The sequence below is a fragment of the Eulemur rufifrons genome, chromosome 24, assembly GCF_041146395.1.
Source record: "Eulemur rufifrons isolate Redbay chromosome 24, OSU_ERuf_1, whole genome shotgun sequence".
In the NCBI taxonomy this organism is placed as follows: Eukaryota; Metazoa; Chordata; class Mammalia; order Primates; family Lemuridae; genus Eulemur; species Eulemur rufifrons.
In genome coordinates this window covers 21,367,350-21,439,438 of record NC_091006.1, presented here as the reverse complement: position 1 = coordinate 21,439,438, position 72,089 = coordinate 21,367,350, and the positions used below count along the sequence as shown (strand labels likewise).

At 38.7% G+C, this 72,089-nt stretch overlaps 4 protein-coding genes, 1 non-coding gene and 1 pseudogene across 5 annotated transcripts; 5 read left to right on the top strand and 1 right to left on the bottom strand.

Moving 5' to 3' along the window:
* Positions 1–21,861: 21,861 nt before the first annotated feature.
* On the bottom strand, positions 21,862–22,509 carry LOC138374673 (large ribosomal subunit protein eL15-like; annotated as a pseudogene).
* A 13,183-nt stretch (positions 22,510–35,692) lies between these two features.
* CXCL6 (C-X-C motif chemokine ligand 6) lies at positions 35,693–36,683 on the top strand. The gene is made up of 4 exons (XM_069458080.1): positions 35,693–35,801; positions 35,938–36,073; positions 36,186–36,269; positions 36,653–36,683. The coding sequence occupies exons 1-4, from the start codon at positions 35,693–35,695 to the stop codon at positions 36,669–36,671; spliced, it is 348 nt and encodes a 115-aa protein (XP_069314181.1). The 3' UTR covers positions 36,672–36,683.
* A 9,705-nt stretch (positions 36,684–46,388) lies between these two features.
* On the top strand, positions 46,389–47,217 carry LOC138374269 (platelet basic protein-like). Its single transcript, XM_069456978.1, is given in 4 exon segments — positions 46,389–46,506; positions 46,509–46,775; positions 46,825–46,960; positions 47,115–47,217. Coding segments are annotated over 4 exon segments (624 nt in total).
* A 4,301-nt stretch (positions 47,218–51,518) lies between these two features.
* On the top strand, positions 51,519–51,658 carry LOC138375227 (U4 spliceosomal RNA). Its single transcript, XR_011231474.1, has one exon. It is a non-coding gene; the product is annotated as a U4 spliceosomal RNA (small nuclear RNA).
* A 1,317-nt stretch (positions 51,659–52,975) lies between these two features.
* LOC138374268 (platelet factor 4-like) lies at positions 52,976–53,531 on the top strand. The gene is given in 4 exon segments (XM_069456977.1): positions 52,976–53,023; positions 53,025–53,070; positions 53,190–53,319; positions 53,444–53,531. Coding segments are annotated over 4 exon segments (312 nt in total).
* Positions 53,532–68,420: 14,889 nt separating this feature from the next.
* Positions 68,421–69,937, top strand: LOC138374562 (growth-regulated protein homolog gamma-like). Its single transcript, XM_069457502.1, has 4 exons — positions 68,421–68,596; positions 68,697–68,820; positions 68,957–69,040; positions 69,900–69,937. The coding sequence occupies exons 1-4, from the start codon at positions 68,491–68,493 to the stop codon at positions 69,913–69,915; spliced, it is 330 nt and encodes a 109-aa protein (XP_069313603.1). The 5' UTR covers positions 68,421–68,490; the 3' UTR covers positions 69,916–69,937.
* The last annotated feature ends 2,152 nt before the right edge of the window (positions 69,938–72,089 follow it).

Genomic DNA, 72,089 nt, shown 5'->3' with positions numbered 1-72,089 from the left:
CATATTTGTGCATGCATTTGGAAAAATGGAAAAGGAAGAAGCATTGCTGATGGCATAGTTATAATGATACTGTGGATTTATATTTATTTTAGATCTTACGTGATGTTATATTGGAGAATTTTTAATTGGGGTTTTCAGATTAAGCAAAAAAGAAAAAGGACACTCAGTTAAATTTTTGTTTCAGATAATAATTAGTAATTCTTTAGAGTAAGGACATCATTGTTTACCTGAAATTTTAATTAAAATGACAACCCTACTTTTGATACTCCTGGTATCTTGTCATTGCCAGCCTTGTTACGCAGTGCTGTGTTGAATTACAGAATCCTGAGTGACTATCTCAAAACAGCAAAAATTCACCAGGCAATATTAGCAAAGTAATTTCTTGGTGGTTGAAACTTATTTATTATGTACAAATAGATTCTCATAATCTCAAATAGATTCTCACATTCAAATGATTGTGTTTTTCAACACAAGGCTTTATTTTTTTTTAACTTTAAGATGCTTTTATGGTTCCCAAAGATTTTTTCTACTATTTTTGACAGTATGGAAATATAAACATAACTATAAAACATTTGAAATATAATTTATTATCAAAGTCATCAGGTGTTTGTCTTTCATTAGTAGTTTTAATTTGTTGAGAACCTCTTTGTTTATATTAAAAACCATATTTTAATTTAGGAAACATAAATGATTTCCTTTAGCATTTTGTATATTATATTGAAAATTACAAACCTTTATGTAGAAAAGCAGAACTCCTTTCAAGAAATGGGTTACAAACAGTAGTCTCTTGCATAGAATGTCAGAAACTTTTTCTACTCCCTGCTGTATATCGTTTTACTAATAAAGCTGACTCTAGATTTTCAATCAACAAGTCCATGTGTCTGTATATCTTAGCACGGTTGGGCATTTGGTTAAAGAGGGAAGAGGGTACACATTATAAGGCGCTTATCAATGATCGAAGAGTAAAACTGATATATATGAGGCAAAGAAGTTTAAATTATGATTAAAGACCATGCATATATGAAAATAAATCAAACAATACTCTGAAAAGTAAAAATATAATCATTTAACTAAAAAAACTCAGTGGATGAGTTTTATAACAAATTAGACAGAGCTGAAAAAATTGGAGAACTATTTAGGAAATAGAACCAAAGAACTTTTTCTAGAATTCACATCAGAGAGATAGTAAGTTGGAAAAAGAAGTTAAAAGGCATAAAAGATACAGGGATAAGTTTTCATAGATGTCTAATTGGATTTTTACTAGTAGAAGAGAGAAGAAAGGATCAGAGACAAATTCGTTTTTTTTTTTTTTTTTTTTTTGAGACAGTCTCGCTCTGTCCTCCAGAACAGTGGCATCATCATAGCTCACAGCAACCTCAAGCTCCTGGGCTCAAGCATCCTCCTGCCTCAGCCTCCCAAGTAGCTGGGACTATAGGCCTGCACCACCATACCTGGCTATGTTTTTCTATTTTTAGTAAAGATGGGGTCTTTCTCTTGCTCAAGCTGGTCTCCAACTCCTGAGCTCAAGCAATCCTCCTGCCTCGGCCTCCCAGAGTGCTTGATTACAGGTGTGAGCCACCGCACCCGGCCAGAGACAGCATTTGAAGAGATAATGACCAAAAACTTTTCAGAAATGTTGAAAAACAACAATCCACAGTTTCAAGAAATCCAGTTTACCAATAATTAACTTTATATTTCTAGTCGATAAACAAAGACCTTAGAATTTTGACTAACATTTATCCACCTCCTAGCTCATATGCCATTGTTGTTGGGTATTTTTAGTTCACTTTTTCAAAAGCTCCACAAGTCTGCTTGCATGTAGGTAGGAAGATTTACCTGCATATTTACCAATTTATTTGTTATCTATTCCTTCTTGGATTATATCTCAGTCCTTCATTGAGGACCAATTTCCTTCCATCACAAAGACAACTTAGAATTTATGATAATTTCCTGATGATCTGCTAATGACAAGTTGACAGAGACATACCTTTGTAAGCAAACCTTGAAGAGATGTTATGACAACATATTTCCTTCTGCCTTAGTACCTATAAGACTAGGTCACATACCTGGGTGTCAAAGGCAAATGTAAGCATGCTTCCATACAGATGCATCATACACTGTTTTCTTTTAGTGAATGGAAGTTTTTGACGAAGAAACATCTTTGTAAGCAAACCTTGAGAACATGTTTTTCAAAAAAAAAGAAAGTTTAATTTCAAGCTTGTCCTTAAGGGATATTTTTGCTGGCATATTGTCAATTTATCAGAAATATTTGCCAATTCTAAACTTCTGCACACTTAAAAATAAGAATCTTAAAATATATAATGGATACATTCTTAAACTATGAGGAGTAACATATAAATATATCATCTTAAGAGGAGATTTAAAATAAACTCTCAGTTGTTGATTTATCTAAGCAAACAAAAAGCACTATGGATTTAACAAATGGTAGCACATTACGTAGCATGACCTAAGGGATATATAACATACACAGCATCTAACAACTTTAGAGCACACATTCTTATATAAGTACTCATAAAAAAGACTTGCTTCATAATTTGCAAATCCAATGCAAAGTGAAAATGTGGGACACTTTGTTCAAAAGTTATTAAAAATTCAGTAATAATAATTGTGACAGCAAAGCATTACACCAAGTGTGAACCCTTCTCAGTATGAGACCCTACACAATTACACAGGTCACATGCTCACGAAGCAGACCTTATCCATAGAATATTAATAAAATTTGACCACATTCTGAGGCATAAAACAAGTCTCAACAAATTTCAAAAGATTGATATACAGACCACCGTCTGAACATTTTTCAATTTCAATTAAGTTAGAATTCAACTACAAGAGGTAAGTAGGAAATTACTTGATTTTGTGTGTTGTATGTACAATGTATATATTATGGTATTTTACATTTAATATAATTTTAAGTCGAACATATTATTATCACTATCTCTCCAAACCTTTTTATTTTATGTATGTCTGTATGTTTACATTCATGCTGCTGTTTGGTAAAATTAGATTTGTAATCTGAAGCTCACACAAATGGATTAAAGGTATGTGGTAATGGCTTTCGTGTAGTTTGTATCTAAGTCCATTCTATACAAATAAAATGCATGCCTACATACATAACTTTACTAATATCATTGAAGCCAAATGAGGCAAAAATGTTCGATTTAGCAAATTGTTTGGCTTTTCCTTCTCTCCCATTCTTACTTTCACATCTTTTCTTTCTCTTTTTCATTTTCCTTTTTTGCATTGTTATGTGATACGAAATCTCCAATTTAACCTACCTGATTGCCTTTTTAGTGGAACACTTTGCTTTCTTATAGACAGTGAGTGACTGTGTAGATGAGAAAGTGAAGAAAATCATTTGGCATGTTTTAAAGGTGATAATGATGAAATTTAGAGGTAGTTTTTTTTTTAAGTACTTATTATTAAAAAATCACCCGATTTGTGCAGAGGTTTTTACTTTACTTACTGATCATATTAAAGATATGAACTTACACATTAAGAGGTTTTGTATAAGGTTGGGAGTAGTTCTTTGATTCATCTCGAAATAGCATTTAAAAACTCCTAAAATTAGACTTTTGGGGTTGCTATGGTGGCCTCTCACTTCCTTTGGGAAAGAGACCCCAGAAGAAAAATGGCATTTAGTGTTCATAATTTAAAATGAGGCTAATTGGAATCCTCTAAAAGTTTTCAATTCCAAATTGAAGCCTTTTAGAGCAATTAATTGTCCCTTCAGCATAGCTTTATCCACAAGCATTTATTCTGTTTAATGCTGAACTCCAGTTGCACTGGAATTCTTTACTTCTCCAATCATGTCATGCTCTTCTTGCCTACAGATTTCTTCCTCCTGCCGTCCAGACCTGTCTTTCCTATACGTCCTTCTTCCCTTTGTGCGACTAACTCTTACTCGCCCTTCAGACTCTAATTTAGATTTTCTCATGGAAGTCTAGACTAGCTAAGTGAGAGAACCTCTGGCTGTCTGTTTCCAAAGAACACTGTGCATTGTCTATCAACATTTTATTAAAACTACTCATTTGTTATCTCTTTTATTCTCTTATCTATGAGATCCACAAGATGAGTGATTGCAAAATGCTTCTAAGTCCCTTTTCTACCACTAAATTTTTTGTTGAAAGAATCTTTTTGATATCCTAGCTTTCTAAAATCCACAGTCTCATTTTCCTTATTTCAAAATGGAGGCAACAGTCAGTAATATGCACTTATTGGAATGTAAGCTATCTTTCATATGTAATGTTACATAGATTCTATATAAGCTATGTGTGTTTTTCAATCTATGTCCTTTTTAATGTATTTATTTATATTTTTTAAACTGACAAAATTGTATTTACCATGTACAACATTTTTCTTGACCCCTCACTTTATAATGAAAAAAAATATATGAACTCTGATTTTAAAATGTGGTATGCTCCATGAGATATTTATTTGGAATAGAATAAATGCCATTTTTATACTTGCTTTACAAATAATATAGTCCATTCTCTTTTACAGATTTAACTTTTGAATATTTGACCTTTGAAAAATCTATGGTGTGAGGGGATTTGGGTTAATATTTCTGGCACTAATATACACGCACGCTAAGCAATTTAATGGAACAATTCGGTAAATTGAAGGCAGGTGGAGGGAGCCAGGTTCCTCATTGCTACAATGGGAGTTCTGAGATAAGCAAAGAGAGGAACTGCAATGACCCATGTAGTAAAGAATTAGAGTTGGACAAATCAGTATAAATTCACATTTATCTTAATGTAGATACAATGAAAACACAGAGAAATATTTATAGATATATGTATACAATAGGGTTGGGATACACACATATAGTTCCTTGCTTTGTCAGCTGAGAGGGCTTAGAAGCAATGACACTCCAGTAGCAACAAGCATATCTAACATCCAAATCTTGGTTTCTAAAATCACTTTCCAGTAAAACAAACCAGGGCTTTTTAAAGAAATGGTTTCGTTGAGGATTGGGGCAAGAAATATACAAGATGAGCTTTGAGCATCTCCTAGTGCCAGAAAATAAGTGCACCCTCCAAAAAATTGATGAGGGTATGTCAAAGAGAACCGGGAGGCAACTGAAAGCTAAAGCAATGGCCAAAGCTGGAACAATTTGAGAACAAAATTAAGTAGAATATTTTAACCCAAAGTATAAATATTCACGAGTCCATACTGATATAAATAAATGATTGAACAAATAAGTAAATGGAGAAGAGACACATCTCCCATGCAAACAAATTCCAAATAATTTATGTAGATACTCCTCCTTCTAGAAGGTGGAGCGTTAATGTGCATTCCATTTTTTAATTGGGTTGTTTCTTTTGTTGTTGAGTTGTAGGAGTTTTTAATATATTCTGGATACCAATCTCTTATTAGATGTATGACTTGAAAATACTTTATCCCATTCCAGGGGTTGCCTTTTTACTCTGTTGATAGTGTCTTTTGATACACAAAAGTGTTTCATTTTGGTGAAGTCCAGTTCATCTATTCTTTTCTTTTGTTGCCTGTGCTTTTGGTGCCATATGTGTTATAACTTCTATAATATTAGATCTTTTTCCAACATAGTCTGTAGAATTTATATTATCTTGTGTTCTAGACTTTTAGGAAAACCTACAATTAGACTCTTTAGAGGCAAAACGTAAGGAGTTCTTTGATTCATCTGAGGATTGTTCCCTTGCTCAGTGGTGCTTCTTTTATGATACAAGGACCAAGGGCTCTTAAGAAAACATGCAATTACTGAATAAGCCCTCTGAAGAGACTCAGTCTTCTCCATCTCTCCTGAAATTCCCCTGCAAGTAATTACTGGATGTGGGTTGTTAGGGTAGGGAGGAGAGCATAGGAGAAAATATTGCCGTAGAAAAAAGGATTTTAGTCTGCATAACAATTTTTTTTTTTTTAATTTACTGTTTTGAGTTGGGCTGGGAATGTGCTATTTCCTAACTTCATGGTGCAAGTCATCATGAGATCTTTAAATTTTCCCAAGATTCTGCAATGTTGGCCAGTTTCCATCCTTGTTATATTTATCTAGCAATCTAAGGAGGCCAAGGGCCCTGAGGAGATATACTGCTAATAGCATCCGTAAAATTATTTTTGATTTCTGAGTTTCTGTGAAAATGGTTAGCAGATAATGCTAGACATTTTATGCAAATACTGTATCACTGCAAAGAGTTAGTGACAAAGACACTTTTCCTACTCTCAATAAAAATAACTATTTGCTCTTCTAAAATGTGGTAATGTCTTTGTCACTATATCTGGTTCCAAAATGAAGCCTCTCTCCATTGCACCACAGGATCATGCCAGGCTCATTCAAATCAATTTCTCAAGAATCATTATCAAACACCTTTAATCTCTGTGCTGGAAACTTCGGGTAACATATATGAGTAAGTAAGCTGTAATTCCTTTCCTTAAGTACTGGGTAGAAAAATAAAGTAGTTATAGGTACTATTATTAAATATTTGACATAGGTATAGTCAAATATATTATATCCCATATGCACTGGCAAATGCTGTGCAACCCTGAGTCCTCATAGATAATACCCAAGGGAGAATTTAGTATAGTAGCCATTACCTTTGTAACTTAGATGTTCGCAGAAGCCCTCTTGTCCTTGGGAATCTGGTGTAATTTGACGTAAACATTGTGTCTAAGGCTTTGTGAGACTTCAGAATCTGTCCCATGAGATCCCAGAGTTTATTCATTTTTCTGTGATTATTGTGGCACAAATCCCAAGTCTTCACCAAATTGCATCTGCAAAAATCTACTAACTGCAGAGTTTCTATGCACTCAGAAACCTGTCGTAACATTGACTGGAGAGACAGTCAAAGGAAAACGTCTCATTACAAATCTGTGGTCTGCTATGTCTCACTGTTCATCCCCACCGTTTTTCTCTTTCTCTCTCACCTCAGGTTCTTCCACTTTATCATAGAAAATAATTCTATTTACATTTAGCACCCTGGAGTTTGTCTGATGTTTTCTCATGATTAGACCGGGGTTATGGATTTTAGGAAAAGCTCTCGCAGAGGCCAAGTGCCCTTCTCATTACACAGGATATCGAGGTGTTATTTTTTAAGTGGCGATGTTAACTCTGATCACTTGGTTAAGGAGCTGTCAGCCAAGTTTCTCCACTGTAATAGCGCTATTTTTCTTTTCTGTATCCTATTGTTAGGAAGGAGTCACTAAGTTCACCCCACACTCAAGGGGAAGGGAATTAAGCCTCACTTCCTGGGGGGAGCAGAAAAGAATTTGTGGTCACATGTTCAAACCACAACAATTAACAAATATTTTGGGGGAGAAAATTTGAGGCCATGGGCATTTAATTTTGATATCCTTATCTTATTAAATATAATTTGTATTAAAATCACAGTTTTAAAAGTTCTAAATAATATTGTAATTATAAAATGTTTTATAGACTGATAATCATATGTAACACAGAGTGCTTACTCTGTGCCAGGCATTGTTCCAAGTATTCTGCCTTTATTGTAACTCTTTGAGGAGGTAAGTACTGTTATTGTTTATATTTAATAGATGCAAATACTGAGGCACAGAGAAGTTATATAATGTACCCTTTATTATATGCCTAGGAAGTTACAGAGCTGGGATTCAAAGCTAGGAGGTATCAGTCTCGTACAGAGCCTGCCTTTCCCTCTTAAATATTATGCTACGTTGCCTCTTTATGAGTAAATGGATAGGTAGAGAGATATATCAGGGTGTATTCAAATATATAAGAGAACCTTTGTATAATATTGAGGAGAAAGGCTAGAGACTCAGAATAGAAGTAAAATAAATCATAAAACTTTTCTACTAAGATCCAGTGAAATTAAAATTGAATCGGCACATCTAATGGTCTAACAGATGAGTTTTAAACATAATGGAAATTTCACTCTTCTGCAGTTGGTATCTAGACTATATTATAAACTGCTATATGTCAATAAAACAAGACAAACAATCCAATAGAAAAATGAATAAGAATATGAATTGGCAATTCACAGAAACTTAATAGATTCTCAATTTCATTAATTATCAACGAAAATCAAATTTAAACCACAAGGAAACAACATTTCTTATCTATCAGATGGCCAACAATTGGTAAATGTGGTACCACTGAGTGTTGGTGAGGATGTGGGGAACTAGGAACTCAGACACAGCTGGAGGAAACAAACATGCATGTAACTTCTTTGGAAAACAGTTTGGTGATACCTAGTTGAAGTTGAAGTTGAAGATAAGCACATCAGCATTAGTCCTTTCGAGTATCTGCCAGAAATTCTCAACCTCATATATAAGAAGTCACCTCTAAGGATGCTCAAGAAGCACTGTTGGTAGTAGCAAAAATGTGGAAATACCTATTGTCCCTCAGGAGTCAAACTGATGAACAATGTAATGATACAGAATTAAAATGAAACAATTCAGTGTGATTGGATTTATATGGGTCTTTATTTATTTATTTATTTATAGTCTTCAGCATCTTCATTTACTTCAACTTAGTTTTCAGACAGTAGTTCTATGAATCCATTTTACTTCATCAGTAACCCCCAATATCCACAAAGATTAGAAAATTCCATATGCTATCTGATAGGTGAAAGGGATTTTGGCTATGTTCATCTTTGATCCGAATCTATTAATGCAATGGAAGACAGCATTCTTTTTTTCCATGGGTCTTTAAAGCATACTTTACAGTTAAAGAAGATGCAAAATGCTATATTCAGTACAATGCCATTCATGCAGATGTTAAAGCACCAAATATTATACATACAAACCTGCATATGTGATAAAGGTTCAGAGAAAGGTAATGAGAATGACACTATTATTGTAGGATTTGGGCAATGGAGAGAGAAAAGAACTGGTGAATGAGACTTTAGTACTTATCTAATGTTTTAAATTAAAAAAAGACCTGACCAAATATAAAAAATTGTTAGTCTCGGAGGTGGGTAGATAGGTAACTGTTATATGCACATATATTTTACTTTTTCATTAGAAGGTTTTATAGTTGAATGTTAAAAGGGTTAATATGTGGCATTTTTGTCACTTATCAGGGAAAAAGAAGGGGAATTTCAGTATTTTCTCCTTCAAAAATCCCTTTGAACATTTATTTGCCAAGTTTCCTTCTTCCTTGTTATGCGGATTAGTAACCCCAAACCATGATTTATTTCTGTGGTTTCATTCTGAAAAAGAAAATTTGGCTGGTGTATAGACAGCCCACATTAATCTAGGTTCTGAGCTAGAGGTTCTGAAAGGAAGTTCTGTCTGGCAGGGCTGCAGGGAAAAGCCAAAACATGTTGATGTTGACACAACTTCTGGTGAAATGCCATGTAGGTCACTGAGTCTGTGATCCTTCATGGTGTCCATAATATGGGCCTGGGAATTGTCTCAGCCCTGCTTATCACTTGGTGCAGGGGTCTTCAGAGCAGAGTGGAAACATTCTGCGATCAAGTATGTTACTGTTCCTGGATTAATACTTAATAGTTAATGCACTGCTTTTATTTGTTTTCGAAATTGTTCTCAAACTTATGTCGAGTGGCTATCTCAATGTTTGCAAGCCAAAGGGTGCCAGCCACCTGTTACTACAGATGGTATATTGCATGTTAATTTTTTTGGCTTATCTAATACATTTATATTTTATAAAATGGTTATTTTCTTAAAGGTATAAATGTATCAGGTGTGTGGTTTTGCATGGAGAAGCAAAGGACTTGTTTCCCTATACAAAGACGATGAATCTTATGTTCTGTACAATGCCTCATACCTTTACTGGTGTTGAATAAAAGCTCATCAACATTCATGACGACAGTGTTATTAAGAAAAGAAAAAAATTATGATATTGCAGATGTAAAAATGACATCTAACCTGTGTTATGTGAAATACTTGTAATCCAGAGAAACACTTCCTGCAAAATATTATTTAATATGTAAAATATCTATTTAATATGTTTTACATAAAGTCTCTAGAAGTGGATATAGTTGATTTTAAGTTAACTGGTATATGATTGTAAAATAAACAAAAGATCATAAATACAATAGTGTTCGACAATTTGTTTTAAATTACTAGAGAAACATTAAAAGCATACTACTTTCGCTTTCTGTAAAAGTAAATTTTAAGTAAATAATGCATGTTGAGGCAAAACAAATAAAACCGTGGCTTGCAAATAGTATTTTAAGATTAAGGGGACACCACAATATGCTGAAATAAGAATAAAAAAAAAAAATGAAACCAGCAAGGACAAAAAAAAAAAAAGATTAAGGGGACAAATTCATAAATGACTAGCATGTTTTTATTTTTCCATGTTTTAAATTTATAAAATTTTATTCTAATAATGGTGCACACTCACTAATTTTTAAAATCAGTCTTCACCTTTTTGCTTAATGCTTATTGTCATTCATTGTCATTTATCTTTAAAATGTAAAAGGTTTTAAAATACTTCAAAATTATTTTGTTCAAATTTTGTTTTCCAAAAGAGAGGGCTCTGTTTTAGTCATCTTTGAAATTTGTCACGCCATTTGCTGAAACTCTCTGGAATGAAAATTTCAGATGGGCTTGATGTCATCTGGGCCTCAGAAAGAGCAAATGATGAAGCGAAGTGGCAAACTGTCTCATATTTTGTGAATCACGGAGTGAATGAATCAATCTAGGACACGGCAGCGTTGCCCTCTGGAGTCTGCGTCTGTGAGTCTGCTGAAATCCCAATCTGAGCAATAGATGGCGTACGGACAATATTTATGGCTCTAAAAGGGCATTAGGACCTGTAATTTTGAAGTGAAGATGACATTTTGTTTCCCATTTGTGACAAATCCTAGGAATTGCCATACGGGTATTCTATTTGAATAAGAATATGAAAAAGCAGAATGAGGTGTCTCTTACAAACAGTAAAAATATATCCTTTTAAAGTGTTGTAGTGCTAAATATCAATCCATATAGCCACCACAGTCAAGATACAGAAGATTTACAAATGTCTCCAAAGTTCCCTCTTGCCCCTTTTCAGTCACTCTGACACCCTACAGTCTCAGATAACCACTGATCTAATTTTATCACTGTAGAATTTTATATAAATAGTATAATACACTATGTACTCTCATGTTTAACTTCTTTCATTCAGCGTGTTTGTGCAGTTCCTCATTTCTTTTAGTTACTGAATAGCATTCCATACCATAGAACTGTACTGCAATCTTTTATACTTTCCCTGTTTTTAGTTTTCGATTATTTTGAACAAAGTTGTTATGAATATTTTTTACTATATATCTTACTATATATTTTTGTGGACATATGCTTTCATTTTTTTTTTTTTTTTGGATAAATACCTAGGAATGCAATTACTGGGTCACATAACTCTATAGATGATTTTATAAGAAATTGACAAACTGGGTAAATGAAAAAATTAAGAAGGGAATTTAAAAATTTCTTAAAACAAATGAAACTAGAAACACCATATGTCAGAACTTATGGGACACAGAAAAAGCAGTCCTAAGAATGAAGTTTATAGCAATAAATGCTTTCATTAAAAAAATGATTTCATATAAACAACCTAACAATGCTCCTCAAGGAGCTAGAAAAGCAAGAACAAAACAAACTCAAAATTAGTAAAAAAGCAGAAATAAATGAAATTGAGACTAAAAAACAACAGTAAAGATCAACAAAAGAAAAAGTTGGGTTTTTTTGACCATACACAAAATTGATAAACCTTGAGCTAGACTAAGGATACAAAGAGAAGACCTAAATAAATAAAATTAGAGAAGAAAAGGAGATGTTGCAAATGATACCACAGAAGTGCAAAGGATCATTAGTGACTATGATGAATAATTATATGCCGATGAATTGGAAAATCTAGAAGAAATGGACATGTACAACCTACTAAGATTGAACTATAAAAAAATAGAAAGATTGAACAGACCAATAATAAGAAATGAGATTGAATCAGTGCTCAAAAAAAAAAAAATCTCCCTACAAATATAAGTCCAGGACTGGATGATGTTACTGCTGGATTCTATTAAAATTATAAAAATGAACAAACAAAAAAAATTAATATCAATTCTTCTCAAACTATTTGAAAAAATTGAAGGGGAGGGAATTCTTCCAAACTCATTCTATGAAGCCAGAATTATCCTGATACCAAAACCAGACAAGGACACAACAAGAAAGAAAAACTACAAACCAATATCCCTGATGAATAGATCAAATATCCTCAACACAGTGCTAGCAAACCAAATCCAAAGGCACATCAGAAAGATTATACAACATGATCAAATGGTATATATCCCAGGGATGCAAGGGTGATTCAACATACTCAAATCAATAAACATGATACCATCACATCAACAGAATAAAGGCCAAAAATCATCTGGGAATCTCAATAGATGCAGAAAAAGCATTTTATAAAATACAATATTCCTTCATGATAAAAACGCTCAACAAATAAGGCATAGAAAAAATGTACCTCAATTATACAACTATTATGTGACCAAAAGAATTAAACATTTTTAAAAATGTACCTCAAAATAGTAAAGGCCATATGTGACAAACCCACAGCCAACATACTGAATGGGGAAAAGTTGAAGGCCTTTTCTGTATGACAAGGATTCTCACTTTCATTGCTTTTATTCACCAACATAATACTGGAATTTCTAACCAGAGCAAGAGAAAAAAATCAAGGACATCCAAACTGGAAAGGAGGAAGTCAAATTGTCCTTGTTTACAGATGGCATGATCTTATATTTAGAAAACTCTAAAGACTCCACCTATACTTTGGCATATAATACAATATTACTTTATTTAATTGCTCAGATTGTTCCAGATCTGGCCATTAAAACACTTTCTTAAGCTCCTGTGTCACTTTGATATATCCCATCCGTGTGTGTGTGTGTGTGTGTGTGTGTGTGGTTTCTTTTTAAGATTTTCTTGCTTTCTAGAACTACAAGATACTCCTGAATCATATAGTATATTTCGTGCCACAGTCTTAGAATCAGCCGTTTCTCCAAGGATCTTTGCTTCCTTTTATTGGAGAATGGTATTAAAAAACAAAATCTGGATACTAGGTATGCTCATTACTACTGGGACATTGGTGCTTTTAGGTCCGTTCAGCTGACAATGCAAGGAAATATATGTATGAATACTAACCACAGTAAATACATGTGTCTATAAATTACTCTATGTGTAACCACCCATTCCACAAAAAGAAAACAAGCACCCATCATCAACTATCCTTTTACTTAATTGTTCACTTCCATATATAGTGGTTTTAGATTTGTTGACCTGTACCTCCATGGTAGCCAACTTTATCAACAAGAATATAGTCTTATGTACCATGTCTTCTGCCTTTAAAATCCTTACAGACCCTACTCATTTCTAAAGTTGCTTAGATCAGCACATTTTTTTCCCTTCAGTGAAGTTATTTCGTATATTTGTAATATAGTTAGATCGTTTTGTCACATTTTGTATTCCATCCTGGGATCTCTCAATCTCCTAAATGCTTTTTAAAAAGTTTGCATACTTTAAGGTTCACTCTCTGCACTATAAAGTTCTATAGCTTTTGACAAATGCATAGTGTCCTGTATACATCATTATGGTAGCATGTAAAATAGTTTCACCACACTGAAATATTCCTTGTGCTTCACCTATTCAAACCATCCCCCACAAAATTCCTGTCAACCACTGATCACATAATTGGAATAATATAGTATATCACCTTTTCAGAGTGGTTTCTTTCAGTTAGCAGTATTCATTTAACATTTAGCCATGTCTTTGCATGTCTAGATAGTTCCTTGCTTTTTATTTCTGAATAGTATTTCATTATATGGATAAACCAGTTTATTTATCTATTCACCTATTTAAAGACATCACGTTTACTTCCATTTTGGCAATTATGAATAAAGCTGCTACCAATATTCTAGTGCAGGTTTTTCTGTAGACATAATTTTTCACATCAGTTGGATACCTCAGAGCATGATTGCTGGATTGTATGGTAAGACTGTGTTTATCTTTGCAAGAAACTGCCAAATTGTAATCCAAAGTGCCTATCCCATTTTACATTACCACCATCCAAAGGAGAGTTCTTATTGTTCCATATTCTCACCAGCATTTAATGTTGTCAATGTTTTGGGTTTTAGCCATTTAGCCAGAGGAATAACCACAACAAAATAGAATTCTAATAGGTGTGCAGTGATACTGCATTGTTTTAACTTGTAATTCCTTAATGATACATTGTGTTAAACATCTTTTCATATGCTTATTTGCCATTTGTATATCTTCTTTATTAGAGTGTCTGTTCAGAATTTTTGCCCATTTCTTATTGGGTTGCTTACTATTGAGTTTTAAAAGTTCTTTATATATTTTTGATATAAGTATTTTATAAGATACATAATGTCCATTGATTTTTAATTCAAATCCAACAATAATATATTGGGCAACTACAATGAAACATTTCAGGGAGCAAGCTACCTAGAATGCAGACATAATATATGGTTCCTTTTCACAAAAAGTTTATAATAAAGTAGGTCATGAGATGAATACAAGATAAACTAAAAATAGTCCTTCAATGGAGAATATACAACCACCACATAAATGACATAGCCAACAAATGATACTTAAGTTAAAGGGAAAATAAAAGGGCTGAAGGCAGCTTGATACTGTACCATCATAGAAAGACAAAGCTACTGAGACAGTAGAATAAGAAATAATTAATTTGGAGGTGATAGTGAAGAAAAAGAGTCATGATTAAATGATCCTGCTTCGCAGCTGAGAGAGGAGAAAAAGGAAGCCTGTAGCGATAATAAAAAATTGAAACTTTACAATCTGAAAGTTTCTCTGCTTCTCCGTGGGAATGACAAATAAATATGTCATTTGGAAAGTAAAAACACAAATTGATGAGAGACTAAAGTGAGCAAGATGGCAAAATAGAAATTTCCAGCCCTCTTCCTCTCACAGAAACACCAATATAAATAACCATTTATACACAAAAATACTTTCACAAGAGCTCTGAATTCCAGGTAAGAAATTATAGCACCTGGATGGAGGACAGAAACAAGAAAAGATGAATTGAGGAGGGTACAAACGACAGTTTTATATTGGCTGTGATACCCTCCCCTAAGCTTGTGCAGTTCAGTGTCAACAGGAATACCCCCTGGCTTGGGGAAGGGACAGTGAAATGAGTATTCTACTTTACCCTAGACAACAGCACCAGGCCAATCCTAGTGAACCCCAGTGCTACACCAGCCACCTATAGACCCAAGCTCCAGGCCTGTTCCTGCAGACTCAGGCTCTCAACCTTCCCCAATACCAGGCTAACTCCCATGGATCAGGACCTGTAGTATATTACGGTAAATGAAGTAAGTCAGACCCAGAAAAACAAACACTGCATATAAGACTGCTTTTATATGTAGAATCTAAAATAGTCCAAATCACAGAGAGGGGGAACAGTGGTTGCCAGGGGCTTGGAGGAGGAGTAATGGGGGAGATGTTGGCCAAAGCGTACAAAGTTTTAGTTATTTAAGATAAGTAAGTTCCTGAGATCTATAATACAGCATAGTGCCTATAGCTAATAATATTATAGTGTACACTTAAAGTTTGCTACAAGTGTAAACCTTATGCTGTTTCTACCCCCCAAAATAAAAATAAGAATAATAACAATAATAATGGGTTCTGGAGGAAACTTGGAGGCAACGGTTATGTTTACGGCCTTGAAGCTATGATGGTTTTGCATGTGTATACTTATGCCCAAACTCATTGAGGCATATACATTAAATATGTACAGCTGTTTATATGTAAATAATACCTCAATAAAGTGATTTTTAAAAACCATAAATTTATGACAAAAATAATTATGCAATAGAATTTAATGAAGTTTAGTAATAGTGGTATATCTGAGAATAAGACTGAAAAAAATGGTAAGACATAAGGCACTGTAGTCGGAGTTTCAAAGCACTCTACCCAAAGTGGCCTAGGACCCCTTATAACACAGACACTGCAAATTTTCTATTAGCAGGATTGTTGCAATTTCAGGCTCTGTTCGGAAAGTACCTCTTTTCTCCCTCAAATTCCCCGTTTACTCTATGTCTGAAATTCTTTTGTGTAGATAACTGCCCTTCATTCTCCTTCATTAAACACTTAGATTAAAATACCAAAAACAATGGCTCAATCACTCAGCCCAGCGTAAAAAAAAAAATTGATCATGGGGAAGTGCTAGAAAGAAAATAAAGAGATTTAGAGAAGGTAGTTAGGTGAAGAGGAAGACAAAGTCCCCTCCTCACAGCTTGGTCTACTTACTTCTGTGGCCACTGCTTTTGGTTTCACTGTAATTCACTCCTAAGGAGATACGGCTAGTTATTTATTAACCTACCTAGTATGGCGGAGGGGAATGAGCAGCATTTCCGAGGGCAAACAGACTTCACACGTTCATTGCTCTGGGTGGAGCAAGAAATTTAAGCGGATAGAATAAACAGGTGTGGCTTTGCATTATGTTTTATCCTAACCGAACCTACAGGAAATAAGTTCCTTAAGCAATGGTGCCTTCCTTTATGGTGATTCCGAGAAAAGAGTTCTGGAAAATATTATTCTTGGAAAAGCCATTTCATTTTTTTTCTCTGTGATCGCTTGATAGGAGCAGACAATATTTTTAAGAGTTCGTCTCTGGTGCTTTTGGCAATCTCACTTGCTCCATGCATTCCACTGCCATTATGGTAGATAATTTTGTTTTTACAGATACATGGAAGGAAGAGGAGATCTGTGGAAACCCCTAGAAAATTTTATATATTGTTTATTCATCTGTTTTTCTAAAGGGAACACAGAGCAGTAGCTTTGCAGTTAAGACAGATTTGTTACATGATTAAGGTGGTGAAATGACTATGACAAACTGAGGTAAACAGGAAATGGGACAATAGGAAAATATAATATCTTCGTGTCCCACGATGCAGACTTGCTATAGAAACTCCCTTTTTTGTGTATCCCCTTTTATTTTTCACTTTATAGTATTTTATTGCTTAGAAAGACACATGATTTTTTAAAAAATAAAATTAACAAAAGTAGTATATTTCCACAATTTCAGAGCCAAATTAATTCCCCTGATAGGACTAGAAATTCCACACATAGAAGAGTCTGCATTTACCACATCCCCAAAGAGGCAGGAAAGATCTTTGTTAGAATTTCCCAACTCCAAAATTCATTTAATCCTACGTTAAGTACGGTGGTGGCCCTAACGCATCTTTACGTTTTTGAGAATGGATTGTGAGCATGGAGGTTGTGTGTGTGATTTTTGCACCTGAAGTACAGTGACGGTTCCCACACTGCCAACAATAAGACACAGGGTCACGTGTCTGCTGCTCAATTCTTAGAAGCCCCCGAGGAAATTCCTAAGTTCATAAGGAAGTTAGCCAAGGTTCTGACAGGAATAGAACAGACAGAAAGTACCAAGGTAATATACATAGTTACCGCCACAAATAGAGTGAGAATGTAACTCGTTTTTCAATTAGAAAGAAACAGGTGACAAGGCTTCTAAGAAATTAAATCATGACATGAAAAGCCCAGACTGATGTTATCTATGGATGTAACAATAGGTCTTCTGGTTATGCAACTTAAAAATTACTGGGACTTCCATCCCTTTCCCCAGCCTTGAATATTTTCTACCATTCACCTGTTATTGATTCATCACACCTTCTTTTTAGAGGTTCCTGGGAAGTGGATGACAAATTATGGGGTATACTTCATTAATATAAATTAATTTGTCAGGTAACCCACAGAAAGTCCTTGTACCAGCTTCTATACTCTTATCCAAAAATGGGGGGAAAATAGTCCTTTGGAGGATCAAATGAAGATAATTCATAAAATGCACTTGGTACAAAGTAGATGTCATCAAATATTAGCTGTTTATCAGTAGGTCATTAAATATGAAATGTCCGATTTTGCATTGAAAGTTTAGTTTATTATATCACAAACAAGAAGCAGTACAATTAATCAAAGTATGTGCCTAAACTATTGACACAGTTTTGCGATCTAAATGGTAGCTTGTTTATGCCAGAAGCAAAGAAGCCTGAAGAGCAAGTGGCGATAAAATCGCAAAAGGCATTTTCCAGAGCTTGTTGAGAATTGAATATTTTCCCTTACAAGAAATGGTCCAAAGCCTGGAGGAAGTGGTAGTCAGTTGGTGCAAAGTCTGGTGAATATACAGTGAATGACAAAGAGTTTCCAAGTCCAGCTCCTGTAGTTTGAGCAGCATTGTTTGTGCGACGTGGTCTAGCGTTGTCTTGCAAGAAGATTGGCCTGTCTCTTTTGACCAATCTTGGCTGCTTAATCATTAGCATCCTCATCATTTCATCCAGTTAGGTACAGTAGACATCCACTGCAATTGATTGACCCGGTTTCATGAAACTATAGTGGATAATACCAGCACTGGACACCAAACACACACCATTAGCTTTTTTTGATGAATATTCGATGAATATTTGGTTTTGGACTGTGTTTGGTACTTCATCTTTATCTAACAATTGTGCCAAATGCTTACAATTGTCAAAAGGAATCCATTTTTCATCACGCATAACAATACAGTGTAGAAATGGTTCACCTGTATGTCGTGACAGCAAAGAAAGGCAAGCTTCGAAATGATTTCTCTTCTGATGCTCTTTTTTTTAAATTTTTTTTATTTCAGCATATTATAGGGGTACAAATGTTTAGGTTACACGTATTGCCCTTGCTCATGTGTTACCCATCTATTCAGGTTCTTTACCTTGCCAATTTGTTTCAAATGGTCCAATATTGTTGGCCTAGTAACGGCAAACCTTACTGCTAACACACGGGTGGGTCGAGATGGATTCGCTTCCACTACACCATGCAGCTCATCATTATCCACCTTGGTCTCAGGTCGCCCACATGGTTCATTTTTCAAGATTAAACTCACCAGAATGGAAATTCTCAAACCATCAACGTACTGCGTATTCATTAGCCACATCCTTCCCAAACACTTCGTTGATATTTCAAGCTGTCTGCAGAGCACTGGTTTCACGATGGAACCCATATTCAAAAATAACACGAAATTTTGACTTATCCGTGGTTTCACAAAAATTGCTCTAAAAAATTTTTGAAAGATAATCACAAGCCAAACTGTGCATTTGAAAGAATGAAGATGTAGCTTCACAATAAAAATAAAACAAGAGTGTCAAAGTGAACTGTCAGAGATATCAACTGTCAAACTTAGTACTTAAGGAAATTGGACATTTCATAATAACCCAATATTATGTGAAAGGATGAAAAGAAGAGGTTCAGAAGATCAAAGACATTGCGTTTACTGTGCCACAAAGATTTAGATAAGAAACATCTTTCTTGCCTATTAAAATGCTTATTTACAGTAAGAAGTAAGTAGAATACCAGCTGTCACAATCTTTCTAGGGTTGACCTAGTTAGATCTTTGTATTTCATGAATAGAGGGTAAGGCATAATCAGATCAAGTGCTAGAAGAAAAGAGGAAGGCAATTGAGAAAAGCAAAAAGCTTGATTCAGCAGAAGATTTAGTGCGTCATGTACACCACATCCTGTTATTCTGTTGGGTCATTACCCGATGTTATGTGTTCCAGCAGCATAAGGATAGTTCAGACCAACTTTACTCAACATCAGCAATGATTGCCGGAGGCACCCAACTCTTGCATTTTTCAACATGGCCATCAAATGACAAAGAAAAGAACAAATGAGAAATCTCCTTATAATCCCAGCATTTGAAGACACAATAGATGAACCATAGCACGTCATAGATATAGAATTATATTTTTACATTCAATCGTAATAATTGGAGTGAAGAGACCAAAACTCTGTTAGAACATTTTAATGTATTTTCTCTGTTATTTCTATTTTCTCTCCACTCTGCAATATACACACATATCTTTAATAAGTTATTAAATCTCCCCAATATTAGCTCATATGCAGTCATACTATTTAGAGTTTCTACAATTCATAAGCATGCTTAAATATATTTGGAGCCAATTCACAATTCCAGCATTTACCAATATGTTAAATACTAAGATTTGTATTGCAGGTATCAACATGATTAAAGCAACCAGGTTGGTGAAACCTCTCTTAGAAATGACATCTTAGGGAAATGTGCCATTGGCCATTAATATTGTTTTTATGGGAGATCTCTGACTGGGCATCCAACATCTCATACTGCTAAATCAACAGGCAACTCATTCTTACCACTGTTATTAAATATCAAGCGTTTTCCAAAAGCCACAGTGTTGGATGAGTTGACCAGTAACTAATGAATCTTTAAGTCAGACACTGAAACAGAAAGGTGTTGTGGTTGAACATGAAGCAAACAGTTAGATGTAAAATCAAAGGTTTAAATCACATCTGCTATAGGACTCCAGGGAAAGAGATCTACTCAGAAAGAGAAGAGAAGATAGATGGAATGAGTCTTGGAAAGGCTCCCTCTAAGCATGTTCCTCCGCAGGGAAAAAGGGCTACCCCAACTGCCTGCCATGGTGGGCCACTGTGGTGTATGTAAAAGAACCATCAACCAACCAAGGCTGTAGCAGGATGAGGTCTGGCTCCAGCCTTGCAGCTGAGTGGATCAACTGCCCTGCTAGGTCTTTCTGTGATAAAAAAGAAGAGAAAGATAGAAGTGAATATGGCTTCCCCGAGGACAAATGAGGAGGATAAGTCTCTGGTGCTGCTTGATCCTAAACACAGGTAGCACTGGCCTGGACACGAGGCACGAAGGGCAGTGGAAAGCAGGGTAGAGGCACGCAGGAAACACGCTGTCCCAGGAGGGCATCTCTGGGTCGTGCTGCCCTGGGTTCCAATGAGTCAGATCTAACTGGGGCAACTTAGTATCAGCTGTCTGGAACCTATGGCATTTGAAAATGGCTTCACAGCCAGGGAGAATATAAATGCATGAGTTATTTCTAAGGAATAATAGACTTTGTAATTTAACAACGCCTCACATGGCAGATGCTTATTACAGCTTGGTAAAAAGGTGTTATATTTAAAGTTTTAAACCTTGTGAATTTCAGGGTTAAATGATATTTCAGGCATTAGAGGAGGAGAGAGGAGTCACATATTTCTCTATCTGAGACATCACTAATTCCCAGATAGAACCAGGAGGGGCATTTTTCCCGTGGCTGCCTGACTGTGAACTAAAGAGTTTGACAAACTGAGAGGACTAAAGGATCCATACTGATCCCTCCTATATCTTCTGGTCTTGACAATACCACCTAGAGATGATGTGGCAGCCATTAAACTACCCTTATTTCTGCCCAGAGCACTCAAATTAATACATAATATATGAAAGAGAGAAAAGCCTAGAAGGTTTTATGGGAACTGTTCAAGTTGGCAGGAAAAGAAGACATCTGGAAACTAAACTGTAAGTTACACCTGTGGTCACCAATTTTACAAACAAACCAGAGAGGGATTTTTCTCTTACTAGAAGCCCAAGCCTTTCCTTAGCTTCCCAGGAAGACCTCTCTGAAGGTTGAGCTGTAGCTGCAGAACTGGTGATTGGATACGTCTCCATATCCATGACAGAATCCCTGATGTATTGCAAAGTATAGCTGTCATTTAAGGACTACATCTTCCCGGGAGGAGGCTAAATCATCCTAGAGAAATGGAGCAGGAATGATCAGTTGAAAGAGGAGGAGATTGATGAAAATCGGTTGACAAGGTCCTGCTCAGGAGGTTGCTCAATGACCGAAGACTCTCAATGCTTCCGAAATTGCGGTCTTACTATTTAAAGTCTATTGTGTGGATGTCTGGAATATGGGGAAGAGAAGGCAAGGAAAGGGAGGGAGAAAGAAATGAATGGCATAGAAGGACGAGTATGTTAAATTCCCTTTTTTTTTTTTTTTTGGACCGTCCTAAATTGTGTATTAGGTATGAATTTTACAAACATTATATTAGCAGTAACGGTGGAGCTGGAGAGTATTGCGCCTTCTCCAAGCTGCACGGCGAGAACCACCAATAGTGTGGTGGAACTTATGGCCCTTTCCAAGGCCACGGCTCTTGCGGCCTGCAGATGTCAGCCCACGCATCTCCCTGTGCTTGTGGACCAGTTTGGTGATCCACTGGGTGTCAGGATTTCTTCTGATAGCTTTATGGAATGGATCAATGAGGATAACCTCAAAAAATTTGTACATGGAATCTTCACCAACCCAGTAAGAATTCAGGACTCTTAGAGCCCCACAGTGGCATCCAGCTCACTCCTCTGCAACAGACTGAAGGCTTCGAGCAAACTTTAGCTGGTTTACACCATGATGGACAGGCTTGCCATAGGTTGCACCCTTAGGAACTGAGCGTTTGCGGCCACCACGGCGCACAGGAATCCTATATATGACATAACCTTGCTTGGCCTTGTATTCCAGTCTGCGCACTTTATCCGGTCGGGTGGGGCGGGGAGCCCTGTGGAGCGCAGAGAGCTGGCGGTATTGCCCCAGCGGACCCTCAGAAGAAAGCACATTATATCAGACTGCTTCTTCCTCCATAGCTCCTGGATATACTTGTGTGCGCCCATCTTGGCTTACCTGATGGCTGCCGCCAGACGGAAAGGCTGTTAAATTCTTAATACCATCAAAAGGCAGGGGAAAATAAAAACCTCTAATGTGCTGATGCTGAAAAAGCAATTTCTGAGGACAGTGGAGCAATAGAGCAGATTCTGACAGATCAAGTTCATGTAAAAAATGTAAGAACAGATGCTAACCACAGCTAAATGCTGAGTGACCACAACATCACCGTAATTTTTGGTGGTTACAATTAGACTGTAGGAGAAGTAAGAGAGAGAAGTGGTATCAGAGGCTTAACATAGGGAGAAGAAGAGAAAGACACAAAGTCAGCCCTGAGGCCTTGGTTCCTGCCTTGGCTGGAGGCACTGCCATGGCCATGACAGTGACAGCGTGTTGAGGCTGTGCCCACTACATTAAGAGCTTTGGAGGTTGTGGGTAGCCACAGCTCCTTCTCTGAGTACACCGGACATATCCTTAACCCATGTAAAACCAGCATTGCAGTGATATACTTGGGTCTCTGCTACCACCATGGTCAATGTCGTTACCCACCAGAGGAACCATGATTTGGAACTAAGAAAATGGCCTCTAAGAACCAGTCAGAGAACCAGAGGAATACAAATGGCACAAAGCTTTAGTCTCTTATTGACAAACCAGACTCAGAAGTACTGAAGTTTATTTTCTAACTAGGAAGCCTGTATCAGAGAATTAACTGAAGATAGAAAGAAGGACAATTTAAAAAACCTTTTCTGATTATTGCCTGTCTCTCCTATCACTTAATGTTAAGAGAAGACTGCCTTGCCCCTCGTACAAAATCGGTAATCAGCGATGTCTGTGGAATAAATGCATCGAGAAATGAATTAACAGGCCTTTTGTGGTTTGAGTTCTAGTGCCTTTTCAACCCAGGATACGTTATGGAGAGATTAAATCGTTTGATCAAATTGTTATATTAAAGAAACAGATGGCCCTGGGTTCTCCATTGCATGAAGATCCAACATGAACCACAGTAGCAATAGCATTAACAGGTCTGTTTTTATCCTTGCTAAGGTTCTGGTATATTATCCCAAGAGTAAGCTGGTAAAAGAATAATCAATTTGACTACCAGAAGCTAGAGGTGGGGAGAAAAACAAAATAATCAATAATCTCTTTTTCTCCTGAGCATATTTTTAGGAGATCTCAAAAATTGAGATCTTTAATTTAAAAGCTCAAAAGTTGAGCTTTTTAATTGAAGAAAGCTCCATTCCATATGTATTAGTAGCATATACTGAAGGGGAATTCAAGGATTCAAGGCTCGAGTTAGGTACTTTCTCTACACAAAATGAATGCTGGCTATTCACGAGACAAGACATCAAAATGTTAAATGATTCATGGCAGTGTTAGAATAAACCTTAGAGGTTTACTATATTAGAGGTTAGTGACCCAAGGACTTCCATTATAAAATAATTGGCTAACAGTTGGCTAGAGAGTTATCATAGGATCCCATTAGCCACATACCTCACCCATTGAAAAAGAATGCTGGAAAAAAACATGCAAATGTCTGCCGATTATGATACTCTTCTTTTTTTTTTTTTGAGACAGAGTCTCGCTTTGTTGCCAGGGCTAGAGTGAGTGCTGTGGTGTCAGCCTAGCTCATAGCAACCTCAAACTCCTGGGCTTAAGCGATCCTCCTGCCTCAGTCTCCCGAGTAGCTGGGACTACAGGCATGCGCCACCATGCCCGGCTAATTTTTTTCTATATATATTTTAGTTGGCCAGATAATTTCTTTCTATTTTTAGTAGAGACGGAGCCTCCTCTTGCTGGTCTCGAACTCCTGACCTCGAGCGATCCACCCGCCTCGGCCTCCCAGAGTGCTAGGATTACAGGCGTGAGCCACTGTGCCTGGCGATACTCTTAATTGTCTATCGAAGGCTGGACAAAATGCTGTAGTTCTGGCTCCCATGCCAAGCAAGACAAATTTTTCAGCTTGCTACAAAATGAGCATTTTATATTTAAGAAGATAGTATCAGGTACCAAAAGATGGTGAGAAATAGGGAAAACCCACTTTTGCTCAATGCAGTTTCTCATGCCTTTAAATAAATGTCCCAGGAGATGTATCAGAAGCCCCTGATAGGTACCAATATTTAATGAAGAAGGTGGTCTATGGTGAGAACCACCTACAGCAGGTGTGGTAACTTCAGCAATGGGCAGTAGCAGTATGGCAGAGATATCACATTCCAGCAGCAGTAGCTGCACAGTTCTAATGACAAAATCCACTATCCTGCACTGTAAGTGTGTGTCAGTGAGGCAAGCCGTGGAGTCTATGGACAGCGGGAAAAGCTTGTGTTGTCTTCACTGGCCTGGTTCTGCTGTGTGGGTTTGGACATTGTTCTTAAAGTGCTTCTTCTAACACTGGCTGTCTGGCCTTCCTGGAAATTCTGTGAGCCTCTCAGTATCTTCTCAATACATTTCCTCTCTGCTTAAATTGTTATTTGTTACTTGCAACCAATGACCTCATTGTCTTTAGCAAGATACTGGGGTTACACAAGAGCCTGCATAAAGTCTCTTTGAATATGTCTCTGGAGAGGGCCAGTTCTTTGAGGCTTTTATATACAACACAGAGCAGATTACACACCAGGAGGGAGTGAGCAAGAAAGCAAACAAAAAGGATTCCTGACATCTCACCAATGATCAGCATAAAGACCATCCATGGAAGCAAAGTAGCAAAGTGAACAGATCATGGGCCTTGAAATCAGAACTACCATGTATACAATCTAAAACAAGTTGATTAAACTCTTTGGGACGTTCTTATTCTTGTATGTATACAACGGAAAACAGCATTCATTTATTTTTCAGGGCTATCATAAGATTTATAGAAAAATGGAGATGAAGAACTTAGGCAGATCCTGGAGAAAATAAAAAGAGTCAGGTAATGCAGAAAGAAAGAAATGACTTGTAATTGAGAACACACATGCTTTTAGACTGGAGATGAGAAAGTATCGGAGTCTTCCATGCACCGTTTGAGGCCATGATTTCTTTCTGGATCTCTCATTAGCTGGATTCCATAAGTAATTCTCCAGCCAATGTCTCTCATATAAATAGCTTCAGCACAAACTTCTTCCCTAATTTCCAGACTCTTATAAACAACTTGCTCTATGGCATTTCTACTTGGATATTTTATAACCATTTCAAACTGCAGGTTTTTAAAAGAGGATTCTTAATTCCACTACCATGTAAACATGTTCCTCCTCAATCTTTTACATCTCAATAAATGGCATCACCTTACATACAATCATTTCCATCAAACAACTAGGAATAATTATTGAATCTTCCGTTGCCTTCATCTAACCCATCAGCCTGTCCTGAAATTTGTATCTATGAAATATTTAGAGAATCTTTCAATATCTCTACATCTTCATTGATATCACCCTGGTCCAATCCATCCTAATTTCTCATGCAGACAGGAATTGACAAGCTTTTCTGTAAAGAACCAGATTATACATATTTTTGCTTTGCAGGCTACAGTGTTCCTGGCATAACTACTCAATACTGTCATTGTAGTGTGAAAGTTGCCATGGGAAACAATGCATGCAAATGATCTCAGCTGTGTTTTACTGAAAGTTTACTTACTAAAATGTGGCAGGCCAGACTTGGCCCATGGTGATAGTTTGCTGATCTCTTGACAGACTGTTAGAGTTGCCTTCTAACCTGAATTTCTGAATCCAAATTTGACACTGATATAGTTCTACACTGAAGTCACAGATTTATTCAAAACACAAAACAGATAATATCTTGTAACATAAAATCCTTGAAAGGCTTTCTATTGCAAATAAAATAAAATACAAACCTTATACCTTGGCCTAGAAATTTCTGTATGACCTGGTTTTTGCTTACCTATCCGACCTCACTCATACCACTCATTTCTAAGTTCCAACCATCAGCAGCCTACTTTCAGTTATGAAAACACAGCAAGTTTTTTCCTGCTTCTGACTTTTGTCCTGCAGCTCCTTCTGCCCAGAACCCTCCTCTTTAGACTGTTCGCAGGCCTGTGTAATTTTTATTCTTCTGGAGTCAGCTTAAAATGTCACCTTTTCAATGACTACTGTTGTAATATAGGCATTCCAAGCCCACGCTACCTTTTTATCTAGGGATGAAGTTACTCTGACTCTTTCGTAGCATCTACCACGGTCTCTATCTTGTTTCTTTGTTTATTTTATTTTTACGTCACCGACCAGATTAGAAACTCCATGAGGACAAAGTCCTCAACAGCCCTACTCACAACAGCATCTTGAACTCTCAGCACAAGGAAGATTGTCAATAAATGGAAACTGAATATTTGAACGAATAAAACGAAAACAGACAAAGCCAGGTGCAAATATAGAAGAGTCTGAAGGCCAAAAGAATTAAGAAAGTTTTTACCAGAGCCCAGGGAAGGTTCAAGTTATTCCTTATGGGAACAGACAAAAGAGTTGACCAAGACCAAAAAGTCTTTACATGGCACTGAGTCAGCAGAAAAAATTGGAGAACATCACATGCTGTGATCTTAAGGATTGCATGATTTTTAAAAATTTGCTAGACACATATGGTAGCCATTTTTATTATTATTATACACTTATGAAAAATTTCATTTTTATGAGATCCTGTAAAGGGATATTCTGGGGACTTGATAGGAAAAAAAAAACTGGAAAGATAGTCTAAGCACTAGTAAGATAGTCTTTTTTTGAATGCTTTAAAGGAATACTTCAAAGAAATGCTTCTCAAACATTAGTGTGCATAAGAAGCACCTGGAGACCTTGTTATAACAGATTCCTAGCAACCTCACCCTCTCATTCTAATTTAGTAGTAGTTCTGGGGCAGGGCCCAAGAATTTTTTTTTTCATTGAGATTTGATTTACATGCTATAAAATTCATCCTTTTAAGGTGTTGAATTCAGTGGTTTTTAATATATTCACAAAGTTATGCAATCATCACAAGTATCTAATTCCAGAACATTTTCATCATCCCTAAAACTCATACCCATTGGCAGTGGCTCCCCATTTCGCCTGTGCCAATCCCCTGGAAACCACTAATTTTTCTGTCCTATGGATTTACCTGTTCTGGATATTTTATATCAATGGAATCATCTAATATGTAGCTTTTTGTGTCTAGCTTCTTTTATTTAGCATAATGTTTCCCAGATTCATCCATGATGCAGCATAAATCAGTACATTTTATGGCTAGATAACATTCTATTGTATAAACATAGCACATTTTGTTTATTCATCAGTTGATGGACATTTGAGTTGCTTCTAGTTTTTGGCTATTGCAAATAATGCTGCTATAAGCTTTCATGGACATGGTTTTGGGTGGAGATATATTTTCGGTTCTCTTGGTTATATACCTAAGAGTGAGATTGCTAAGTCATATAATAGCTCTATGTTTAACATTTTAAGGAATTGTTAAACTGTTTTCTAAAACTGCTGCACTATTTACATAAAATAAGGTATGCTATACAGTCTCCTCAAAATAGAAAGTGAAGTCCTCTTAGAGGGTCAATAGCGGTATTAAAGGATTGCCTGAACATGTACTTGGTGGTACTAAATAGAAACTGACAGTTCTCCCTCCCTCGATTTCAAACCACAAGAGTGGTAACAGCCATTCCTACAGCACGTACACACTAGGCTGTTATATTTATAATATCCCTAATAATGATGTTATTGGCTTTGTTGCTAGGTTTTTGTATTTGTTTGTTTTAGATTTGGTTAAGGGTTATGGCTGCCTAGAGGCATGTGTTTTGGCAGGAGATTCTAGAAGTTCCATTCAATATGAAGCTAAAGGAAAGGAGAAATTTTAAAAGCCAAAGAGGGACAAGAAGCATCCAAATTGGCCAATTCTACAGCCCTCAGCTTATGTACTAGTCATTAAGTGCAGAGCCAAAGCAGCACAACAGTCTGTAGTAAAACTCAATATTTGTACCCTGAACATTTATAGAATTTGAGGACTCCTGAACAGGCATGAAATAGCAAACTATTAGAAAACTTCAGCCTACCTAGTCATGGCATAGTGCAGCATATTATCCATGTACAATGTACAGGAAGAAAAGGAAAGAAGTCTGATTATACATACAATGAAAATCTCTTACCAGTGAAAGAACCAAGTTAACAATTTTGGGGCAAGGACATGAGATATTCCTCCCAGGAGCTGGAGCTTTTTGAGAGCCAAAAGGCTAAAGTGTACAAAGAAAAAGGAGCAGTTAATGTTTAGGTACATCATCAGATATATAAATGAAATTAAATTTGTAAACTCATGAAGTTACTCTGTAAGAAATCAGTGCAGCTCCTTAGACAAAGACTGGGCTGTGCAGGCATAGGGTGAGACTCTGTGAGGCCTAGAACACATGGCCTCCTGTGTGACTGAGAGCTGGATGGTGACACCGGACTCAGGTAGTATTAGGAATGTTGGGGCTCTGGCTTAGGAAAAGTAAAGCGACCTTGAATATCTCTGATATTCAGATTAGGTGCCAAAAAAGCTTTGCCCTAAAGTAAAGGACATGCCCTAAGATTAAAATCAAAATCAAATAGAAAAATAACCAAGATGAAAGGACCAAAATAATGTGCAAGTAATTTAATACTTGCCAGGGCAAAAATCAATACATCTTATAAAAGAAAGCAGCATCATCCCAATTCTTGGGAAGATTCAACACACAATATTTGCATATAATCAAATATTGCTAGATGTATGAGAAGCAGAAAATATGCCCCAAAATCAAGAGAGAAAAAACGTCATTCAAATTGGACCCAAGGTAAACCAGACATTAGAATTGGCAGGCAAAGATTTTAGAATAGCTATTATCAATATTTTCAAGGATTTAAAGAAAAACAAAAAGTCATAATGAGTGAACAGATGGGAAATATTAAAATAAAATGGTAACTAAAATGAAAATTTAGAACTTCAAAGTGCAACATCAGAAATAAAAAATTCACTGAATAAGAAGTTGAACACAAATCAAAACCACAATGAACTATCACCTAACTCCAGTGTGAATGGCCCTTATCAAAAAGTCCCAATATTCATATTTTCTCTTTCATCTAAAACTTCTTACTAAGATGGTCTGGCATCTTAGTTTCTCTGATCAGCCATCTTGCTCCAATCTTGTTTACATTTTTCAATAGTCATTGCACTATACACTTAAGGTGTGTGCATTTCACTATGTAAATTTTACCTCAACTTAAAATATAAAAACTAAAAAATATTTTTAACATTTTTTGTAGCCATCTTGTTTGTTCTTCTTAATAGTTTTATGAGGAAGAAATCTGGTATTGGTATTTTCATTTAAAAAAGTGATAAATTGCTTGAGATCATACAGAAAGTTTTTGGTACAGGAATAATTCCTGACTCAAGAAACCTTTTTTTTCCTAATTTTTGCCTGAGTTTAAGTAATTATTTTATTTTTAAATCATCACATAAAACTGGATATACTTTGAAATAAAACTTTCACCACTTGCATTTATTACAAAGAACTGTATATAGTCATATTGTGTCAGATACCAGTGTGTGGTCTATTTCTAATATATTAGCCTCTATTATATTTCTCTTTTCTATGACATAATCTCTGGTCATAGCATTCATCACTCTGGTAGCAAACTTCGATTAGGTAAAAAAAGTAAAAACTGTTGCATGGAACATTCTGTTCCAATGAAAATGACTTCCAGTCTGACTTACTAATACTGAATTTTTTGGAAACCAAAATGATTCAAAGTCAAACATTTTGTTAAAACAATTTGAGTCAAATTACTTTTCAGAGGAAGCCATGTTTTAAAATCCCAACTGGTTAGTCAGGGACTCACAGTCCAACATTAGCCAGAATTTCTAGGATTTTGTGACTTTTGGCTTGGTATTACAACACCTTTTATGTCAGTGTGAGCAATTTCCTAATGCCCAATTCTTATAAAAATAACATTTTAAGTGTGCATGAAAGTAGTTTTTCACTGGGAATTCATAATCAGATTTAATGAAAAACTGGTGGCAAAAAATCAACCATAAGATAGTTTTTATATTTTATAAAAATATCCAGCCTTTGGATGTAAGACAATTTCTATTCTTATTTTTTTCATTTTGTCTTTGTTTTTTGTTGGTGGTAGTGATGGTCGTGGTTGTGTGTGTGAGTATGTTCGTCCTTTATGTTCATGAACATTGTTGTGGATATTTGGCAAATGACAGGTCTTGGCTATCTTTTCAAGCAGTGACAAGGGAGGGAAACAGATGGTTTTGACTGTCCAGGATATATATAAGTCACACACATACAAACAGATCACAATTATACCTATTTAAGCAGTGACGATGAGGTTCTACTATATATTAAATAATAATGAGATATATTGTGAGGTTATGCAGAAATAAATATTCTGCTAAAAAGTTACAAGGTGTGAAGTAATGGTGGTCAGACACGATATAGCAAACGGCCATTATTAAGCACAGTATTGGAAGTCTAACGTCCATAAAGGACCTTTGCAATATCATACAAATGCCATCTTACAGTTATTTAGAGAAGTTACCACTAAAAAGATTTTCGTTTCTTTTCATTTCCTTTCTTTTTTTTTTTTTCTTTTCTGAAAATTTCTGAAAAAAAGAAGTGAAAGCAACAAATGCTTCTTATTTCTGCAAACCCAAAGCTTTTGGAAACACTTAAAACTTTAATCGTTACCTTTTTTTTTGTATGCATCATCTCTTGTCAACAAAAACTTTTTTAGGTTTGCACAGCTAGACAAGATATCTAGCTACCCCATTTACCCAGCAAGTGGCAAGAAAAAGCCCAGCTACGGTTACTTGGAATCTAGTTCAGTAAAAACCCAAAGAAGTTTTATTGATTTACTCATTTTTCAAGCAGATTCAATCTGTAATGGGTAGCAAGGAAAAATAGATAATGAGCAAAAGGAAGAAAAATACTTCTAACATTTCACAGTAGAGTTAAAGCAACTTTGAAGCAAAGTTTTTCTATGAATGCTGCTGCTTCTTCAGTGGATTGCCAAGGCCAGTGGGGAAGAAGACAGACTGCCCTGACATTGCAAAGCAAACTCAAGAGTTACTGGCTTTTTCCATTCCTTTGCATCCAAAGCAAGTAACTCTATCCTCCAGTTAAACAATTATTTTCTTCCTTATACTGATATCTTAGGTATTATTAACCTGATAAAATTGTGTCTACATTGGTAATTACTGCAATTGTATAGCACATCTAAAAGGTAATATAAAGAATAGTAGATATAAAGGAAAATAGAAACTCAGAAAAATATTTGAAAAAGCCTATGTCATACTAAACCACATAACTAAAGGCCTCTCTGATTTGTTGGGAAAGATCAATTTAGAATGACATTCCCATACTGTTAATATTGAACATAGTATCACTTGATCAGAATTTTCCCTTGTCACTTGTTACAGAAAATTCGAAATTTGGTTGATACTTTGGCGCTTTAGTTGGGTAATTTTCTTTTCTTTTCTTTTTTTTTTTTTTTGAGAGACAGTCTCCCTCTGTTGCCTGGGCTAGAGTGCAGTGGCGTGATTTTAGCTCACTGCAGCCTTGAACTCCTGAGTTCAAGTGATCCTCTTGCCTCAGCCTCCCAAAGCACTGGGGTTAGAGGTGTAAGCCACTATATCTAGCCATCATTTTCTTTCTTCTTATAGGAAATGTCCTACTGGATTCTGAGCATTCTTCTAAACAGTTCATATTTTAAAGACTGAAATTATCATTTGTATTTTCTCTGAGACTAACCAAGAAACAATTTCAACATAGAAGAAAGCCAATTCAAAATAGCAGAGTTAAAATAAAATAAAGAAGTTAATGACAGTAAGCAGCCCTATCCTTTCCTCCTTAACTTTAAGTTCTACTTGTAAGGCAAAAAACAATGTCAAATATGAAGTTATTATCATTATCCACCATTGAACAGTCATGGACTGCTCACTACTGAACTTAGAATTTATGGGAGCTTATGTGAGAAATGTAAGATATCACCATTGATTTTAAAGAGTTTATAGTTAACTTGAGGGAGATAAAAGCAAAATTAAGGAATAATTGAACTCTGTCTCATGAGGTAGTATTATCAGTACATTAGATGTTCAGAGACCACAGGTAGAAGGACTTTGTTTTAAATGGCTTTGTCTGAGTCCTCTCAGAGAAGGCAGGACTTTGAATCTGTCTTGAGAAAGTGAAGGATTTAGAAAGCAGAGAACAGGTTCGGGCTGGGTAACCTAGAGATCTCCTGGACCTTTGATATAATTGTGGCCTCAAAGCCAGGAGTGGACACACTGAGGATTTCAACAGCTTAAAATATGTTTGTTGGGCAAGACAATTCAGTGGTTAACCAGATTGTGGAGAGCCGCTGGGGGGTATCTTTCAGGGACCGTGAACATAGCGGTTTGTTAATCTGGAAACCATTAAAACTTTCATGGGGCAAAATTCTCTTCTAACACTGGAATTTCTACTACTTAACTCTTTCTCTGGCCTTACTTTCCCTAGCTGGAAAGTAGGGGAAAGAATTTCTCTGATCTGCATCAAAAAATCAATTTAAAGCTCAAGAATAACGAGCATGAAAGTGTTTTGGAAGCTGCGCACCATTCGGAATATCTTTATTCCTATCACATTACTCTGTGGTATGATGACTAAAATTAGATTCCTTTTGACAGACAGTAAATCTTTCAGGCTATCAGGATGGCAAAGCCATTATCTGGATTATTTTACTATAGTTGGGAACAAAAATAACACATTTTTTTCTCTACCACCTGGACACAATGAGGGTAAGACAAATAGCTTCTCTTTAAACTGGCAGGAAAGAAGCAATTACTTTTAAAGTGATCTGTCTCCAGTGGTTGTTGGTATTGTCATTCCCAACCTGAGGGGGTCTTTGGGCCATCCACACTCCTATCTGTCTGCACAAGGCCGACATCAGAGGAGCCTAGACAGGAGCCAGACATGGGCACCAGGCCAGAATGATTTCAATGCAAAGCCAGGTAAAGTGACACTCTGCTTCCTGATTAGCTTGGGCAACCCAACAGCCCACTCAAGGGGGGACTTTCTACGACCTGCTTGCCAGCTGTAGAAATATTTTTTTCTCCTTATATCCTATAAAGAATCTATGGTGAGTCGATTTAGAGAGCAAACCAGTTGATGCATGAGCATCTACATGTACATCTGCCAGACCGTCAGGAGGAACTGGCAGTCTTTCCTCGTGACCCTTCTCTGATCTTCCCCTTTGCTGCCAAAAATTAATTCATATTTTCACCTATATTTAAAATACCTATTTGAAACTAACCCCCCCCACACACATATGCACACACACTTTAAAACTCAAAAACTCTATGTCGTTAAACTTTTTTTTTTAAGCGAAGTCCTATTGTACTGTGGTTTATTCCCTGTGGTTACGCTGAATTTAATTGTCCGAAATCTTGAATCACTTTTTGAAGTTTTCTTAGCATTTTCAGCGAGGCTTATCTTTTTGTCCTTACCTCTAAAATGCCAATATAATACATCTGCAGGCTGTTTCCTACCGATCCACTGCTCAGAAGGATGAAGGATGACATGTGCTGAGTCAAGAATGATGCTGTTGGTATGAGGAAGCGCTGAGAACTCCCCATTGAGCTTCCCACAAAGTAAGGGCCAAACCTCCCAGCTTTCCTCAGCCAGAGAATTACTTAAGTTTCCTTCCAGAATAAAAGTTCTAAAGGTCTATGACACCTCTTTCTTGCTCACCAGGGGAGGTGACGGGTGGGGGAGTGAACAAAATTCCCCAGTGTCACAGGGCACAAGGAAAAGATTTTCCTTCCATCACTGGTTTTGGATTCCCTTCGTGTTTACAGATTACCTTAGCTGGCACACACCTTGAGGACGAGGGTCTTGAGAACAATCCAGAAGAGGATCTAGTTAGATTTCCATGAAAGAAAGCCTAGGTGTCATTCCAGTAGAGTCAGACACGTGGAGGACCTGGCCACAGAAACTTCCACAGACAACAGGGAAAGGAGAGAGAGGGAGAGGAAGCCGGAAGCTACCTCGCCCTTCCATTGCAGGCGGCAGCTCTGTTCTCACTGGGGACTAGAGCAGGCCTGTGGGAGCAGCCTTGCTCACCGGGAATCATGAAGCTGGACGGTTCCAGAAGCTTGTGGGGGACACATGAAGCTGTTTGAGGGAAGCCAGAGTGGATGGATGCTGTCTTGCTGCCAGACTGATTCAAAACCTCAGACCAAACTTCCAGATGACACCGTCAATCTCATCAGCCTCCCACAGCTTCTCCAAATCCTGTCAAATACACACGTGGCTGAGGAGCCAGAGCTGGGGCGGGCTCGGGCTCCCTGGCATGCTTTAGTCTGCCCTCACGCCACCACCTCACGACCCCAAGGAAGACCAAAACCTCTTCTAATTCAACACCCTATTAAACTGCCCAGTGCAAGCTCTTATCTTCCCCAAGCAATTTGCTGGGTCATTTTGGAGTTTTTTGTTTGTTAAACCACCTCCACACACACATGCTTGCTCCACTGCGAGTATAGAATTTCCAGTAAGCAGCCTTGATTTCGGAGCCTGTTTAGGTCACTGACTTCAAGTGGGAGTAAAGACACTTTCATCATATTTTCTTGGCTTCTAAAGCTGGCCGAGGCCCAGAGGCTCATAAGGTAATTCAAGGAGCCTAGAATGACCTGCCCGCAAAGAGGCGAGAAAGTCCTTTCAGTTTAGCACACTACTAATCAAGGATTACATTTCCTGAATAATAATAATCAGAAAGGGTTAAAGACATTCTGATATTTTTCTAAATTCCAAAGCTCTCGCTACTTTGGTTTTAGTCTTTCTCTGCTGGCTGGAGACCAGGAGCATCTCCCAGGAGGCTGTGTCCCCCTAGAGAAGTTGGCCGCTGCAAGCCCCGCTGGCCCAGGGGACGAGATTTCTGCAAATCTTGCTCTTCGTGCCTGGCGGAGGAGGCCCTCCCTCCGCCGCAGGGCGGGGCTGGCAGTCCTGGGTGTGGGTGCAGCAGCTCCTCCCAGCCACCCTCCTCCCCAGCTCGTGCTGCCCAGCTCCCCTTAGTTGGTCCCCACTCACCTCCCTGCCCCCAGCCCAGAGATCAGGGAAATTCCCCAACATCATCCCCAAACTTGACTTTCCTGCCTGCGGGAAGGGGTGAGTGCAGATAAAAGGAGTGTGGAGGGCAAGAGGCAGTCACAGTGCTCTGGAGCCTCAAATCTCTGAGCCTTTTCCTGCCCTCTGGAACCCTCCTCGCTGCGCTCTCTCGGCCGCTATGAAACTCCTGCCCAAAGGCGTCGCCCGCGTGCCCGGCCCGTCTGGGTCGCTGTGTGCGCTGCTGGCGCTGCTGCTGCTGCTGACGCCGCCGCGGCCCCTCGCCAGCGGTGAGCGCGCAGGGCACGAGGGACCGACCCGGGCGGAGCGGCGCGTCCCAGCCTCCGCGCGGCAGCTGCGTCCTGGGCGCGGGGAAGAGCGGTCCCCGCAACACCTATAATGATGTCTCTCTCTTTCCTTCCCCAGCTGGTCCCGTCGCGGCTGTGGTGCGAGAGCTGCGTTGCATTTGCCTAAACACCACTCCCAGAGGAGTTCACCCCAAAAACATTGCTACTCTGCAGGTGATCGCCCCGGGTCCGCAGTGCTCCAAGGTGGAAGTGATGTAAGTTCTCCCGCACCGCGGTGTCTATTGTGACTTTGACAAGAGGGCAGTCCCCCAGCCTGGGCCTTCGACCCCTGTGGCTCATGAATGCATCCTCTTTGTTTCTCTGCAGAGCCTCCCTGAAGGACGGGAAGGAAGTCTGTCTGGACCCAGAAGCCCCTTTGATCACGAAAATCATCAAGAAATATTTGAACAGGTACTTGTCACTTTGATCTTTGCGGTTTCTTAATCTCTTCTGGGGAGAGGACAGACTTCATAAGGTCGTCCTTCTCTCTGTAGGATTTGGTTACCACATTCTAGACTATGCTTAGAATTAAAAGATTGTTAAGAAGAAAAAGGGAACGTTTTTCTGGAATGCCCTGAGAAGACCTTGCTCTCTAATCATACATGTAATCGCCTGAGCACTTACGCAGAGTTCCTTACCTAGACATACTTTTTGTCTACTGTTTGTTTTTATTGATTTGTATTTTTGTTTTCACCTAACGTTTTAAACACTGTGTTTTGGAAAAAAAAAAAAAAAGGTGGTGAAGAGGAAAGTGTTGAAGTTTGGTTAAACTGATAGAATTCTTTTCTCAACAGTGGAAACAAGAAAAACTGATGAAGAGAAAGAACCATGCACTGGAAAAAGTGCCCAGTCTTCAGCAGAGCAATTTTCTACGGGTCTCTAGACCCAGTGAAGACAAGAAGGAAGGGTCGGCTTTTTCCAACAGTCAGCTTTCTTCATGGTTTCCACACTTTGAAGAGAGTAGAGAAAAACCATGTTTGTTCCTGGAACTTTCAGCTCAGCTCATGAAGTATTTATCATTGCATTTCCTGCTATTTACCGTTATTTTATCTGCTATGTTATTGGAATATTTGGTAATTAACTATATTGTGAGCCAAGAATCACTGGTTGTTAATCTTTAAAGTGTCTTGAAGTGACCATTGTATTTCTAGAATATATTTCTTATAGTGTTATGTGAATGATGTTTTATTAAAATACTGCTGAGGGGCATACATTGTTATCCTCACTCTCAATATTTTAGTGTTGTTTTGGGGGGAATATGTAGGAGAACAGCCTTACTTTTGAACCTAGGATGCTATTTAAGTTGCATTGCATTAGGAAGCTGGGAGTATCATACCATTATTTGTAAAGAGTGTATTTCCTTATTAGAATTTCTAAGTGTTTAAGTTCTATAAGGACTAACATATTCTCTTCATATAAATTTAGACATTTAATGTCTTCTTAGTATGGCATAATGTCATGATTTACTCATCAAACTTTGATTTTATGAGCTATTTATTATTTTCGTAGGAATACTATAATTCTGGTCACTAATTGTATGTTATGAATAGAGGAAGAAATTAGGAAACAGGTAAATTCATGTCTTCTACTTTTTATAGAAATGAATCCTTTCAGTCTTTTTTAAAATAAAACAAATTTAACATTAATCTACTCTGAAAGTTTTGCAAACATATTCTAACTATTTGAGTATAAATCCATCATTTAGTCTTCCAAAAAATATATAGCATCGCTAAAATTTTTAGATGCCTATAGTGTATCTTTTAAAGGTTTTGACCATTTTGTTATAAACAATCATGTATGTATCACATCTACTATATTAAAATTGTACTTTTTAACCATGTCTCATCAATTTATAGCATTTTGTTCTTTGGAAAAAAAAATAAAAGATTTCTAAATTTACATGTTGTTTCTTCCTTCTTATATTGTTACAATAAATTTTATTTTCCTTTAATTCTACATTATTTAGAAAATTAACTCTGCTCCTCTCTGGCTAACAGAGAGGGCCCTCATTTCTCAAAGCCATTGCATTGGTTCAGCTTTCCTCACTCCCCTTCCAGTTGCTCCTTCACGGCACCAATGGCCTCCGGGCCTTTAGAAAACACAAATAGGGTGTGAGACTTCCCTATCTTAAATCCTCACCTGGCTCCCTATTTCCTAGACACGGGATAAAAGTTGCTAGGCATGACACAGGAGGTTCTGTCTCATCGCACTCCTGACTCCTACTTCAACTTCACTGCTCCCTCACCTTCTTTGCAGTCAGGCATTTAGTTCCTTAACAGAGCGAGTTCTTTTCTGGATCCTTGCCTTTGCATTTGCTGGGGCCTCTATCTGGAAGGAACTTCTCTTTCTTCTGCCTATAGGAGGAAGCTTATTCATCCTTCAGAACACATCTCCTTCATGAAGTTTTCCTTTGCACATCCAGCAGAGCTTGTAGTTTCCATTTTGATTTTCCCATACTATTATCCTGTAGATATCAGAATTATAACAAATATATTGCATTGCTGTTATTGCTTTATACATGTATTCACCCTACACTACTAAGGGCTCCCCCACAGCAGCAGCTATATTTCATCCATCTCTGCACCCCCAATGCATGACACTTAATGAATTAATAAGTATTTTAACTCTCAGGTTGTCTGATAGTGTTCTAAAATCAATAACCTGGCTCATGGTAGGTGTTGAATAAATTGTAATTTCTTTACCCTCTTTTCTCCTTCTTGTCTATAGGTAATCCAACAAGGGCTTTGACATATGTAATCCCCTCAACCTATAACATCTACCCCTCACTTTCACCTGGCTAATTCCCATCCTTCCTTCCCTTAGGAATAGCTTACCTGTCATTTTCTGGACGCAACTTCTCTGATCCTTCCTCCTACCAGATAAAGCCTCCCTTTATGCCCTCTCATAGCATTTTGTGCTTATCCTACAGAACATTTTCTCACCAAGATGACTGTAGAGTTTACAGAGCTGATACACATGTAGTCATTTGTTTAATGCGTATCTATTCCAGCTTCACTGTAAGCCCCATGAGGGCAGGGACGATGTTTATCATATTCACCTCATTTCCTAGGACAGTGTCTAGCACATATTAGGTATGTAAGTAGATGAGTGATCTAGGCTAAACAAGTTCCACTTTCTTTCAAATATTAAAATGTCAATTTCATATAAATAACCCATTCTTAGGAAAAGCAAGGAAAGGAAAGGAAAAAGCTAATCCAGTTAACACACACATTCACACTGTGATTGGACTAATATATCATATATGCTTACATTGGCATTATTTGCATATACTAGAATATGCTAATATATTGTTAGCATATCTATATCCATCCTAGGTTCTTCTGTATTTCTTGATCTCTCTCTCCTCATATATAAAATATCAATCAGATTAATATGTTTTCTATTATATATTGATATATCTATATAAGAGAAAGAGAGAGATACAAAGATATGGAAAAACCTAGAGTAGATTGAAAGAGATGGGTTTGCTGACAATTTTTTCAATGATATACAAAAGTACAAAATAACTCTAATTTTTTTAAAAATCTTTAAACTTCTGTGATATCTCTTTGCTTTCTCAAATAGTATCTTTTTTTTCTGAACCTATGAATTATCCACTAATCTTGGGGAAACACCAAAAAGCAAACCAAATTATCAGAAATGTTTGAACTCTAAATTTCAGTGTTTTAAACAATACTTGATTTGTTATGGCACCCTGAAATACTTATTAAATAACAACCAAGAGTAATAAATTACACCATATTAAATGCACTTTGGGTGGGTAAAATACAAGTTTTGTGAAGAAATAAACATTACCAGCAACTTTCTTTTTTATCACCATTCAAGATCTTTGTTTTTCCCTGAAGCAAAAGTGGTAAATTTAGTTTACTCATAGACCACAGAATAAAACCTGATTTGTAATATCCTTGCAATTCTAGTTGTCCTGTCCATTCTACAATTGGTCACTCCATAAAGAAAATAGATTATAGTCTATTACCAAAGAGAAACCTATACAAGAACCTCAATGACAACTACCGCTCACCACTATGACCACTGCTACTTGATCCTGCCACTAGCAAACTCAGGACTAACATGTGGTGAAAATTAATATAGTGTATGTCTTCTGGGGATATGTGTTAGATCACTTGGAATTGAACAAGTGGTCAGCTAAAATCTGCTCTATATTACTGCCTCAATCCAGGCAATTTTCAACACGTAGTTAATATCCTTCATTCTACCAGACTTTCCTGCCTGGTGTGACACATTCACATAATCCTCCAATTCCTAAAGGTATGACAAGATCTATGATAACATATGACTAGTGGCTTTGTTTTTGTATCATAGTTTTAATCCTTGCATAAGGAAAAGAATTGCTGTGGGTTACTCTCATGTTGCATGTAGTCAGAAGTCCTTCCTGGATGTTACAAAATGAGAAATTTACCAGACATAAAGAGCACATCGGATTTCTACTTGTCTCCCTGACTAAATCAAGGAAGAGAAGGAGAGTGTACCATGATTCTGATTTTGGCTGACAGTTCTGGTTCATTCTTAGCAAAATTAATATCATATTATTAAGAAAGATTGTTCATACTTCAAATATGTAGGGGGAGATAATAACATAGAAAGACCTAGAGTTCATGTCTAAAATTTTGTTTCTACAAATTCTAGAGTCCTGTTTATTAAATACAGATAAATTACATGGAACTTTCCCTGGAAAATCTACCTTTTTAGTGCATGTTTCCCCTCACATAAATTTATGATGTTTGGTTTGGATCCATCTCTAGGATTGGACAAAGAGAAAAAAATAGTTGACTTAATTACAGCAAGAGAGGCTAGTTATACTTCTTTACAGTTTGTGTGCAGTACAAAGTGAGAGCAATTGCATTTCAAATCTAGTTCTGAGTATTTCTACCTATGAGACCTTGACAATTTGTTTTAACATCTCCATTCCTCAGTTTTCTCATCTGTAAAATCAGTATACTATCTATCTTACAGGCACTATCCTAGAACAAAGTAGATGCTTGATAGATACTATTTAACAGTTCCTTTCCCAAGTCTCCTAATCCAAACTCCGTTTTACAAACGAGAAAACCGAGACCCTTATTTTTTTATTTATGTATATTCTTTCTATGTATGTATGAATGATTAATTTTTAGTGCTCCTAAAAATTTGTTTCTATGAGTCTTTTTAAAGAAGCTTTTGGAAACTATATATTCTCTGTCAATTTATAGAAACTATAAAAATATATTTTCCTTCATATAAACATTCATCAAATATCAATTTATTGACGTTTATTGATAATCTTGTTACATAGCAGACCTTTTCTATTAGCTATTAAAATAAATATGTAGAGACACTGGAGGAACATTATCCGTTAAAATTAAGACATTAAGATTATTTCTCCCTTACACAGAACATTTTGAGCTGATATTTTCCAAATTCTTCCAAGTATAAAGGAAATAAACTGTCCACCCACAAATCAATCATAAAAGCAATTGATACAGGAGATCCTAGTAAATTTTTATGATTTGGAGATTATGAAGATGAAGAGTTTTCAGTCTAAGTTAAGGTCTTTTGGGAGCAAATATATTCAGTTTTCCCAGGAACTTTCTAGTAAGGGGAAAGGAAGAAAGGGGAGGAGAGATGAGGGGAAGGACTAGGAAAGAGAAGAGGAGAGGAGAGGAGAAGGGAGGGGAGGGGAGGGGAAGGGAGGGGAGGAAGAAAGCAGGAAGGAGTGGAGAGGCTTGTATTTTGTCTTTTTTAAACTTTGTTTCTATTTTCTTCCTTCCTTCGACCTCCCTCTTCTCCTCTTCCTTTTCTTCCCCTTCCCTCCTCTTCCTCCCTCCCCTCTCCCTCCCTCATTTCTGTTATTCCCAAGACATAAAATAATGCTACTTACAAGAGGAGGAGAAAGACAGAGGGGGCCCAACAGAAATCTCCACTGGCGGCCAGGATCAACTACCTCCCATGTGAATGAGGCCCTTTTTGACATTTCAGCGATTGTATTTGCTTCTGACTGCATCCACTTAAGTGAGTCCAGTTGAAGAACCTCTCATGAACAAGCAGAACTATCAGAAATAAGTAAATTGTTGTTTTAAGCCACTAAGTTTAATGCTGGCTGACTTGTTACACGGCAAAAAAGGATTGCTGGTGCTTCGTAACAACTTTTTTGTTTTAATTTTTAATTTTTTATTTCAGTATTTTACGGGGATACAAATGTTTGGGTTACATATATTGCCTTTGCCCCACCAAGTCAGAGCTTCAAGCCTGTCCATCCCCCAGACGGTGTGCATCGCACCCATTAGGTGTGAATATACCCATCCCCTCCGCCCCCCCCACCTGCCCGATACCCCATGAATGTTACTACTATGTGTGCACTTAAGTGTTGATCAGTTAATACCAATTTGATGGTGAGTACATGTGGTGCTTGTTTTTCCATTCTTGTGATACTTCACCTAGTAGAATGGGCTCCAGCTCTAACCAGGATAATACAAAAGGTGCTAGATCGCCAGTGTTTTTGTGGCTGAGTAGAACTCCATGGTATACGTATACCACAGTTTATTAATCCACTCATGGATTAATAGGCACTGGGGTTGTTTCCACATGTTTGCAATTGTGAATTGTGCTGCTATAAACATTCTTAATGTGTTTCCAGGCCTTAGAACAACATTGCATTAAAATGTCCTCAAATGAATAAATATGTAGTGAAACTCATGCATTTGAGGTTCAAGAAGTGACATTAATCAACATAAAATGAAAATAAAATTTCTAGGCCTGCAAAACTTAGCAGAAGTACTATGTAACCACACCCAGGAAACTATCCCCCCCAACCTTCTTCCCCCTTCCCTCTGTACCCCATCCCCAACCTGCTCCTCACCCCTGGGCAGTAGGCAACAAAACCTCAATTAGCTGAAGTGCCAGAGTAATTGAGTTCGGGCAATTCTTGTCAACTCCGAGCTATACAGAAACCACGTTTGCTTTCAGCACTTATAGAAATTCTTTTATTGGCTAGCAGTTCAACTGACTGATTAAATACTTTAACAAAGTGACCCAATATTTTACTAGGATCTTCTGTATCAATTGCTTCTGTGATGGACTTGCAGGTGCCAGCTTATTTTTTTTATACTTGGAAGAAGAATTTGGGAATCGTCAGCTCAAAATGTTCCATGTAAGGGAGAGATAATCTTAATGTCTTAATTTTAATGCAAAATATTCCTCCAGTGTCTCTAGATATTTTTTTAATAGCTAATGGATAAGTTCTGTTTGGTGTCTTAGAAAACTTGCTCATTTCCTAAATGACTCTATTTATAAGAAGCCTTAAAGGGAAAAGAGTTAAAATAACTTACCACCACCCACCACAAAAACCCAGGGTGACAATGTCAGATTCATAAAAAGGGCTGTCAACGTATTTTAAAACCCAAGAAACTCTGACACTTGTTTCTGTTCCTAGCATTCATTTAAATCATATTTTTGAATAAGCTAACTTCTTTTAACTGAATAACTGACTTTAAAATACCTTTTAAACACTTTTATAGAGTCAGTTCATCACCATTGGTATGGTGTTTCTCATCATGGAAACTGAAGAAAATGACGTAAATGACAGTAATGCCAGTTAACAGTAGTAACTGTAATAGTAGTAGTGATGGCAGACTATTCGTTATATCCCATTGTTTTGCACAAATATTTTAGGTCTCACTTTTAAAAAAGAAATAGTTAAATGACCAGTCACACAAAGATGAGAACTTCATAATGCCTGGCACATAATATAACAGATGCTCAATCAATATTTTTAGAATAAATGAAATATAGCAAAAAATTGCTTTATATCAAATGCTGACTAATACATTTGTGAAACTTTAATGCCAAGAAATTTGTTAATACTTCCCCATGAAGCTTGCTGACGATGTATCTTTTGTGACAAGACATGTGTTGATTAAGACAATGACTTGGTGATATTGTGCTGTCTGCCCACCTCCTTCCTGGTGTTAACCAACTCAGATAGCATCATCACTGCAGCTCGCTTTTCATATAGTTCCCTGAAAAGGATTAGAAACTTTTGAGTAATCTTAGAGTGAAACGGAAAAGAAATTTGAGTAGTGAAAGTATGAGAAGAAAAAAGTATCCAGTGAGGCCAATAAATATTCTCAGTGGTATATTTTGGGGGTTGTAAAGAAAAGAAAAAAAAAGATACCTTAATAATGTTAAAAACCTTTATATCTTGCTCTGGAAATAGTTTTGAGCTTAGGTTTAAATAAAAATACATCTGACTTGAGAATTAATATTTCAATCATAATAATAGGAAAAGGCTGTAAAGTCATCACTCAGGAAGAACTAGAAAGAAGTAAACTCTCTTTGTTTTGTGCTGAGCTTCTTCTCTCTGTAACCGACTCTACATCTCAGCTGTTAGAGGGGTAATAATTTTCAGCTTAAGCCCTTCCTCTAAGCTTGCATTTTAGGTGATGAATTTTTCTGTTGGGACAGGTGGAAAATCATTTTAGTTTAACATGCTCTGCTGCTAAACTATAATTAAAAAGAAAAGTTGAGGTGGAGAAATATAAGGAATATTATCAAAAACAGGACCTAAGAACTTAAGTAGGCATAGTCAGTAACCATTAAACAACAGAAAAACATGGGTTTGAGTACTTAAAAATAATACCGTCGGAAAAAAATTGTTATATTCATTCTTTTGAAAGAAAGTAATTTTGTATATTTAATATTTTGAGAATATCTTCTAAAATTTTAAAGGTACAAAAAGTGAACAAGAATATGAGAAGTTTTAATAATGTCGTGTTAGAGTTACAGAGTTGTGACAGGAAGACAATTTAGGGCCACGGCTGCTTGCACCTGCCTCTGCCTTTATTCCCAGTCTTCCAAATCTCTTTTCATTCCACAGGTGCTTTGGTTCATATGAAGTTTGATTTGGGAATTGTAGCTGATTAGAAAGGAAAGAGAAATTTTCCTTCATATGATACTTATTCATTGATTTATTCACCAATGCTGTTTAAGATCTAATGTGAATTGCATTATCTTACATGCTATGATGATACATGAGACATTAAAAGAAACCCAGCACATGACTCTGCCTTCAAAACTGCACAGTTTAGTTGATGAAGCAAGTCCTATAGATGGGACAGAGGTCCAGACAATAACATACAAGCCAGCATGGGACGCAGCATGACATACAGGTCCACCTCTGTATCTCTGCTCGCTTTAGTTTATATCACATAGCATCTCAGACCAAGATGTTTAATTAAGGTCTGAGAATTCAGGAACAAAGATTTTATTACAATTTGTAATAGTGAAAAACTGGAAATATGCTCAAGGTCACCAATCAGGCTGAGGTTGAACAACTATTGTCCCTACTATAGGATCTTGTGTAGCCATTAAAAAAAATGGGACAAAACTCCACTGAGCTAGCATGAAAGGATGCTGAACACATATATTTAATGGACAAAAGTAATTTGTATAATGATCTACGTAGAATGATCCATCCCATTTATATAAAAAAAACCTATGAATACCTCCATGTATATGTGTGTTTCTATGTATTTTGTGTATCTCATTTAAATGCATATATGTATACATGTATGCATATGAATGCAGATAGAATAGGAAACTAATGCCAAATTGTTCCCAATGGTTATCACTAGAGACTAGTAATGTGGAATAATGATGAAGAGGAACTTGCATATTTTATTTCACATATGTCTGTAGTATATGAATCTTTTACAACAAATTATATCTATTTTTTTGTTAGAATAAAAATAAAAGAAAAAAATGAATATGCTGGGTCTTGCTTTTTAGGGTATACTCAGATGGTAGAAACAACTAGCTTATTTTATAATATAAAGGAGGATGAGTTCTGCTTGTAGTTCTGAGATAAAATTACACAAGGTAATATGTTTGGAAGAAAGAATGAGCCCATAAGCTAACATCCAAAATGAGCCTTTGTTGGTAATTGGATCACATTTTACCCACATACTCCAAACCAATCCCAACATTTATCAGCAACCAGAACAGGAACATCTGCCTTCTTTGACAACCAAAAAGGAAATATAACTCTCTTTTTCAAAGTCCACATGTTTGTGGTTACACGTGCATATAAAGTGTCTATTAAGCCTATAAACTGCACTATAGGAATGGCAGAGCATCTTGTTGCATAGTCATACAAAGGATGTATGGGTAGCATTTCAGTCTAGTTCTTACTTACCCAAGCAGAGTGCTTACACATGTGTAAGTAAGGGAGACAGGTATTGAGAAAAAGAGCAGGAATGTGAAGTGATGTATACACTGCAACTGAGCAGGAAGTTTGACCTATCTTGTCTTTATTTGGGTTGGACACAGCTTGTATATCACCAATGCCCTTATTTCCCCCTTCCCTACCTCTTCCTCCTTATTGGCCTTGAGGGACTGGATATAAAAGATATCTGGACAGCATAAGAAACCACTTAGCCTCAGACTTCTAGGCAGCAACTCACCCTCACACTGAGGTCTCCTGGCTCTAGAAACAACTCTAGCTCAGTCTCCACCATGAGCCTCAGACCCAATGCCATCGCCTCCTGTACCAGTGCCAGACCACCGCGTGTCCTGCAGGTGTTGCTGCTGCTGTCACTGCTCATCGCTCTGGTTCCCTCCACCATCGGAAAAGGTAGAGAAACTTGGGAAAGCTGAAGGAGGAGGCCCTGCTTCCCTGCAGCTGTGGCTGCTTCTGCTGTAGCCGTGTCTGGGGCAAAGACTATCTTGGTGCTCCCGGGGCTGGGAGAGCCCACGGACTGACAAGTCTACATGGAGGAGGCAGCGTAGTGGGCACTGCCCGTGTGCCAGGCATTCTGCTCGGGCCTTCACTAAAGGTTTACAGACCATGTCCACGATGGCCTTATGAGAGGTGCAACTACCCTCAACTTGCAAATAAGGGAAGTGAGGATAATAACCACGATCAGTAATAGAATCACATTTTGTACCCTAGGTGGATTTGTAGATGTTGAGCCATACCTTGAACTGCGCTGCGCGTGTGTGAAGACAGTCTCTGAAATTCATCCCAGGAACATCCAGAAATTGGAGATTATCAAGCCAGGAGCCCACTGCAACAAAGTCGAAGTGATGTAAGTCCCTAGCCTCTGCATTATCGCCTCCTTCGGGAAGCCCACCACCTCCGCCCACCACCTCTGCCCACCACCTCCACTGTTTTCTCCTGACTCACACATCTGTTCTGATATTCACCAGGACACACACAGATAATTCTGTTCTCCCTTGCAGAGCCATGCTGAAGGATGGAAGGAAAGTCTGCCTGGACCCAGAAGCTCCAATGGTTAAGAAAATAGCCCAGAAAATGTTGAAAGGTGACGGATCAGCTGCTTAATCTGTTCACTGTCTGCCAAATCTTTTCACCATCCAGGAAGAGCAGGCATTTAAAGCCTTGACTTTCTAAAGTTCTTATTTATCCAGGATACCTATTCTCACTATATTAAAGTCTGGGTGTGTTTTTCGTTCTGTGTTAAAAATCACATTTTCTTCTGAGAAGGCTGTTTAAAAGATGACAGAAAGCAGATGAAAATAAGCAAACCTAGTTTCAACAACTAATATATGCATTACTGCCTAATTCTTGCATAAACCTTGTACAGTGGTTTGCATTTCTTTATTTGAAAATTCCTTTCCAAACACATTGATGTTAAATTTCTTGCTCTACTTTACTGTTAGACTAGACATGCCCATTATGAATAGTAGATTTCATAATGGTCAATGACACTAGGAATCACACAGAGCTCGGAGTAGAATAATTGCTCAATAGATGTTTGTTGTCATATTTAGGGACTTCATAGAGTTCTTCAAGGTCTTAGCCGTTGTATGTCTTGTTTCAAAGAATTCTCTGAAAGGTTTTTCTAATGTTAATTTTAGCCTTCAAACTCTAAAAATAATAAAGTTGTAGAATGTGAGTCTTGTCAGTAGTGGTTATTTCCTTTAAAGTGAATATATTTAACACTAGTAGAGCAAAAATATGTAATGAAAAAGTGTTAACATATTCCATTAAGAAAAACTCCAGTATTTTCTGCAATAATAAAGAAAGAACAACTTGATTTTAAATGTTTTACCCTGACATGTTTGTATATATTTACAGTTATTTAATATCTGCATGATTATAATTTTAATATTAGAATTGGCCTTGCAAATAAATATTACAGAGAACTAAAGCTTTAGTAGACCACTAAATTTTTCTATTCAACAAAATTTTCATTCATTTCCTAACTACTACAACTTATAGCCACATTATGCTTCTAGAAGTATTAACATGAAATCAAAATTTGCTTTTGATTTGCTATAATATATTATTAATTGTAACAGAACTATTAGGGATAAAAACATTAATTCTCTTCTCTTCATTTTTTTTTTTTACACTTTGGTTTTTCACAAGATGGCCAACAGTAGTCATGATCTCTGCCATTCTTAATGTAGTGCAATAATAGCTCAAACTCATTAATTACATTTAATATGACAGGCATATTAAGTGTTTTGCTTGCAGGAATTAAATGATTGTTTACAAGACAGCTATGATCTAGTTAAAAGCACATCCTCTGAAGTCAGAATAACTAGGTAATCTGGCTTCACCATTTGCAACCTATATGACTTTGGTCAGGTTGCTTAATCTCTTTGGGTCTAAAATGAGGGTAATAATATTGCCTGCCTCACAGAGTTGACATGAAGATTAAGAGAGTTAATACATTCAGGGTGTTTAAAATCATGCATGTCATACTATAAACCATATACAAATGTGAATAATTATTTGTTATTATTATTATTAGCATTCGCAGTATTACAGACAAGAAAAGTAAAATTTAAAGAGAATAAAAAACTTGCCACTAAGTAGGTGAGGCTGGGGATTTGAAACTGTTCTCAACCATTACATCACACCACTTTCTGTGATGCTTCTTTCTCTAATGAAGAGCTTACTGTACATATGTTTTATATATATATTTATATAGTGTTACTGACACACAAAATAGGACTTGACACACAAACAGCAAGCTGTATATGCCATACTGGTTATAGGAGAGGAAATGAGTTCGCCCACTTCCCCCTCCCCCCCACCAGGTGCATGGACTTTGGGAAGCACTCGTGTGCTGAGCACGTAGTTCACACATTTTGCATTATTAAAGCCTCCTTTTATTATCTTCTCACCTTCACAGGCTCAATGTCTTAGAATGTTTTCTCTGCAAAATAAACGCATTTGTTAAGTAATAGTTAACCAAAAATATTAATACATAAATACATCATAAAGCAGTAAATAAGGATTGTGATCATTTTCATTATTTTTTCCTCCAGTAATTCAAAATAGCTCAGGCATCTCACTCGTATCCATAATGGTTTCCCCCGAAACCTGCCAGGGCCAGATCCTCTGAGACATGACACAGTGTGCTCTGCTTATGCGTCCGTCCTGAGACGCAGTTGTCTTTTATTTTTGTGTGTATGTATTGAGTCATTCTGTTGAGATGCAGAGAAAGGGTAATTTAATTGTCACTCACTATGCCTTCGATTCCTTTATGCTGCAAATTCTGAAGACTAGGGATGAAGTTGTACATATTCAAAACCATCTCTTTTATACATTCGCTCTGTTGCAAACCCAGGTGGAGCCTCAAGTTTCAGTTCCATAAACAAGTATAAATTACAATACATTCTGGGACAGCCATTGTGTGAGATACGAGATGTTCAAAACTACAGCTGTGCCTTGCTTCACAACAGAGATCCATTTTGAGGAATACATACTTAGGCAGTTTCAGTATTGCTCAAACACCACAGAGTGTACTCACACAAACATGGGCAGTATTGCCCACTACACACCTAGGCCGTATGCTATAGCTCATGGCTCCTGGGCTACAAACTGGACAGCATGTTCCTGTACTGAAGACTGTAGGCAATTGTAACGCAATGGTAAGTATTTGTGTATCTAAACATAGAAAAGGTACAGTAAAAAGACAACATAAAAGATGAAAAATAGTACACTTGTATAGGGCACTACCATGAACGGAGCTTGCAGAACTAGAAGTTGCTTTGAGTGAGTCAGTGAGTGGGTGGTGAGTGAATGTGAAGGCCTAAGACATTCCTGTACATTACTATAGACTTTATAAACACTGTGCACTTAGGCTACACTAAATTTATTAAAAAATTTCATTCTTCAATCATAAATTAACCTCGGCTTACTGTACCTTTTTTACTTTATAAACTTTTAATTTTTTTCAACTCTTTGCCTCTTTTGTTGTGACACTTATCTTGAAACACGAAGACATCGTATAGGTGTACAAAAATATTTTCTTTCTTTATATCCTCATTCTATAAGCTTTTTTGTATTTTAAATTTTCAAATTAGTTTTTTAGTTGTAAACACTTTTGTTCAAATCTAAGACACAAAGACACACATTATACCCAGGCCTAGACAGGGTCAGGATCATCAAAGTCACTGTCTTCCACCTCCACATCTTGCCCCAGTGGAAGGGCTCCGGGGCGATGATACGGATGAAACAGTCATCTCCAGTGATAACAATGCCTTCTTCTGGAATACTTCCTGAAGGACCTGCTTGAGGCTGTTTTACAGTTAACTTTTTTTAAAAATAAGTGGTAGAAGAAGTGCACTCTAAAATAATGATAAAATTTATAGTATAGTAAATACATAACCTGGAAATATAATTTTTTATTATCATTATCAAGTATTATATACTATACATAATTGTACATTGTATTCTTTTATACAACTGGCAGTGTAGAAGGTTTGTTTACTCCAGTAATACCACAGACACGAGTAATATCTTGGGTGCTAGGACTTTATTATGGCTAAAACGTCAGTAGGCAATAGGAATTTTTCAGCTCCATTATAATCTTAATGGAAGCGCCATGATATATGCAGTACATCATTGACCTAAATGTCCTTACGTGGCACACGACTGTATATAAGTCACAACAAATTGCCCTTGAAGAGGTCACTATCCAGCGGGCAAAGCAGACAGGTAGGTAAATAATTATAACCATGTGTGACTCGTGTTATTATAGAGCTGTACTCCAACTGGATGAAGGAACAGACACACGAACACATCAAAGCCTCATCATCATCATTTTCAACACATTATTTTCACTAATGAAGCTATTTTTTATGGCGTCCCTACCGGTGTGCTAAAGTAGTGATAAACTTTATGACCTCTAATGTCGTAGAGTTTTTAATTTAGGGAACAGAACCCTTTTAAACATTTTTAAACACACACGCACGTATCTGTGAGTATAATTCGTGTGTGTGTGTGTGTGTGTGTGTGTATCATCCGTAAGAAATAGGAAAAGCAGAAGGTGGCACAAGATAGAAAACCAAGGGAACAGAAGTAGATACAGTTGTCAGGGAAGGGCCCTCTGAGGAAAGGATATTAAACTGACACCAGAGATATGAACAGGACTGAGCCAGCTGGAAAGGCGTGTGGTGGGAGAGCAGGAGAAAGAAAATTCCAGTCCCTATAATTAAACCACTTATTCCTGCAGAAGTCTGGTCCTGCTGAGCACGAGGACGTCGGCTAGTTCCACGCAGTGGGGCCCTGACACCCTTCTCCACTGTGGATCAGTGTGGCAGGGAGCCTCCGGTTTGGGTTGAGGGTGTACCTGCCCTGATCAGGAGCCAAAGTCATTCTCTTTCAGCTACGCACAGTGGCAGTCTCACAGCCAATAGGGTTTATCCAAGGTGTGATTCTTGCTAAGTGAAAACTTTTCCCAGTACTCTACATGACAACTTGCAACACAATCGGTGTTGGCAATTTTTGACAGTCTCTATAGAGACCTAAAAAAAAAAAAAGAAAAAAAGAAAACAAAGTCATTCTTTTTCAGGGAAGGAAAGGCAGTCCGTGTTGATCACCTCACTTTTCCTGTGCGGGATTCCATTGCATACCCCCCGCCCTGACCTCCCCAGCCAGCATCTTACACTCAACTCCCCGGTGCTCTGTGTCCTCCTTCAGAGAGCATTGCGGCTACCCCCCAACAGTGCTGCCCCCTTCCCCTGTCATTGATACTGGCCGAGGGTGCAGCAGGCACTGGGAGACATGACCCTTGCAAACTCTCCTTGCCCCCTCTTCTGGGCTCTTATCCAGGATGGACCCAACGGAGGAATATCCAGGCGTATTGAGTATGCATTCAAATGCTACTTTTGTAATTTTTCTAAGAGTACTGTGTATACTAGATCTTGCCTCCTACAGTCTATTGGATGATTGTTGGTAGAGCCTGGTAAACACCATCCAAGAGACTGGGGAAGGCTTTCAAATTCAGGTGAAATTCAGAACAGTCATTGCCTGGAGACCAAATTCAACATTTTAGTAACAGGAAACAATTACAAACAACACATCTTTAGCAAGCACAGCTGCCAAACTCAATTCAATAGTAATTAAGGGCAAAGACAGGTGCTAATGGGCACTTCTTGGTAATGGCCTTGGGAGTTGGGAAGGAAACAAACTGTCTGGGTCCTGAAGGGTATTTGCTGTGTCACAACGACTACAGAGAACTCTACTATCACACATAAGGAAGAAAACCTACATCTTATAAGATTCAAGTACTGTTTCTAACGCCACAAATATGCATATATGTAAGTTTCAGTTGGAGTTGTAGATTCTTTTACCAGCTCCCAGTCAAGAAGGCTGACCACAGCCTTTTGCTGAGTTTTTTTAGTTGTTCATTTTCTAATCTTGGCTGTCCAGAGCCCAGCTCTTCACAGCGGTGTCTTAGCTTCCACAAAGCAGTTCCTTACCATCCACCCCAGGCTTCCGGACTGGGAGGACAGGGGAGATTAAAGGGCCCCGGTGAGTTCCTGCAGCCACTGGCCTTCAGAGATCCACATCCCCTGCACACTTGGATCCTGCTGGAACCTCCAGGACATGAGCTTCCCAGCGGGCTCAGGCATCTCCCGCCCCCGGGCCAGCCCAGGGTTGCTGCTCCTGGGGCTGCTGTTCCTGACAGCCGCTGCGGTTGCCACCACCAGCGTCAGCGGTGAGAGCAGAAGCAAGGAGGGAGGGGACCTGGATTGGGAGCTGCAGGGAGGGCATTCCAGGAAGCCCCTGGGCCGGGGAGGAGTCCTTAACGCTAACCATACCAGCTACATTTCATTGCATGCTTGCTAAGTGTGCTAGCACATGGCCAAGTGCTGCATGCGCACTTTCCCACCAAGCCAGTACAACTTCTTTCTAAGGGAGGTATGATCTATGGCTAAGTAAAGGGGGACCTAAGCTAGTGCAAACGATCGCTAAGGTCCCTCTGGCCACTTATGGAATCACCACACCCTCCCCTACTCCTGTTTGTCTCCCCACCTCCCCTCCACCCTCAGCTGACCCTGAAGAAGGAGTGGGGGACCTGCGGTGCCTGTGTGTGAAGACCATCTCCCGGGTCCCTCCCAAGCATGTCACCAGCCTGGAGGTGATCAAGGCCGGACCCCACTGTCCCACTGCCCAACTGATGTGAGTCCTTGCACTGCTACAGTCAGGGCCCACCCTGTGCCTGCTCTGCCCACCCCTCCCCTTGTCCAATCGCATCTTCAAACCCAAAGACTGACGGTCACACCTCTTCTCTTTTCCCTGGCAGAGCCACGCTGAAGCATGGACAGAAAATTTGCCTGGACCGACAGGCCTCCATATATAAGAAAATAATTAAGAAACTTTTAGAGATTTAGCTATTAGCTACCTTAATCTGTGCCTTTGCCATATAATGCATTTTAGTTTCTTTTTACTTTCTGTCTAACTAAAAGAATTTTCTGCTGTTGGCTGTATTCTTCTAATCTTGAATAAACAAAATAAATTAAGCTGTGTTATAGTCAAAGTATTTCTTAATGATAGAACAAAAAATAGTGCTGACACATCACCATTTCATATAAGAATAAATTTTCAGAATTTTAAGCAAAAAACATCTTGAAGGAAGGGTTGGTTTAATAAAGACTGGTTTTGCTTGGTGTTATATGTTGGCTGATACATATTGGTATATTAACATGGTTGTCTTACTTCATAGTTACATATTTACTTTAATGTTATAATTAGCTTTGCCAATAAATATAAATATAAAGTATTGCAAAACTGCTTTTAAAAAACAGTAAATAAATCAGACTCTGCTTTCATCCCCATGAATTCCTTAACATTGGAGATGTTAAGACTGTGGAAACCAGGAGAGGTGCCAGGTGGTGTTTTCATTCATCCTTTAGGAAAACACTGGTATATACTTTGGGGAGAAAGGAAAGGTGTTGCAACATGGAGATATCAGTTACCTATTGCTTCTGTAACAAATTGCCACAAACTCAGTGGCTTAAGCAAAGCAAATTTATTAACTTGCAATTCTAGAGGTCACAAGTCCTAAATAAGGCTAGACTCAAGATGTCCTTAGAACTGTGTTCCTTCTGAAGGCTCTAGGAAAGAATCTGTTTCCTTGCCTTTCTCAGCTTCTAGAGGCCGATTGGACTAAGTAGATCATACATGCAAAACACTTGGCATAGTTCCTCGTACATAGTCTGTGCTTAAAAAATTAGCAAATATTAATTATGTTATTGGTATCAATATTGCTCTCATTGCAGCATCCCACTCAGTTTGGAGTGTTGAATCAGGCATTTAACAGAGCAATTTTTGGTGATAAGCAGCAGAAAAGGTTGAAATAGCAATAAACTTCCTCAAATCAAATGAACTTTGGTGCAGAAAATATTGGAAATGAGGTGTGAGTGGTATAGTATTTTTTTTGCCCATTTCCCATGTGCTGTCTGCTCAAAAAATGTGCTTAGTTATATTCAACAATTAGTAGATGTGACTCAAAGGGTCAAAGACCAAAATAAATTTTGCAAAGTCAGCCAGTGATGGAGTGCTGGTGGCTCGTAAATTCTTGTTTCAGATTTACCTTGGTCTAACACTATTCTGAGAACATTTTGGAGTTGCTTTCTTTATCAGCAAGGGCATTGGGAGAAGGGCTTTCCTGCTGGGAAAAGCCTAAGTCACAAAGCAACTCCCTATATTCACGCTCTATATTCACAGAGCAATAAAGATTAAATGTACTTAGACTCCAGCCCCCCCACCCTGCAACCCTACTGGCTGGAGGTGGTCACCAGAAATTATCCACAAATGAGGCATTTACTGCACAGTCATGGCTCCTATCAATCAAACAAAACTGCCAGAGCATATTTTGCTCTTGGAAGTGGTTCTGCATTTTTGTAATTTTTGCTTCTTTCCCATGTAAGGCCTTTTTGGTAAAAAGAGAATTTCCTCTGTAATGCATAGAACATTGAAGATTTAGTTGGTATTAAAGATATAGCCATATTTTTCATTATAAAATACAATGCTCATTTTTATAGATAATAGAAAATATAGAGGAAATAAAGAGAAAAATTTTTTTTTTAGAAATCCATAACTTCACTCCTCAAAACTGTCCTTTTTCTTTTTTTAAAATATTAGTCATTTGATGTGGTCATAAGGTGAATGGCTAATTTTCAATAAAGTGTTATTTATTTGCACATAATCAGTAAGGAAAACACTTAGTATTTACTTAATTGCCTTGCAACTAGTTAGGGAACATCCCTGTCTCAATTTTACAGATAGGAAACCAAGTCCCAGAGTAATAGAATAAGTTTTCCTTGGCCAGAGAATGAATCGCTACTCAATATGATCTGGCATTCACTTATACATATGTAGGTCCTGTGTATGTTTATATGCATTGTGTGTAGGTATGTATGTGTGTGTGTGTATATGTATGCGTGTATATATGTATCTATTACCTTACATGCCCATAAACACACACACAAAACAAATTCACAATATAATACTTACACTTGCTTTATGCTGTGTGTCCTGATATTTTATTTTTATACTATCCTATCCTACTATATTCCACTTTTTCAAAGATGTTGGCCACAATCCTATAAAGTTTTCTCTTAACCCACTGATGAATCATGACAGGCACTTTACAAACACTCTTCTAGTTCTTTGATTTATTAATAAGGGTCAAGTTTTGACATTCCATATTGGAGCCCACGCTCTAGATAAGATACTAGGAGAGTCGGCAGGGCCAGGATGCTCAGGACCAGCTCATAGTTAAATCCCCTTGCCCATGGCCTTCCTTCCATCTCAATCTCCACTGCTGACCTAGGGTCAGAGTCTCTGGGAACTCCATGAGGAACGGCTTTGAAGGGGAAGATGTCACACCAAGTGGGATGTTGTCTGCATTTCTGAGATTCTAGATCCTTTTTAGCTGCAGGCCATGTACATTCTGCTTCAGTTTTTAAAATTCGGGGCAGAAAATACATTGTATTCTAGGGGGCTTGTTAAAAAGCAAACACATTCATATTCAGTGCACTTAGCTGTTTTATACTCATTTCTTCTTCCCATATGGCTTTTTCCCCTCTTATTCCTGTAGACGCTAGCTTTTTTAGCCCAGTGGGCTTTTCAGTATGCCAGGCTTGGGTTTCATCTCAATTATGACTCTGTGACCCTGAGTCCCCTCAGCTCCCTCATCTGCAAACCAAGAGCAATAACGTCCACCTTATAGGCCTCCTGAGAGGAGTAAATCACATTATTAATATAATAGGACTCAGCAGATGTTCTGACACAGAATCAGAATCTAGTAAGTGAATGTTACTTTCCTTCCCTTTACTTGCAGCTTTGCTCTCAGAGCAGGTAACATTTCCAAACAACCATGGCCACAGATCTTGAGCTAGCAAGCAACTCATTAAGAACACAGCCCCAAAGCCAGAACTTCCCCTGCACAGAACCACAACCCAAAGCTTGGGTGCAGAAAGCTAGTTAAGGAAAACATTTAACGCGATAGACATTAGTAAGTGTTTTCCAATCACTATAACAACTAGAAGAAAACCAAATGACCAAACTCCGATGTTTTTCAACTAGCATATCTAAGGGATAAGATATTAAAATACACAGAACATCTGGTGATTGGGAACCTGTTTTAACTGTCTTTCTGGGAAAGAATAAAAAGGACAAAAAATTAACTTTGGATGTAAATCTGCCAAGCAGTTATTTCTTTGTTGTGAAAGACATAGCACGGGCATCATAGCATTATCTAGTTGGCAGTAGGAGGCAATAAAACTTGAAAGTGGAGCAGTCATCAAACAGAGTTGGAATAATCAGCTCTTACCGACTGTGTTGGAGAATGTCTCCATTTTCCAGTAATTTTAAAGATGACTAATAGGGACTACTAGCAAATAAGGAATGAAACACATTATACATACATCCATAAGAATAGCTATTAAACTACACTATGATTATTCGTTTTTTCTGTCTGTTTTTCTACTTTAAATCAGTGAATAGTTGGGGATTTTTTTCCAAGGTGCCCCACTAGGAGCATTTCTTGCACACCTCATCCACTTAGGAGAACCAAAATTGTGTGTAGACAATCACATCTTGAATGTATTAACCAAGACTGAACACAGGAGCTCAACAGAAAAGCAAAGGAAGCCCCAGATTCCGGTAAGGAGAGGGGAAACAGGCAGCCATTGTGGCCAGGACTGGCCCAAAACAGGGAGTGAATCCCCAATATGGGAGCTGGTGAGTGAGTGGCTTTTGGCGGCCACTTTCCCACTGGGGAATCCTACAGTCCAGGCCACAGGAGAGTACTGTGATCCTCCCAGTTCCTGAAACTAACTTAGCCAGTGGCTGGGAGACTGTGAGAAGGAATTACTCCAGGGAGCATCCTATGTACTCCCTCAGACCTAGGTGGCTACAGAAAGATGCCATTCTTGACCCTCCCTCTTACAAAAACTGTGCATGGTCCTGGAAACTCATGGCACATTAGAGACTTGGGCTGCCAGTTGTGAACGCCGGGCTTTAGAGGGAGTGGGGCTCCCCCAACCAGAACTGAGGAAGGAGTGTGGTGTGCACTTCACCACTGGTACCTAAACCAGCCTCAGCCACCGAGACGTGAGCGGGAGGAGAGTTGCTGTGAAGGCTTGGTATTAAGCTGGGCAGCATCTCCTATGTTGTGGGGCTGCATTATGAATGCGATACAATCTGCTGTGACTAATTGATTAGACTAATCAGCTCCTACAGTCTCGGGGGGAGGGATCCCTGCAGAGACTGGGACATGAGAGGAAAGCAAGCCCCACTCCCACTAGCCAAAGCTGTGGCCACTGGGACGGCCCCACCCTTCCCTTGCTAAGCTCTCTGCACAGCAAGTTTCCCCTCATTTCACCAGGGCCCTGAGGATCTCCATGCTCATCAAGGCTGGTGCATGCTGAGTGCAAGCTTGCCCAGTCCCAATCTGCCCAGCTTTCCATCCCCCTTCAGAGACAGTGCAGGATCCAGGCTCCTGGGGATTCCACAAGCCAGTCTACCACCTGGGACATCAGAGCACTTCTCCCAGGAAACAGAGGTCAGGCACAAACCTTACTGCTATCACTGCAGCTGACTCTTACCTACATGTGCCGCCTACTGGCCCAGAGGCTGGCCTGCACAGCCCATTGTACATCTCCTAAAACAAGACCACAGCACTCAGAAATGAGAAGAGCTTCTTCACGGCCATTGCTTCCCCTGAAGTCCACGCCTTCCTGGCTTCCCAGGAGGTCGGTAACATTTACTGACTGGCCACTCACCTACCCAGTACACCACTAGTACAACCAGCTTTCAAGGATGCCAGCCACAGGCCCAAGAATCTGCCTTCCTACAATTGCCAACACAGGTGCTAGCATGTGCTGCCCAGGTCACAAGGATAAACATGCTTTGGCTACGACCACTACCCCTGAAACCTGATGAAGAAGCCATCTGTCCCCAGCACAACTTCACCATAGTCCCCATCAATAGCTGCACCCTAACACAGAGGAATCCACAGATAACACTAAGGGTATTTATAGCCAAGGAAATCATACAGTCTTCACCACTGTATGCACCAAGAAGCAAAGTCAATGGCCCTACACAACCAACATCCCCCTACTGGGTATCTACTCGAAGGAAAAGCAATCATTATATCAAAAAGATAGCTGCACTCATATGTTCATCACAGCACTATTCACAACAGCAAAGATATGGAATCAACCTAAGTATCCATCAGTGGATGGTTGGTTAACAAAAGTGTGGTAAACATGTTATATATACAAAATGGAATACTAGGCAGCCATAAAAAGGATCTCGACATTTGCAGCAACATGAATGGAACTAGAGGCCATTATCTTAAGTGAAACAAGTCAGACACAGAAAAACAAATACTACATGTTCTTCCTTATAAGTGGGAGCTAAATAATGTGTACATATAGTTGTAGAGTGTGGAATAATAGACATAAAAGAAAAATCATGCCTTATGCAGCAACATGGTTGGAACTGGAGGTCATTTTCTTAAGTGAAATAAGTCAGACACAGAAAGACAGATACAGCAACTTTTCATTGTAAGTCAAGCTAAATGATGTGTATGCATGAATGTAGAGTGTAGAATGATAGACCAGGGACACTTGGAAGGGTGAGAGGTGAGAAGTGGGTAGATGATGAGAAATTACTTAATGGGTACAATGTATTTTATTTAGGGATGGATATTCTAAAAGCCCTGACTTCACCACTATGCAATCTATGCCTGTAACAAAATTACACTGGCACCCCATAAATTTATACAAATTAAAAATATCAGGGAATAAAGGTTAAGCCTATTTCATCTTCCTTCTAGATTCCAGAAAAATGCCTGACAGAGTAGGTGCTAATTTTTTGTTGCAGATTAACTATTTAATACCTGGAGAGGAATAATAAAGCAGTTAGTACTATGATATAATGGTGCATTTGGGTGCTGAGGATAAGGCATCTCGCCAACAGAAAGATGGTTCAACATTAAAGACTCAGTTTTTTCAACTCCTATCCTTGTTGGCATGAGAGATCTTGCCAAGTTTTTCATAGATATTATAACAACACGCTCATGCCATTTTTCTCATCAATGACTTGTTTGATGTTTTAATTACAGTCATATCTATAAATATTAGTGAATCTGTTAAAAGTTCCCCTCATGTCCATCCATACTCTCCTATCACACACAGATGCTATAATAAGTGCTCATTAAACATTATTTGATTATAGATATTCACATTCAACATGTAACATACATACATGTAAAATATGCACAACCAAGCCCTTGTTTCTCCACTTCTACCATAATTTCCACCATATCTAATTAGATTACATATTTATTTATTGTTCTTAATTATTTCAGAAACATTAATTAATGAGCTAACTCAGTCACACAATAGCAGAGCCACCCTTTGAAATCATTATTGTTGAAAAAGCTCTGCTTCAGTGATTACCTGAGTACATGGACAGAGCCTAGAAACACAAAATAAAAACAAAAATATTTCTGACCAAAAAACTGGGAGATAATGAACATCAAAAAATATTATGGACAGCACATGAAATTTTTTTGATGATTAATAATATTCCTTGTTGAAGACTATTCTATGCATATTATTTTCATTTGTGGTTTATACATTTATCTCAACTTTCCAAATTTTATTTCTATGCATACTAATTTCATTTGTGGTTTATACATTCATCTTTCAACTTTCCAAATTTTATTTCCGTAATACCAAAGCCATAACAATGTTTTCATCTCCAAAACAAATTTCTTATGCAATTATTTCCAAGAGAAGTTTTCTCATTTCCTTACTCATTTGAAATTTTCCCAATTCTGTGCTTCTGTGATGTCATTTATTATCACTTCCCATTGAAGAAACAAACTTAACAAAATGGAGATATGCAGCAATTTATTTAAAAAATTGTAAAAGTAATAACTGCTCCCACAAACATGACAAAAGTGAATATATTGAATGATTCTCAGTGTTACCTGAATAGTTTTAATTATTTGTAAACTGACCATATCATCAGATTGTCATGCCAGGAACAGAAGATTAAATGATCTAATATTGCAGAAGGAAGTATATAGACTAAATGAAGAATTTGACATTAGAAGTTTGACTTTCTCCAACTTTACCTCTTCTACTCGATCTATCATTATGCCTTATACATATAGATGAATAAAAAATGTGTGAAAAGAGTAACTACTATCCATTCACGTTCTGCCTACCATGTGCCTTTAATGAGGTGGATCTTCCCATCCCCTTGGGGCAGATGATCCAAAAATTCTGCACACAGACACTCCTGCTCCATCAGTGACAGTCGTCTGTGAGCTCCCTGGCTTTATTCCTGACCTCGCTCTCATTCTGATCCAGACTGGGCAGCTCAGGCCTGCTGGCTTGAATGCATTTCCAGGGGCCGTCTGTGTTCCTTGGACTTGTTAGCAGACCTTGTCCTCAGAGCTCTCTAAAGACTTTAGTTCAGCCTCATTTCTCTGGCCGTCCCAGCATAGTGACACTCTTCCCCAGCTCTCACTCTATAAAAGAATTCACCCCTGGTTCTGACCCATTTGTCTCATCAGGATTCATTATGTCCACTATGTCCACTGAGAGATTTTATTCAGGCACTTAGTGGTCAAAATAGGAAAAAAAAAAAACAAAACCCAAAAACCCTAAGGAATTGCTGTAATCCACCAAAGGCAGTTTCCTGATATCCTGACCTCAGTACACTTTGGTTATGAAACAGTGGCCAGAAACCACTTATTCATGCAGTATTTCGACAAAGAAATGCTGAGTGCTTGGCACGAACTAGGCTCTTATCGGAGACTGTTGGATGCAAAGAGAAATGCGATGCGATAGCTTTCCTTGCAGAGTGTATAACCCAGCATGGGAGTATGTAAACCAGCCGCCCCCATCATGTGATCTGTATCCAGGGGCCAAGACAACCCCTTGGAAAGAATTACGGGCTTTTGATGAATGTGCCATTTGTAACGGTCCCTAATTGATAAGAAGGAGCCCCCGTGATTGGGCCAGAGCTACCTCCCTGTTTGATCTCTCTGTATACTCTGCCTCAACGTTAAATTCCACATTAAAAAAATAAACTGCTGATTTTTGTTCTCAGGTCATACCACGCTTTGTCCAGCTTCCACGCTTTTGCTCCTTTGATCTTCTTTTTCTGGAGTGAGTCCCCGTACCCACTCACCTTAGGTAGCATCCTCCTCTGGAACATTTTCTTTGGAAGCTCTCACCCTTCCGAGACAGAGGGTCTGTCTCCTTTGAGCGCCTATGAAGCTTTGGACATGCCAAGTGTCTTGGGCCTCCAGACAGCGCCGTATCATTTTGTCCTACTCCATAGACTGTGAGTAGGAAATGGCATTAGTGGCAGAATCTGTCTTTTCCCTCTTTTAAACCCAATTTAGAGCCTAATCTAGTTCCTGGCTTATAAATGGTAGATAAATGGTGAATGGATGAATGGATAGAGGCATTAAAAAGAAATAAATGGAGCAACTGTGTTGGAAGTTATCTTTAGCAGATGTGTGGAGGACGGGTGGTGTTAGGCAAGATTGTTTCACTGGTAAGAGGCAGATTTCTAATTTAAACTGTCTTAAAAAAACAAAAAAGAAAAGAAAGAAAATCTATAGCCTACATATCGGAAAGTCTGCAATTAAACCAGAGCCAGCCAGAGGACCCAGGTGTCCAAACAACGTGCTTAGAAACTTGCCCCCTTTATGCGTGACCTGTGCTTTCCTCCCCGCCACCTTCGTTCTCCGGCAGTTTGTCCCACAGCATTGCAAAATCTGAGGCCCTCATTTTACCAGCTTAGCAACCCCAGGGGAATAAAGAACCTCTTTTTCAATTGTTCCAGCAAAAATTCTAGAGAATGTTTCCGATTTGGCTACACTGAGGTGACTTGCCCACCTCTGAATCAATCAGCGGAGGGGTGGGGATGGGGGTGACAGGAAGACACTGAGGAATGAGTCATTCTACCTCATTCCCACGGACTGAGAGCAGGCAATCGGGGTGTGTTACCAGAGAAAAGCGAAAGGGGAGCCAGACAAGCAGTCCCTGGGGAGACTGAGCAGAGAGTCTGACCCGACTCCGGCACACACTATGCCCTTGGACTGTGGGGGTGGGTGGGTCCAGGGATTTGGTGCCATGTTCACACCTCCTCATTCTTCTCCCCTCAGAGCCAGAGTCATTGCACCAGCAGAGATGACTTCAGGGAAACAGGAACAGTAGTTGGGAAGGAACACGGTTCTAAAGCAAGCTGGGGTAGAGCAGGGCTACGCTGCCTATTCGTGCCCGATAGTCAGCATGGGCACTTCTCAGGGTGGAGCAGTGCCTCAATCTAGCCTCCCCCCAAAAAGCAGAGCCTGAGTCATGAGCCTGCCATGCAGGTTATTTATTTGGGAAAATGTTCCCAACTCATAGGACTGAAGAAATGGGAAGAGCAAAATAGAAGAGGAGGGTGGGGGCAACTGAAGTTCAACCCAACTGGGCCCCTCTGTGAAACAATGTAGAATTTCTGGCTGAAACATGAGAAAACAGGAAATATTTAATTGGCTCCCATTGCACATGAGAAAGGGATGTTCCCTGGCAGCAACAGAGAAACACTGGGTCAGAAAGTGACAGACGCCTGATGCAGCTGAGGCAAGGAGCTGCCAGGTCACACCTGCAGCCAGCTGATTGCTGCAGCCACGGCTGGGTTGAAACAGTGGCCTCAAGGAAGTGAGCACCCTGGATTCGACTGTCCATTCTGAAAGGTTCCATAATGACTAGAGGACAAGTGGGATTCAACCACCAAAGCTTCCATTTGAAACGATGGTTTCATTTCTTCAAGGATCGTTGCTCACATCAGTTTAAAGACTGCATAGAAACCCTTGAAAAGTAATTGACTTGGAAAAACAGTTGTTCAAATGAGAGAATGAACTTCTTTATTGTACTAGGCTACAACATTCCTGCACGTATAATTTGGAATTAGGCTTTATGGAGATCCCTTGAATTCAAGTGGCACATTAAGAGGAAAATAACAACAATTTAAAAAAAAAAAAAAAAAACTTTTCTTTTTACTTCATTGACAAAGACAAGTGCTTTTGATTAAGTCATTCCCAGGAATCAAGTTCTGCATAATCTGCAAATGTCATCTGCTCCTTGGCACGCTTCACTGGCTTCATCCTTTTGGCAGGTCCTGTGGCTAACTGGAGCTCTACTCTCTCGAGCTCCCTCGTGACGTTATTGTTGGGTTGGGTCTGGACACCATGACAGCAACACTCTCTGTTTTTCCTCAGTTACAAGAATTAGATGAGAGAGTCAACATGATTAATGCGAAGGCAAACTATTTAATCCTATGAAACATGATGAAGTGTCCAAACTGGGGCAGCAGATATTTTTCAATTTTTACATTTGAGTAAATATGTACTCAAGAAAAATTCAATTGCCTTTCTAGAAAGTCAACAGGTAAAGCCTGCATGTCCACTGATTTCATTTTGGTGGCATTCCAAATTAATTTAGGAAGAGAAAAATTCTGAAAAATAAACATTATTTTGGAGTCATTTTAAGTTCACAAAAGTTTAAAAGACAATTCAGTGTCTGTGTACCCTTCATCCAGTTCCTTTATAGTGAACATGTCACATTACCACGGTGTATTTGTCAATGCTAAGAAACCAACATCGGCACATTACATTTACCTAAACTCCAGACTAAACTGGATTTCACCAGTTTTTCCATTAAGGTCCTCTTTCTGTTCCAGGAGGCAATCCAAGGTACCACATTGCAGTTAGGGTTCATGTCTCCATAGTTCTCTTTGGACTGTGATAGTTTCTCTGTCTTTCCTTATCTTTCATGACCTTGAAAGCTTTTAAGAGTACTGCTCAGCTATTTAATATTCTTCAATTTGGGTTTGAAGCACATTTTTCTTATAATTAGGCTTTGGTTATGAATTTTTGGAAAGAATACCAAATACCAAAGTGATATTCTTATGCCCTTCTTATGACATCATAGCGGGGGTCCCTGATATCCACGTGACATCACACTGATGACGTTAACTTTCATCATTTCATAAAGGGGTAGTTTGCCAGGTTTGTCCATGGTAAAGTTACTATTTTATTTTTCAGAATTGAGCACTTTAAGAAAAGATAACAAGCGGTATCGATGCCACAGGAGAGAGTTATGTGTTAGTGAAACAAAACTATGGAGACGTATGGCCATTTTGCTGTTTTTGTTTTAGAATAAGTAAATTTGAACCATTCCTCTGGGGAATAACAAACAGATATTTAAAAACTATTCCTCTCCTGAAATTATTAATCATATATCACACAGCTTTTTTCCATCATAGCGTGATTAAGAGCCATTTTCTCTGGATTTGTTTCCTAGGCGCCACATATGAATTTCAGAAAGTTACTAACATCTTTGCACCTCAGTTTCTTTATTTGTAACCTAAATGTCCTGCAAAGGTACTAGTATGTACTTGACAGTGTTGTTTAGAAGATTGAATGAGTCAGTATTTGTGAAGTGCTTAGAAGAGCACAGAATCAATGCCCTGCCTCCAGGAGTGGGTGCAGAGGTTTAGCAACTTGAGTGTGGTATGTGGCAACTAAATAAAAGAAGCTACATGTTCCATATTTACCCAGAATCCTTAAGCTTTTATAATGTAGCTACGTTTATTGAAGGAAAAAAAGCAAATTTTCAGTAACCTGTTAAAGTTTGTTTCATAGACAAAAGTTGAGATATTAGAGAAATAAACTCTTCATGCCTTTCTGACTTTTATAACTTCATAAAATGAACATGTATTACAACTACAATTAGAAAACAAAAGAACATATCTTTCAAGTTTTTTTTTTTTTTTTTTTTTTGAGACAGAGTCTCACTCTGTTGCCCAGGCTAGAGTGAGTGCCGTGGCGTCAGCCTAGCTCACAGCAACCTCAAACTCCTGGGCTCAAGCAATCCTCCTGTCTCAGCCTCCCAAGTAGCTGGGACTACAGGCATGCGCCACCATGCCCAGCTAATTTTTTCTATGTATATTTTTAGCTGTCCATATAATTTCTTTCTATTTTTAGTAGAGATGGGGTCTTGGTCTTGCTCAGGCTGGTCTCGAACTCCTGAGCTCAAACGATCCGCCCGCCTCGGCCTCCCAGAGTGCTAGGATTACAGGCGTGAGCCACCGCGCCCGGCCCCTATATCTTTCAAGTTCTAAAGAATCACTTTCATATTTTTGGGTCAGTTTCCCATCAAATCAAAGAAAAATATTGATAAAAGAGAAGTAACCATACAAATTCTCAATTATTCATGAGCTAGTCACATATTTCATAACCTTTAGATTATTTCTCATTTCTTACTCCTTAATGCAAATGTTAATCTCCATTTGTACATCCTCTCCATTAAGTAAAACGGAGAGATTTTCATTCAAAGTCTCTTTTTATAGATGAAGTGATTTAAAGTGGGACAACAGAATAAATCAATGATCCATTTCAATAGTAAAAAAAAAAATCACAAGTGTACCTCCAAGTACACTGCAGATATGCTTTTCTTTCTGAAAACTTGACACATAAAATTTAATTTTAATTTTTTATATTTTATAAATTCTCAATTGAGTTTTTTTAATAGGTTGGAAGTCTGCAGCATTTATTACAGGTTTAAAATCGCTGAAGATTTTTGGGACACTTAATATTTTGGACTCCATTGGATCGATGCTTTTCTTGTATCTTTTCTGTCAAGGAATTTAATTAATTAGGACGATGTGAGAAAGGAAATTTTTGAAAAAGACTGCTGCACATATCCTATCTATAGTGTTTGTTTTAAAGCAACATGATATTCTTGCACACTTTTCCACCCTTGACCAAGATTACTATACTGTCAGAACAAATATCCCTGACCACCAGTAACCACAAGGGCTTTTTGGAAACAGAGACAGTGGTGTTTTATATGCAAATTCTTTCTTCTACTACCTGCCTTCATTTCTTAAGGGCTCACACTGCTCCATTTGAAGTTGTACAGAGTTAGGGATAGTTGGGTGGCAGTAATAGATGCCGAAAGTTTTAAATACGAAAAAAAACTGGGGAGTGAAACTTTCCATTAGATTTCTTCCCTTCATAGAAGAATTCCCAAGTTAAGTTTCCATTTAGGCAACGTTGGGAAAAGCTATTTTCATTTTATTTATTTAACAAACATTTTATTTAACAAACATTTTATTTATTTAAATAAGGCATTTACTTTCTGCTAGTGCCTACGAATGTTATACTCCTTTGTCATAACCACCTTGGGGTGAGAACAGAGAGGTTTGACAACTTGCAGATGATACACAGCAACTAAATGCAGGCAGCAGAGTCGCATGCCCTGTGGTTGGCTATGGGCACAGGCTCCTGCCCCTTGAGCTGGGCTGTGTAGAGCCCAGTCCTGGAGACATTTGTCCCTGGGGCAGACGCCTTTCCCTTCTCCTCTCCTTCCTCCCATCTGATTCCGAGTCTCAGAGAGGTCTGAACCCAACTTGGAGAATCACACTTAAACCCTCTCAAACCTAATGAGGATTCAAAATAAGTTCTCTAAAACTTCTGGAGAAAAAAAGTGATAAAAAGCGTCAGGTTAAACATCATTGAAATTCCTGATCAGAAAACAGAGACATGTCAGTGTTGCTAGAGAAAGGGGGACCGACACTGAAGAGCAGAAAATTCCGTTGTAAATGGAGTGTGATTTTATACGTGATCTGGAGTTTCCTATTTCATCCACGTGCATCTGTTTGCGGCTTCAGGGGTGAGGGTGCTTCCGCACCGGGCACCCACTCCCTAGTGTCTGTGCTCTGTGCTGTCCAAAGTCAGAGAAGAAAAGGTGAACTCCGGGATGAGCCTGCTTTGATCCGGGCCCTCTGTGGCTTCAGGTGACAGCCAGGCCCATGTTTCACAGGTCAAATCTGGATGGACCCCTCACCAGGGAAAAGGAGATCTGCAGGGAATTTGGGGAGTTGCAGCATCCAGAGGGAAGAAGGAAGTAATGCAGGCTATGAAAGAAGAGGTCACGTTATAGCCCTCGGTTTCCCTGAAACACACCGGGTTCAACTTTTGCCACTGATCCCTGTTCCCACCAAATGGAGAACTCAACGAGATGTTCTAAGAGTGATTGAAGAATATATAGCACGAGGGACAAACTGAACATTCTTCACTGGAATTCTAGATAAAGCTGTAATTTTAACAGAGCATTGATTTCAGATGTATATGAAATACTTAAAACCGAAAATGTGTGTGCCTGTGTGTGTGTGAGAGAGAGAGAGAGAGAGATACAGATACGTAACAGGAATTATAGACAGAGGAGAGCTAGCTCAGCAAAATCTAGTCTTTCCCCTCATCCCTCCCTAATGCCCGCCAGGTCTGATAACGAAGGAGACACAATTCTCCTCCTCTAAGGATGTCCTGCCTCCCTGCCCTGGGTCCCCCGGGTCCGCCCCCAGCTCGCTCTCCCTCCCCGCCGCGCACGCTGGAGTCTCGGGCACCCCTGCTGCCCGTGCGACAGGCAGTAACTGCAGCGCTGCGGGCGACTCACTTCTCTAGGGATTCGGGGCGGAAAGTGAGTATCCCAGAGCCCCAGGGTGCACGGGCGTTAAGCCGGAGGGCGAGGCAGGGGCGGTAGCGGCGGGTCCCCTCCCACTGCACCCCAGGGCCAGGGCCTCCCCCCCGGACTCCCGGAACCACCTGGAGCTCCGGGAATTTCCCGGGTCCCGCGGACTCCGGGCTTTCCCATGCCAACCGTGCATAAAAGGGGTTCGCCGGCCTCGGGAGCCACAGACCCGCACCGCAGCCCCTCGCGCCGATCTCCACCGCACGCACCGCCGCCCGCCCGCCGAGCCATGGCCAGCATCGCCCGCGTCGCCCCCGCCGTCCCCCGCGCTCCCCGGCTGCTGCCGGCCGCGCTGCTGCTCCTGCTCCTGGTCGCCGCCGCCCAGCGCGCAGCAGGTGGGACCCGCGCCCTGGGACCCCACCCCGGGGCGGGATCCGGCTTTATGTGGCGCCCATCCGGGGACAGCCCCGCTAACCCAGTCTCTTCTCCCCGCAGGGGCGCCCGTGGTCGCTGAACTGCGCTGCCAGTGCCTGCAGACCCTGCAGGGAATTCACCTCAAGAACATCCAAAGTGTGAAGGTGACGCCTCCGGGACCCCACTGCGCCGAAACCGAAGTCATGTGAGTGCCGCCCCTCACTGCCGCTGCTGCTGCCAGATGCGCCGCGACCCTCCCTCCCGCTGCCCTGCCCCCCGCTGTCCCACCCCAACCCCCAGCCCGACCTCCTGCCTCATGGGATCCTCTCTTCTCTCTGCAGAGCCCAGCTCAAGAATGGGCAGGAAGCCTGTCTCAACCCCGCAGCCCCCATGGTTAAGAAAATCATCGAAAAGATGCTCAACAAGTGAGTTACGGTTTTATTTAAACATGAGGCTGGAGTTGTTGGTCAGAAATACTGACTTCTGCCCCCTGAAAATTATATCAGGGAAAGCGAGGGATTAGCGGAAGGGCTAAAAGTTGTGACTATTATTTCACAATTAAATTTTCCATTAAGATTGTTAATTTGCTCTGGTGCCAGGGGATTTCTAGTGTCCCCCGTCCCCACCCTGACCCTATGGCCATTCCAGTGAATGTGGGTAGAACTGCCTGCCTTAAAATGCTCACGAGTGTTGGCTGGTTATGCTAAAAAGCTTTCACCCAGTTAAGAAACACAGGCTCTTCCCCCTGCCCCAGTTCCTTCTGGGCTTCAGACCTGAAAAGCAGACCCTTTGTTTTCTGCAACATGGACCCTAAAGTTTAGTGTTTAAAAGCAGGTATTTTGCAATGATATTGCACAAGGGACAAATGTGCATTCCACGATCTGTTAATTATGTGACTCAAAGACACATTGATTTGTCTAAGCCTCTATAAAACGGGGAAAGTAACATTAGCTACCTTATGACTGTGCTCTACGGCTCAGTTTGACAGACTTCCGAGGTTATGTGAGGCTCAGCGTGACAGACAGGGAGCAATAGGTTCTGACTGTTTGTAGCCAATAGTACAGTGGAGACCACAGCACCTCACCCCATTTCCATTCCTAAATAAAAACATCCAAGAGCCTAGAGGTCTCTGCCACAGTTGTCACAAGCCATAGCCACTAGGGGTGTCCGGCTGGGGAAACTGTCTTCAGAAAAGTCTGGAGCCTAGGGGGCAGGACAGGAGGAGAACGCTGTGCAGTCAGCTTTCCTGAGCACCTCCCAAGGACAACCATTTTCTCATTATAGTGGCAACTCCAGCTGACCAGGGGGAAAAAGGAAGCTCATCTGTGGCTGTTCCTGAAGCAGGCCCTGCCTTTATAGGCACAGAAGAGAAAAGAGAAAAATCGTGCCTGAGACTACCTGGATTGAGTTTAATGCATTTAAGCATCTCTTATGGGACTTTTTCTATTTATTTATTTGTTTGTTTTCAAAGATTCTACGTTAATATTTTACATGTAAAATAGTTAAGGGTGTGATTGAATCTGCTTAAACACTATACCATTATATTTATTATTTCATGTCAAACTTATGATCCTTATTTAATTTGAAAGCAAAAGGTTTTCAAGTGTTTTCCAGTCATTATATTAATATTTCTGAGGAGCTCACAACCTGTCAGCCACTGTGATAGAGACATAAGCAAGCAGACAGTGAGATCATTGTGAAGGTAGAGGAATGTGTGTGCATATCTGCTTCTGTAACTGTTTAAAGGACTGTCATTTGTTATTTATTGAAATGATTTTACAGTGCGTGGCCAACACCTCTCATGTTGAAGCTTTAAGAACTACAATGTTCTAAATATTCCTTGGACATTTTATGTCTTTCTCGTAAGGCATAATGCCTTGTTTAGTGTGTTAATTATGCAGTGTTTCTCTGTGTCTTAGAACAAAGAGGTTTAAATATTTACTGGTGTTTTCACAAAGAACATGAAAATAAAATATTTCAAAATAAACAATACTTATTTCATTTTTGGAGGGAAAAAAGGACTATTTTTACTGGAGACCCTGATGGTTTACATGAATGTTTCACAACCTTTTTTTCCCCTTCTTGGGCATTCAATTTTATACACAGATAAATCAATCTGGTGATAGCTGTCACTTCCCTTGGTTTTTACCTATCAAGAATACCCATTTCCAAACTGTGGGCTGACCCCTGATGGGAAAGTCACTGAGATGTATTGCTGTTTTTATAAGAAGTTACTTGCCACCTTGCTACTCAAGTTTACCTCCTTAAAAATATTTACATTGTTATAGCTATCTTAACAAAAGCCCTCATTTCATTGCTTTCACTAAATAAAATATTTTTTTCACACAATTGTTGACAATGAAGCTGGCAGTGAAATTGTGGGAAAGTGGATTTTTTTTCTTCCAAACTCAAATAATTTGTGTCATCAATAGAAGCAGAAAAGGTGAGTGGCTGAATACTTCACTTGTGGAAAGATCTAATTGAAATTTGAGTTCAACCTTCTGACCTTTGTATATAAGTAACTACCACTAAATTCAATGTGGTATCAAATACATCAAATATAATTTTTCAGATTTGACTGCCCTAGTTCCTACCCTTCCTAATGAAATTTTTATAGGACCCAATAGATTGTCCCGAGAAAGCCCTCTGGGGAGCTCTGTAGTCAGTGTTGCTCTGGGATGACAGCAGCACTCCAGGTTTCTAAGACAGAAACGAAGTTGTCATGCAAAAGAAGAAAGACCCCAGTAATCTAAAAAAAACCACGCTCCAAACCTGAAAAGGTGGGATGTCTGTGGACGTGTGGGGGGTGTGCTTGACTGTGATTCTGAACTCATTCAGGAAATCCTGAGCCCTGGCTCTCCACCTCCAGCAGAGGCAAGACAACAAGGCTGACAACTTCAATGCTTGGGATCAAATTCTGCTTTGTCCCAGGTAGCTGGATAAATAAGGACCCTAAGTAGCAAGAAACAATGTGAGTTTTTTCACACCTAAATACCTTAAAAAACAATAAACTCTTCATAACTCCAAGGTTATTAGTTAATTATGAATACGATGAAAAGAAAGAAAATGTGTAGGCTGTATAGAAATAAATAAATGCAAACCATTTTAGGAGCTCCAGAAATGCTAGCATTCACTCCATGACCCCAAGTTAGAGAACGCTGCAAAATGTTTACGAGTGGTGTCCCAGGGACCTAACAAAGCCACACCTTACACCCAAGACCAGACCTTACCCTTAAACATTGTCTGGAGCTTGCTGTACTGGCTACCTAGCTCTTGTCTACGTGGAGTATGGAACATAAGACAAAGGAGATGCTTTTATTCACATAGGGGTTAAGACTGATGTTGGAGTAAATTCTAGCTCTATCACTGTGATCTTGGGCAAGTTTCTTTACTTCGCTCAACCTCATTTCCCCTTCTACAGGATGAAGACCATAACAGAATGCACCTACTGAGTGTTGTGGGGATTAAATGTTA

Excerpts from the sequence above, each read along its gene's own strand:
- LOC138374562 (XM_069457502.1), top strand. The coding sequence starts at position 68,491 with ATGGCCAGCATCGCCCGCGTCGCCCCCGCCGTCCCCCGCGCTCCCCGG. Across the intron at positions 68,597-68,696 it reads CGCCGCCCAGCGCGCAGCAG|GGGCGCCCGTGGTCGCTGAA; the intron begins GTGGGACCCGCG and ends TTCTCCCCGCAG. Across the intron at positions 68,821-68,956 it reads TGCGCCGAAACCGAAGTCAT|AGCCCAGCTCAAGAATGGGC; the intron begins GTGAGTGCCGCC and ends TTCTCTCTGCAG.
- CXCL6 (XM_069458080.1), top strand. The coding sequence starts at position 35,693 with ATGAAACTCCTGCCCAAAGGCGTCGCCCGCGTGCCCGGCCCGTCTGGG. Across the intron at positions 35,802-35,937 it reads GCCGCGGCCCCTCGCCAGCG|CTGGTCCCGTCGCGGCTGTG; the intron begins GTGAGCGCGCAG and ends TTCCTTCCCCAG. Across the intron at positions 36,074-36,185 it reads TGCTCCAAGGTGGAAGTGAT|AGCCTCCCTGAAGGACGGGA; the intron begins GTAAGTTCTCCC and ends GTTTCTCTGCAG.